Below are 72,089 nucleotides of genomic sequence, written 5' to 3'. Positions count from 1 at the left end.
ACTTTTGAATGCTGGCGGTGCTTTCACTCTAGTGATAGCATGAGACGGAGTCTACAACCCACACAAGTGGCTCAGGTAGTGCAGCTCATCCAGGATGGCACATCAATGCGAGCTGTGGCAACAAGGTTTGCTGTGTCTGTCAGCGTAGTGTCCAGAGCATGGAGGCGCTACCAGGAGACAGGCCAGTACATCAGGAGACGTGGAGGAGGCCGTAGGAGGGCAACAACCCAGCAGCAGGACCGCTATCTCCGCCTTTGTGCAAGGAGGAGCAGGAGGAGCACTGCCAGAGCCCTGCAAAATGACCTCCAGCAGGCCACAAATGTGCATGTGCCTGCTAAAACTGTCAGAAACAGACTCCATGAGGGTGGTATGAGGGCCCGACGTCCACAGGTGGGGGTTGTGCTTACAGCCCAACACCGTGCAGGACGTTTGGCATTTGCCAGAGAACACCAAGATTGGCAAATTCGCCACTGGCGCCCTGTGCTCTTCACAGATGAAAGCAGGTTCACACTGAGCACGTGACAGACGTGACAGAGTCTGGAGACGCCGTGGAGAATGTTCTGCTGCCTGCAACATCCTCCAGCATGACCGGTTTGGCAGTGGGTCAGTCATGGTGTGGGGTGGCATTCCTTTGGGGGGCCGCACAGCCCTCCATGTGCTCGCCAGACTGCCATTAGGTACCGAGATGAGATCCTCAGACCTGAGACCATATGCAGACTTTCCAAAAAGCAGGCAAGGCCAGCAATACAAGCGGCTTGATGAAAGTCTCCTTGTTAGCCAGCTATAATTTTGATACTAGTTGGTATTTAGCGCCCTCACATTTTCATCCTTCTTCATTAAACTGATCTCAGCAGAGGTGAACCCTCACTTTTATTCGCAGTGTACCCCAGAGAATGAAAGGGGTTCTTCAACAAAAAGTCCACAACATTTTCGGCAGCATTGGCCATTCTACCATTCTGGCGGAGAAAACTGCACACCCTTGCTGGTAACGTTAGCTAGCTAGCTACTGAAGAGTTAGCGAGGCACATTTAAATAAATTGCACTAACTGGACACAAAAATAAAGTTCTAAAACCAAGAAAACAATTTATAATATACTTCCTCCATCTCCTGTAAATTGAAAAAACTAATTTGAATTTAATAATATCCAAAAAATGCTCAACTATCACTTTTCACTCTTAATCTCTATCCAACAATGTCACCAAGCTTCTCAACACATAGAACCCCCATAATGCTCTGTGGCACAATCCCAATACAACTCACTAGGTTCATTCTCTGATCCTAATACTATGATTAGATAGACAACATGTCAGTTCATACTGCAAAAGTTTTGATTGCTTGGAGGATGTCCTCTGGAAGTGGTCATAATTACCATGTATGTCTATGGAAGGGGGTGAGGCCTACGAGCCTCCTGGGTATTGTATTGAAGTCAATGTAGCCAGAGGAGGATGGAAACTAGCTGTCCTCCGGCTACACCACGGTGCTACCCCAGACAGTGCTGTTGAAGTTATTGTAGACCTTCATTACAAAACTTATTTGGTGACATATGAATATATCTAATACAGTTTTGTCTAAAAAGGATAACTTTTTTCATGTTTCACTATTTTTATTTGTATGAAATTTCACTGAGGGACCGTCCTCCTCTGAGGAGCCTCCACTGGTATATATGCCTTAAAATATGGACTCTTAGCTTTCATTTGACATGCTCCTATGAACGTCACATGTTGTTGTCATGGGTCCTTTTACTTGGAAATGGATTTTCAGTCAGAGCGCTATAGCTCTCTCTCTCCTTCTCTCCCTCTCCCAGAGCTACTGAACTGATGGTATCAGAGTTTCAGAACAGGACAAATACAGAATGGGCGCATGGACGGACACCAACACAATACTAAGAAATCACACAGTGCATGTGTGCCCTGCCATTTCACTTATTTATTTTTTATTTAACCCAGGAAGTTGACTGAGAACACGTTCACATTTACAGCAATGACCTGGGGAATAGTTACAGGGGGATGAATGAGCCAATTGGAAGCTGGGGATGATTAGGTGGCCATGATGGTATGAGGGTCAGATTAGGAATTTAGCCAGAACACAGGATTTAACCTGTTAGGGCTAGGGGGCAGTATTTTCACGGCTGGATAAAAAAGTGTACCCGATTTAATCTGGTTACTAATCCTACCCAGTAACTAGAATATGCATATACTTATTATATATGGATAGAAAACACCCTAAAGTTTCTAAAACTGTTTGAATGGTGTCTGTGAGTATAACAGAACTCATTTGGCAGGCAAAACCCTGAGACAGATTCTGACAGGAAGTGGATACCTGATGTGTTGTATTACCTTTAAACCTATGCCATTGAAAAACACAGGGGCTGAGGAATATTTTGGCACTTCCTATTGCTTCCACTAGATGTCACCAGCCTTTACAAAGTGTTTTGAGTCTTTTACAGTGAGATCTGACCGAACAAGAGCCTTGGAACGATGATGGCCCATTAGACACCTGGCGCGCTAGGTCATGCTGGGTACCCTCGTTCCAATACGTTTTAAAAGAGTTTGCATTCGTCCGCCTTGAATTTTATTCATGTTCTGGTTAAAAAAGGCCCTAATGATTTATGCTATACAACGTTTGACATGTTTGAACAAACGTAAATATATTTTTTCCCCTCGTTCATGAAGTGAAGTCCGGCGGGCTTAGATCATGTGCTAACAAGACGGAGATTTTTGGACATAAATGATGAGCTTTTTTGAACAAAACTACATTCGTTATGGACCTGTGATACCTGGAAGTGACATCTGATGAAGAGAATCAAAGGTAATGGATTATTTACATAGTATTTTAGATTTTAGATCTCCCCAACATGGCGGCTAGTCTGTATCGCAACGCGTATTTTTCTGGGCGCAGTGCTCAGATTATTGCAAAGTGTGATTTCCCAGTAAGGTTATTTTTAAATCTGGCAAGTTGATTGCGTTCAAGAGATGTAAATCTATAATTCTTTAAATGACAATATAATATTTTACCAATGTTTTCTAATTTTAATTATTTAATTTGTGGTGCTGACTTGAATGCCGGTTATTGGAGGGAAACGATTTCCTGAACATCAACGCCACAGTAAAACGCTGTTTTTGGATATAAATATGAACTTGATAGAACTAAAAATGCATGCATTGTCTAACATAATGTCCTAGGAGTGTCATCTGTTGGAGATTGTAAAAGGTTAGTGCATAATTTTAGCTGATTTTATGGTTTTGGTGACGCCTGTCTTTGAATTGGCACATTACACACAACTCTTGTAAATGTACTGTCCTAACATACTCTAAATTTATGCTTTCGCCGTAAAACCTTTTTGAAATCGGAAAACGTGGTTAGATTAAGGAGATGTTTATCTTTCAAAGGGTGTAAAATAGTTGTATGTTTGAAAAATTTGAATTTTGACATTTATTTGGATTCAAATTTGCCGCTCTTGAAATGCACCTGCTGTTGATGGAGTGCACCACGGGTGGGACGCAAGTTAACACCCCTACTCTTACGATAAGTGCCATGGGATCTTCAGTGACCACAGAGAGTTTAACGTCCCATCCGAAAGACGGCACCCTACACAGGGCAATGTCCCCAATCAGTGCCCTGGGACATTGGGATATTTTTTTAGACCAGAAGAAAAAGTGCCTCCTACTGCCCCTCCAACACCATTTCCAGCAACATCTGGTCTCTCATCCAGGGACTGACCAGGATCAACCCTGCTTAGCTTCAGAGGCAAGCCAGCAGTGGGACGCAGAGTGACATGCTGCAGGCATATGATGTGCACCTGTGCTAACAGGTCTGGTATCTAGTGGCTCTGTAGAACAGTTGATTATCTCTGCTTCTGAACACTGCTGGAGGAGAGTAGTGGCCAACCCTGATCCTTGCCTGACCTCTGAGCATGGAGTATGGTCCATTCACACTACACACTCTCTGCTCCTGCTGTGCATTGTGGTGTGTGTCTGTGTGTGTACATGCGTGCGTGCCTGTGGGCATGTGTGTGTGTGTCTGTGTGCGTTTCAACATTTGCATGTGTGTGTGCAAGAAGAGTTGCTGAACAGAGGCGGATATTGACACAGCATTAACATGAGTGAAAATATTTGGATTGTGTGGAAACCTTGGGAGGTACTCCTGGACATGGCATAGTAAAACAAACCTCTGACATCATCACACTATCGCTGACCCTCCCAGACATTTTGCTATGGGTTAGGTGTTTGTCTAAGAAGCATAGTGGGGCTTCTTTGTTACAGGCTAGGTGGGTAACAGTGAAATGTTTGGTCATGAATGGAAAACAGTGAAATATGTCAAGATCAAATGTTTTAAATATTTCCAGACTTCAGAATACCTATATCGAAATATGTCCAAACCCACCTCCTCGCCAGCTTTTGCCTGATTCCTGATTCTAGGTAAATAAAGGAATGTTGGAAAACAACACTGCCTACAGTATAATCACACAGACTCCTCACTCCCCTTAGTCCCACGTGAGAAAGAGAAACAGGGAAAGAGAGAGGGGTAAGGAGATCATTCATGAGAGATCGAGGGCAGACAGCTGGTAGAGAAAGAAGGAGGAATGAAAGGGTGTATACTATGAATGCCAATGTTAGATATCTGAATGATCACTACTGAGGAGTATAATAAGAAGATTCACAGAAAAGTGATTTCAAATGTGGACAATAATTTGGTGGCCATTCCACTCACCTCCTCCACAACAGATGATGATTTATAACATTTTTACATTTACATTTTAGTAATTTAGCAGGCACTCTTATCCAGAGCAATTTACAGGAGCAAGTAGGGTTAAGTGCCTTGCTCAAGGGCACATCAACAGATATTTCACTTAGTCGGCTCTAGGATTCATGTGTGTGTGTGTAATGAGAGCTCTATTGTGTTCTGCCAGTTAACAGGTGCAGCTTGGGAGGTAGAGTCATCAGACCTCTGGGAGGACAGCTGCCTCTATGGACCATGATCCTCTCTGTCTGTCCCTAAAGTAAACATTCAAAGAATCTGTCACATGCTGATGGATACTAAATATCTGTCAACCGCTTGCACTCCATCAATTTCTCTCTCTCGCTCTTGTTCTCTCCCTCTAACGACCTCTTTCTCATCTCTCGCTCTTGTTCTCTCTCTCTTTCTCTAACGACCTCTTTCTCTATTAATTTATGAAGCAAGTGATTGGTCTCTTTTGAGATGCGGTCCTATTTCCTGCCTTTTACACTTATCTTGCACATAATGTGTAAGGAAATCAATATACCTATGTGTGAAGGGCTGTAATTAGAGGAATATGACATCAATGGTCATGAGTAGGGCTATGGTGGTCTCAACATTTTGCCAGACGGTGTTTGTCAAGCAAATGTATTTATTTTATTTATTTCACCTTTATTTAACCAGGTAGGCAAGTTGAGAACAAGTTCTCATTTACAATTGCGACCTGGCCAAGATAAAGCAAAGCAGTTCGACAACATACAAAAACACAGAGTTACACATGGAGTAAAACAACATACAATCAATGATACAGTAGACAAAAATAAGACTATATACAATGTGAGCAAATGATGTGAGATAAGGGAGGTAAAGGCAAAAAAGGCCATGGTGGCAGAGTAAATAAAGAATAGCATGTAAAACACTGGAATGGTAGATTTATAATTTGAAGAAAGTTCAAAGTTAAAATATAAATAATATGGTGCAAAGGAGCAAAATAATAAATAAAATAAATAAATACAGTAGGGGTAGTAGTTTGGGCTAAATTATAGATGGGCTATGTACAGGTGCAGTGATCTGGGAGCTGCTCTGATAGCTAAATAACTGTCGGTTTCACGGTAATTGACCGTTAATGATCATAAACACATTTAACATTTCCTGGCTTCCACACACAGCCTACAAGCCATTTAAAAAAGTATATTAAATCCATGTAATATAGCCTACACCTTCACAATAAATGCATTATTTATTTTAGACAAGTCTAAAGAAGCATGATATGAAGAAAATATAGTCTATTTCAGTAGAAAAGAATAGCATTATTCTTGAGTTGTCCTTACTGTATGTTACAGTTTTTCTCAATTGTTAAAACACAATTTCTGAAACCTTGCTCCATTTCCTGAAAACATTACACACAAAACCTAATCTTCAAGCGCTATTTACATAACCTCTGACTCCAGACAGGCAAAATGAAACATTCGCCTCAAAACAGTTTTACCTGTGTTCAAAACAAACACTGCTCTCAAATCATAAACAAAGTGATCAAAATGATATACACTCTCAAGCAGTCTGTAAACAATACACCGAAAAACAGAAAACACATTGTTCAAAACATACAATTCTCAGGGAGAAGTACATTTTTTTATGTAAAAAAAATATTTATATTTTTCCGTCATTCTCTTTTGACGAACGAAAACATGTTCTATCATAGTAGCTCAAAATTGATCAGAAATTACTACTCTGCTTTGCTCTTTGCAATTTTGTTTTTTGTTCTTCCTCCTTGTACCCCTATTTTTACAGTACTGTACCCTGCATCTCACAAACTTGTCCTTTGTGTCTGTGATACTGTAATTCTTGTTCTTTGTTGATATGAACCTGCAACCAGTCAAAATCTATTGAGCAGTCAGTACTGTTAATAAATGGAAAGCACAATGTTCAGGGCCATACAATTTGTCCATTGTACAGTATACAGCCTACAATGCACTGTACTACAGTATACAATTCTAAAAGGGACAAAAATCAAAGGAGTAAACGTGATCAATGTGCTTCTTCTTGTCTTTGGGCTGGGTCAGGCCAGAGCACTTCGTCGACATCACAAGCAACATTGTACCTCCCGAGGCAACGGGGGAAGAAGCCTCTTGTGTGCCGTATCCAGCCCTGACATGATTCCTCACCTATATCACCACAGGCTAAATCCATGGCTTGCAGCAGATTTACTCTGGTGTAGGGTTGTCTATCATACACTTTCCATCTCCAAGAGGAGAAAAACTCCTCAATCGGATTCAGGAAAGGCGAGTATGGAGGGAGGTACAAGTTCATAAACTGCCCATTGATGTTAACCTGTTGGGTCTAGGGGGCAGCATTTGCACGTCTGGATAAAAAAAATGTACCCGATTTAATCTGGTTACTAATCCTACCCAGTAACTAGAATATGCATATACTTATTATATATGGATAGAAAACACTCTAAAGTTTCCAAAACTGTTTGAATGGTGTCTGTGAGTATAACAGAACTCATTTGGCAGGCAAAACCCTGAGACATTTTCTGACAGGAAGTGGATACCTGATGTGTTGTATTGACTTTAAACCTCTCCCATTGAAAAACACAGGGGTTTAGGAATATTTTGGCACTTCCTATTGCTTCCACTAGATGTCACCAGCCTTTACAAAGTGTTTTGAGTCTTCTGGAGGGAGATCTGACCGAACAAGAGCCATGGAACGGTGATGTCCCATTAGACACCTGGCGCTACTTCATGTTGGGTACCCTCGTTCCAATACGTTATAAAAGGCTATGCATTCGTCCACCTTGAATATTATTCATGTTCTGGTTAAAAAAGGCCCTAATGATTTATGCTATACAACGTTTGACATGTTTGAACGAACGGAAATATATTTTTTCCCCTCGTTCATGACGAGAAGTCCGGCTGGCTTACATCATGTGCTAACGAGACGGAGATTTTTGGACATAAATGATGAGCTTTTTTGAACAAAACTACATTCGTTATGGACCTGTGATACCTGGAAGTGACATCTGATGAAGAGAATCAAAGGTAATGGATTATTTACATAGTATTTTCGATTTTAGATCTCCCCAACATGACGTCTAGTCTGTATCGCAACGCGTATTTTTCTGGGCACAGTGCTCAGATTATTGCAAAGTGTGATTTCCCAGTAAGGTTATTTTTAAATCTGGCAAGTTGATTGCGTTCAAAAGATGTAAATCTATAATTCTTTAAATGACAATATAATATTTTACCAATGTTTTCTAATTTTAATTATTTAATTTGTGACGCTGACTTGACTGCCGGTTATTGGAGGGAAACGATTTCCTCAACATCAATGCCATAGTAAAACGCTGTTTTTGTATATAAATATGAACTTGATAGAACTAAAAATGCATGCATTGTCTAACATAATGTCCTAGGAGTGTCATCTGATGGAGATTGTAAAAGGTTAGTGTATCATTTTAGCTGGTTTTATGGTTTTGGTGACCCTGTCTTTGACTTGACAAAACATTACACACAACTCTTGTAAATGTACTGTCCTAACATACTCTAAATTTATGCTTTCGCCGTAAAACCTTTTTGAAATCGTAAAACGTGGTTAGATTAAGGAGATGTTTATCTTTCAAATGGTGTAACATAGTTGTATTTTTGAAAAATTTGAATTTTGACATTTATTTGGATTCAAATTTGCCGCTCTTGAAATGCACCTGCTGTTGATGGAGTGCACCACAGGTGGCACGCTAGCGTCCCACCTAGCCCCAAGAGGTTAAACCATTCCCTTACCTGAGCAGCTCGGTGGAAACTGACATTGTCCCACACTATCACATAGGTGGGAATGGGATTCTCATTTAGCTCTTGACCCTGCTGCTCTTGAACCTGCTGCTCAAATAAAATATCTCTTAGATTGGCAATAAACCTTAGAAGGTGCTGGGTGTTATATGGCCCGAGTGTAACATGGTGATGTAGAACACCATGGTTGCTGATAGCAGCACAGATTGTGACATTGCCACCTCGTTGACTAGGGACTTCAACAATGGCCCGCTGTCCAATCATGTTTTGGCCTCTCCTTCTCCTCTTTGTTAGATTGAAGCCTGCTTCATCGACAAAGATGAACTCATGGGGTCTGTCCAAGGATTCCAATTAAAATATTGTCTGCATAGAAATACAATGTACTGTATGTAGGATTTTGTAAGTCGTACAGAGACAGTGCTATACTGTAGAGTACAATTATGCCTACTGTATGCACTTCTGATTCACATACATTGTATGTACTGAAGAGTAATATCATTCACATAGTATGTGTTAGTACTGTAGACAACCTTTTTCTGAATGTACACTTACTTGCACATACTGACTTCGCAGTTCTTTCACCCTTGGTGAGTTGCGCTCAAAAGGTACTCTGTATACTTGTTTCATTCGCATCCTGTTACGATGGAGGACACGGTCAATTGTGGAAATGCTCACACTGTCGATTCCCTGGAAGTGTGTGTTGTCTTGTATCACTCGTTCCTGGATTTCTCTGAGTCGTATTGCATTATTGCAAGTCCTGCTTCCCTCATTGTCAGTCCATGGACAAGAACATGGTCTATAACTGTTGCTCGAATTTCATCAGATATTTCCACTCTTTGTCTTCCTCTTCCTCGCCCTCCTCCTCCTCTTCCTCCTCGTCACCCACCTCGCATACGCACTCGTCCTCGTCCTCTCACATTGTTTCTTCTATCCATTCTCAGACTTTCTCCTTCCCACCTTCAACAACCTGTTTGCTCTCTGAACTGGCTTATATTGGTTGTATCACATCATTTGAAACAGGTTAAATCAATTTTGAGTGGTTGTGTTCAATCAATGACATGTGTTCTCTATTTGTATTTGATTGTTGCCACTTGTGTTTACCAGTATGTTTTGAGAATGAGAATGTGTTTAGAGTTTTGCTGAAAAGTCTAAGTGAAATCTGCAAATTCTGTTTTACCATGTGAAATGGTTTAAGGTATTGACAACAGACTGCATAATTAGCTAAATGAGTCCAGGCAACTGAGAACTTTGTTCAGCCAATGGGTTTTAGTGTTTTAGCAATTGAGAAAAACTGTAAGTCCTGATGTGGCTATGCCAAATGCCTGTGGGCTACACTAGTTCATTTAGCAGACAAGATTTGCTTATAATTCTGTTATTTTATATTATTTAATAGTGCGAAGACTACAATTGAACAAAGCAGAATAAAATATAAATATTTTCTCCAAACGATTTGAGGGAGTGCGCACATGCGGCAATTCTGTGTTGTGCGGTTAATCTGGGTTAATCTGTTTTGGAGACTGGTTTTTGTTCGGAATTTCGGATGACTGACGTTCCCAAAGTAAACTGCCTGTTACTCAGGCCCAGAAGCTAGGATGTGCATATTTTTGGATAGAAAACACTCTGAAGTTTCTAAAACTGTTAAAATAATGTCTGTGAGTATAACATAACTGATATGGCAGGTGAAAACCCAAGGAAAATCCATCTGGGAATTCGTTTTTTTTTTACGTCACAGGCCATTTCAGTGGTAGCCTATGGGAAATACAAATAGATAGGACCCAGATTGCAGTTCCTATGGCTTCCACTAGATGTCAAGTCTTTAGAAAGGGTTTCAGGCTTGTTTTTTGAAAAATGAGCAAGTAGTTGGAAGAACTACAAGGTGTCTCTCATTAGAAAAGTAGTCTTGTTGGCGCGTGAATGAGGTGCGTGATCTTCGTTATTCATCTTCTCTATTGAACATTCTATTCTCCGTCTATTCTTCATATTATTGTTTGTTTAGATATTAGATTACCTGAGGATTAATTAGAAACATCGTTTGACTTGTTTGGACGAACTTTACCGGTAACTTTTTGGATTCGTTTGTATGCATGTTGAACGAGTGGATTACTGAGATCATTGGCGCCAACTAAACATACTTTTTTGGATATAAAGAAAGACCTTATCAAACAAAACAACCATTTATTGTGTAGCTGGGACCCTTGGGATTGCAAACAGAGGAAGATCTTCAAAGGTAAGTGATTTATTTAATCACTATTTGTGCTGGTTGAAAAAGTATTTTGGTGTGGGTCGCTGTCCTCAGATAATCGCATGGTATGCTTTCGCCATAAAGCCTTTTTGAAATCTGACAACGCGGTTGGATTAACAGGAAGTTAAGCTTTTAAATGATGTATGACACTTGTATTTTCATGAATGTTTAATATTACGATACTTTGTATTTTGAATTTCGCTCTCTGCAATTTCACCGGATATTGTTATAGTTGCCCGATAGCGTTTCGTGTGCTAAAAGAGGTTTTTAAGAAAGAAACAGGTACTCCTATATGCTTAATTTAGAGTTATTAATGTAACTTTAGTTGTTCTACAAACGTTGGGCTATATGTTTGGATTTTTAATGCATTGTAAGGCTGCATGATGACAGTCTGATGATTTGTAAATAGTCGCTTGAAAGGCATGTGCTCTACTTTGTTTTTTGCGCAGGCTGTACACACTCCAATAGTCTCTAATTCACAATTTTACAAGCACTTGATAATGCCTCGAATTCCACGGCGGCATCCCCTTTGTGGCGGTAATGCACCCTAAAAAAAAATCCATGCCTTTTGCGGTCCGGAGTGTTGCTTTGTGCCCTTCTTCCTGAGTGTGCTGTGCAGTCCTAAGTATCTCTCACTCACATGGTTCTCTGTCAGATGATCGGGTCTTTCTCACAGGCTACAAGTCAGAAACATCGGGGATGCAACTGCACGCGCCCTAATCCAATTCTGAGCTGCATATTGAACATATTGGAAGAACTGTCCACATTTACTTTTCATCAGCCAACAAGATGAGAAAGCCTAACGAACAGCAAAAGTACTAACCCTTTAGTACAAAAGTCCACCTCTTCTATTGTGTGCGAGAAATAAATATTCCAAACATAGTCTGGGACAGTTGTCGGATGCGATAGATCCCAAATTAATACAACCACTAGCATAAAAAAAACGTTGGGCTCCCGAGTGGCACCGCAGTCTAAGGCACTGCATCTCAGCACAAGAGGTGTCACTACAGTCTTTGGTTCGAATCCAGGCTGAATCACATCCGGCTGTGATTGGGAGCCCTATAGGGCGGCACACACTTGGCCCAGCGTCATCTGGGTTTGGCCGGGGTAGGCTGTCATTGTAACTAAGAATTTGTTCTTAACTGACTTGCCTAGTTAAATAAAGGTTCAATTAAAATAAACAACAGATCGGAACGTTTAACCTAAAATGTTGATACACTATTAGGCTATTTCTTCACGTTGACGCTGGGAGTCGGGAAGCAAGTGCAGGTGGTGAGTTTAATAATAAATGGACCAAAACAAGAAACACAGTTAGCGTACAGAAATTAAACACATAGTTCCATTCCCAGGCAGTATTGACTAAGGAAGTGACAGATATAGGGGAGGTAATCAGTGAAGTGATGGAGTCCAGGTGTGCCTAATGATGAAGCGCAGGTGCGCATAATGATGAATGCCAGGACCGGTGCTTAGTAAACCGGCGACGTCTAACGCCAGAGGGGAGGAGTGGTAGTAGATGTGACACGCAGCAATACGGACATGGTAGTAGGGTATAAGCGCAAATGTTCCATTAACGGAAAACACCATTATCAAAAGTGACAGCAAATGCAATCATGATTGTAATGCTATCTGCTGTCTTTGATACTGTGAACCATCAGATCCTCCTCTCCACCCTCTCCGGGTTGGGCATCTCCGGCGCGGCCCACGCTTGGATTGCGTCCTACCTGACAGGTCGCTCCTACCAGGTGGCGTGGCGAGAATCTGTCTCCGCACCATGCGCTCTCATCACTGGTGTCCCCCAGGGCTCTGTTCTAGGCCCTCTCCTATTCTCGCTATACACCAAGTCACTTGGCTCTGTCATATCCTCACATGGTCTCTCCTATCATTGCTATGCAGACGACACACAATTAATCTTCTCCTTTCCCCCTTCTGATAACCAGGCGGCGAATCGCATCTCTGCAAGTCTGTCAGACATATCAGTGTGGATGACGGATCACCACCTCAAGCTGAACCTCGGCAAGACGGAGCTGCTCTTCCTCCCAGGGAAGGACTGCCCGTTCCATGATCTCGCCATCACGGTTGACAACTCCCTTGTGTCCTCCTCCCAGAGTGCTAAGAACCTTGGCGTGATCCTGGACAACACCCTGTCGTTCTCCACTAACATCAAGGCGGTGACCTGATCCTGTAGGTTCATGCTCTACAACATTCGCAGAGTACGACCCTGCCTCACACAGGAAGCGGCGCAGGTCCTAATCCAGGCACTTGTCATCTCCCGTCTGGATTACTGCAACTCGCTGTTGGCTGGGCTCCCTGCCTGTGCCATTAAACCCCTACAACTCATCCAGAACGCCGCAGCCCGTCTGGTGTTCAACCTTCCCAAGTTCTCTCACGTCACCCCGCTCCTCCGCTCTCTCCACTGGCTTCCAGTTGAAGCTCGCATCCGCTACAAGACCATGGTGATTGCCTACGGAGCTGTGAAGGGAACGGCACCCCCGTACCTTCAGGCTCTGATCAGGCCCTACACCCAAACAAGGGCACTCCGTTCATCCACCTCTGGCCTGCTCGCCTCCCTACCTCTGAGGAAGCACAGTTCCCGCTCAGCCCAGTCAAAACTGTTCGCTGCTCTGGCACCCCAATGGTGGAACAAGCTCCCTCACGACGCCAGGACAGCGGAGTCAATCACCACCTTCCGGAGACACCTGAAACCCCACCTCTTTAAGGAATACCTAGGATAGGATAAAGTAATCCTTCTAAACCCCCCCCCTTAAAAGATTTAGATGCACTATTGTAAAGTGGTTGTTCCACTGGATATCATAAGGTGAATGCACCAATTTGTAAGTCGCTCTGGATAAGAGCGTCTGCTAAATGACTTAAATGTAAATGTAATATGTAAATGATAATATCAATCAATCAAATGTATTTATAAATGTCACGCCCTGACCTGAGAGAGACGGTTTGTTTCTCCATGTGGTTAGGTCAGGGTGTGGGGTGGGCATTCTATGGTGTCTATTTCTTTGTGTTGAGCCGAGTATGGTTCCTAATCAGAGGCAGCTGTCTATCGTTGTCTCTGATTAGGAATCATACTTAGGCAGCCTTTCCCCCACCTGTAGTTGTGGGATCTTATTATTTTTTTTGTACTGCTTGTTGTAGCCTGCAAGACGTGACGGTCGTTTGTTTATGATTTTGTTTCAGTGTTCTGATTTATAATAAATAATAAGATGAACACTCACCACGCTGCACCTTGGTCTACTCCTTTGGACGGTCGTTACAATAAAGCCCTTCTTACATCAGCTGATGTCACAAAGTGCTGTACAGAAACTCAGCCTAAAACAGCATATGTAATTCACAAGTAATATTGTCACCTATCAGACGATTCTTGATTTAATCTTGTCTTTACATATACTAAAGACTGAAGATAATCAGAGAAATTAATGTCTCTTTGAAGAAAATGTAAAGAGAGAAAACACCTGAAGGAAAGTGGACTCCAAAGAGCTATAGCTTTGTTCAATGTTACAGTTTTATAAACATACTAAGGAGTGTTGACAATATCTGTTACAGGCTGCACACACACACACACACACACACACACACACACACACACACACACACACACACTCTGGAGAAGGAACAGTCCGTAACAGCAGGATCTTCTGGAGAAGAGTACACACATAACAGGGCCTCAGACAGATGAGAGAGAAGGGAGGGAATGAGAGAGGAAGGGAAAATACAAGAGATACAATGGAGATAGCAGGAGAGAAGGAAAGTGGCAAGTGAGAGTACAATTTTTTATATCAAGAAAATGAAGAGTGAGAAATACGGGACATAGAGGATAAAAGAAAGGGAGAGAAAATAAAAGGAAGAAACTTAAAAGGCTGGATAAACTTTGTCTCTGGTCCATGTTAATGCTGCAGGAGAAGGGTGGTAGAGGATTGAGTAAGGAGTGGAGGAGGACAGGGATAGAGGGAAGAGAGGAAGAGAAAGGTGGACGGCTGCGCTGTGTGGTGCTCTGCGGCGTGGAGAAGGGCAGTATTTCTTGGAGTGTGTGGGGGAGAGGCTGACCCTTAGAGACACACAGCAGACTGCACTTCAGCTGTCAGAGAGGGGAGGGGGGTGGGGGGTGGTTAATGGTAGAGAGATATTTCTTCTCATTAGCCGGGGTCAAAAGTCAGCCATGAGCAGGAGAAGGAATGAATGACACACACACATTCTGGTATGTATCCTCTGTTCTGAGCAGTGGAAGCAGTTCACACTAGTAAGCACAGTTGTTTGGATAATCCCTGCCTGTTCAGTGAGAAGAGAGAGAGAGAGAGAGCGAGCGAGAGAGCGAAGAGAGAACACGAGAAAGAGAGAGAGAACATGAGGGAGACCATCTCCTCCCTCTCAGAGCAGAGACCACACGTCGGGCACGAGTCTCCCTTTCCTCTCTGCCTCTACTGCGTCTCCTAGGCTAGCAGCCAGAAAGACACCGCCTCCGTTGGATCCTGAAAGAAAACAAGCTGAGGATACGGCAGTTCTGCCTTAGGCAGAAGGACAAAACTTACATCAACACTTTGGAAGGATTAGCAGCAGTATACGTTTTCCTTCATTTGCTCAGACAGAAAGAAGATACAACATCCCTATGACAAGAAGGACAAGAGATACTGTACAGACAAACAGAGTTGGACAGACAGACAGAGAACAGCAGTGGTCATGCAGCCGTGACTGTAACAGCTGGAGTGCTCTCTCCCTTGCCTGAAACAGTTGGTTTGAAGAGCTGCATTCCTCACACCCTCTCATTCAGAAAATAGTAGTCGTATAGGATCTTCCCTCATAAAGAGTGACACGACTGCAGTAGTCCCTACAGACTGACACAGAACAGTACAGGCTTTAGGAGTGCAGTTGAAGGACACAGTGGATTGTGAGTTACCTGTGGTCAGAGACTGGATTACTGCCTTTTCCTACAGAGGATAGTTGGAGGATGAAACTGCATATCTGATTCAATATAACAGACCCTTGTCATTGAACCTGGACTCCCCCGGTTGGATATTTCCTACTCTTCCCTTGGACTTGAGTGTTGATTCACTCTGGATTGGCTTACTCCCTGCTTAGTGACCGTGTGTGTGTGTGTTTGTGTGTGTGTGTGATTGATTGTGAGTATGTGTGTCAGGATGGAGTGTGTGAGGAGTGTGTTTCTGATGATGTGTGTTTTCCTGTGGAGCTCAGCACACTCAGCCCAGAGTGTCTACCCCAGGATACGACTCTCCCATAAAGGTAGGCATCAGGCACTGGAGTGAGTGTAGACATTGGCTAAGCATCAGCATTAATGACATATCCATGCAATGTACACTAAAGTTCTAACTAGTCAAAGCATGCTTTATGGAAACGAACATTCTTGTTCCAGCTACGTTATAGTACATTGAGAATCAGACAGGTGTGCCAGTGAAAATATGACATGTAGACACCTCTACACAACCCCTGAACTTTCCGACAGTCATTTTCCAATTGCTCCATGACATCCATTTGCCGTGGGGACGAGCTGATCAATAGTGTATATTGATTGGAACAAATTATAGAGAGTGGGAAAACATGATGCAACCTGCAGAAATAAGGTATTGCTCTCCTCAATTGCTCATGTGTGCCCGTATACAGTAACAGTCAAAGGTTTTGACACACCTACTCATTCAAGGGCTTTTCTTTATTTTTACTATTTTCTACATTATAGAATAATAGTGAAGACATCAAAACTATGAAATAACACATATGGAATCATGTAGTAACCAAAAAACTGTTAAACAAATCAAAATATATTTTATATTTGAGATTCTTCAAAGTAGCCACCCTTTGCCTTGATGACAGCTTTGCACACTCTTGGCATTCTCTCAACCAGTTTCACCTGGAATGCTTTTTTAACAGTCTTGAAGGAGTTCCCACATATGCTGAGCACTTGTTGGCTGCTTTTTCTTCACTCTGCAGTCCAACTCATCCCAAACCTTCTCAATTGGGTTGAGGTCGGGTGATTGTGGAGGCCAGGTCATCTGATGCAGCACTCCATCTGCATTGCTCTCCTTCTTGGTCAAATAGCCCTTAAACAGCCTGGAGGTGTTGGGTCATTGTCCTGTTGAAAAATAAATGATAGTCCTACTAAGCGAAAACCAGATGGGATGGCGTATTGCTGCAGAATGCTGTGGTAGCCATGATGGTTAAGTTTGCCTTGAATTCTAAATAAAGAGCACCGCCACACCATCACACCTCCTCGTCCACGCTTCACAGTGGGAACCACACATGCAGAGATCATCATTTCACCTACTCTGCATCTCACAAAGACACAGCGGTTGGAACCAAAAATCTCAAATTTGGACTCATCAGACCAAAGGAGAAATTTCCACCGGTCTAATGTTCATTGCTCGTGTTTCTTGGCCCAAGCAAGTCTTTTCTTATAATTGGTGTCCTTTAGTAGTGGTTCATTTGCAGCAATTCAACCATGAAGGCCTGGTTCACGCAGTCTACTCTTAACAGTTGATGTTGAGATGTGTTGGTCGTGAAGTATTTTTTGGGGCTGCAATTTCTGAGGCTGGTAACTCTAATAAACTTATCCTCTGCAGCAGAGGTAACTCTGTGACTTCCTTTCCTGTGGCGGTCCTCATGAGAGCCAGTTTCATCATAGCGCTTGATGGTTTTCGCGACTGCGCTTGAAGTAACTTTAAATAATCTTGAAATGTTCCTCACTGACTGACCTTCATGTCTTAAAGTAATGATGGACTGTCGTTTCTCTTTGCTTATTTGAGCTGTTCTTGTCATAATATGGACTTGGTCTTTTACCAAATAGGGCTATCTTCTGTATACCAACCCTACCTTGTCACAACAGAATTGATTGGCTCAAATGCATTAAGAAGGAAAGAAATTCCACAAATGAACTTTTAACAAGGCACACCAGTTATTTGAAATGCATTCCAGGTGACTACTTCAAGAAGCTGGTTGAGGGAATGCCAAGAGTGTGCAATGCTGTCATCAAGGGAAAGGGAGTCTACTTTAGATAATCTCAAATATAAAATGTATTTTTATTTGTTTAACACTTTTTTAGTTACTACATAATTCCATGTGTTATTTCATAGTTTTGATGTCTTATTCTATTATTCTACAATGTACAAAATAATTTAATATTTTTAAAAACCTTCAATGAGTAGGTGTGTCCAAACTTTTGACTAATACTGTGTGTAGAGTATCGTTATCTACTGTTATCTAAGACCTACACAGTCTCTGCTGTGAGAAACTGTCAATTAGTATAAAGATGACTCAATGTCAGAGTTTTTAACCTCAGATATGGCATAGTGAAGTGTGTTTAGTGAAGTGTGTGTTTTCTCCCTGACTGTCTTGGGTTCATGTTAGAGTGTTTTTTGTTGTTCTTCTTGTTGTTGAAAAGAGGATTGTTTTTTTCCTCAGACCACAGTGGTTGGCATTCCACAATGTGGCTTTCTCTACTGTTATACCGGTGGGTTAAGAGAGGGGAATACTCCTGAGGGTATAGTGGTGTGTATGCACTGGTGCGTGTGTCTGCATGTGTGTGTGCATTGTGTGTGTGTTGTCTCGTCTGCTTATTTAAATAGTATATTTTAGGGATTATGAGGCTCTGACTTTGTAGATAACAGTCTGTAGTAAACACATCTCTTCTCTCTCCACGGTTTCTTTAAATTCTATAGGAACAGTAACACATATAATTCCACGTAAAAAAGGTGTCGGCCATGGTTGAGAGTACGTGTGGAATTTTTATGGTCAATAAATTGTATATGTGTAAGGGGCAGAGGCATGGAACAGGAACGAACAGCGTGGTATATCCACATGGCACCCTGCTATGAGGGCTCACTGTGCCTGGCTATGGCTTGTCTTTAACAGCAATATTTTCCCTCATCACCACGCTGGCTTAGATAGAATCTCCCATTGAATTACCTTATTATATAGATGGAGAAGGAAAGAGAATGGAGAGAGGATGAAATGAGAGGTAGAAAGTTCATGAATAATTGAAAAAGTGAGGGGAAAATAAGAGGAAGGGTAGGAAGGAAGAGAGAGATGAGGCCAGGAGGCAGGGAAGGAAAGGGAGAAGAGCGAGAGAAGAAATTGAGAGAAAAAGCGAGAAAGGAGAACAACAGGGAGGGAGAGAGTAGAGTTTGTTTGGTTAGTGGAGCATGATATGCGGGTATATTGACAGAGACCCTTGCTGTGTGTTGGGCTTTGCTGATGTGTTCAATCATAAACGCCACAGCAATAACAGTAATAACCCACTGGGCATACCATGTCATTTGAACGTGTAAATGTGGGTAATATTTAGTTGAGATGTTGATCAATGAGATTTCAACCTTTATTCACCCACTGAAAAAGACAGCCTACAGTTATTTTATTTCGGTAAAAAGTTGATTATTATACTTGAGGAATAATCAACTACATTTAAATATAGGTGTGAGGTTAAGAACACATTATGATCTGATTTACCCAAAACACACCATGAATTCAACGGGGATTAACACCAATCCATGAAGTGTGTTAAGTAGATGATTAGGAGTAGTTGCCATTGTGATGTAGGCTTCTTTACATTACATAAGGATAATAGCCTGAGTCAAGAATAGGAAAACAAACTGTATCAACCAGAATGCTCTTGAAAAGCACCCCGATACATTTCTACTCATGCTGCAAAATGTATCTTCCAGATTTAGGGTTTATACTACTGTTGGCTATTGTCATTCTGTGTAACACAATTAGAGCAGTAACTTGGAACAACATTGGGTAAACCTTTGTCCGTGTTAAAACTGTGTCGAAGTCAAGAATGGTTGAAATAAAAAATGTATTGCATCACAAAATAGATTTACAATGCAAAAACATAAATAAAAAAGACCCCAAATGGATTTCTGTCACAGGCTTCGGAACAGGCTTTCATGCCTTTAATTTTCATCCCCTTACTCATTGGCATTCGCACTGCCCCCCTTGCGGTCGGGTGTATATTTCAGGCAGGTTGACATCAGCTGTAGTATTCCTGCCTCTGTAGTCTTTGATTCGCCAAGACTCACATCTGCTGTAAAGGGGGAAAACAAATATTATCTAGAGAAGATATTCAAATGTCGTAAAATGTCATGATTTGGATTCCACTGTACCTACAATGACGCTGCAAAGGTTGGAGTCCTCAAAGGCCCTCTTCCCTTTGTTTCCTTTCATATTCATCATTGACATGAGGCCATTTGTCTGGTTTCAGTCTAGAACACAAAATAGGTACTTCACAAGCAACACACCATGACCTAATTTAAAAGTGTAACAAATATGTAACAGTTTACCAGTGCATTACTCTCTTCACCCAGTCCGGGATGTCTTTCCCCCCAGCTTTCAGATAATTTATTATGAGATAAAATGTAATTTTACAAAAGGACTCTAATGCATTACACATGTACAGGATTTTAACATACAGTACTACATGGCAATATGTCATTCAATTCATACCAATGAAACATTTAATTTCTCACCATGTATTTTCAAAAATCGTTCTCCATTAGCTGCTCTTCCATCTTTAGTAAATCTTCCTCCGTTTCGTTCAGGTTGAAGTTAAATTCCTCAACCGGACTAGGGTGACGGTCTTTAAGAGGTCACGGATCTCACAAAGGAGATATATGCCTCTTGAAAGTCTGAAACAAAGTAGTTTTACATTTGTTCACTTCCAAGTATAAACAGCTTAATTTCAATATCATTAAAAATGGTTTAAAAAGAAATGTGTCATACTTGCTTCTGGTGTAGGAAAAGGGTCTGATCCTTTGCAACGCTTTGGTGAGGGGGATCTCTCATCTGAAGAGGCAGAAGCAGAGTCTCCCACAGGACATATCCCTGGAGCATGAAAGCTCAAATTCTCTGCAATAAAATATTGGACATCATGGCAATTCTTGCTAAATTAGAATACCTTCCCCAAATACATCAGTCAAGAATGAGAAAAGGCAGCTGGCTTAAGTTGTGATGGATCCTCTCACTATAATCACTTGGCGGCTTGCGCTGCGTTTTAGTTTGCCATTTCTCTATCCCCACACTTGGTGGCTTGTGTGGTGTTTTAGTTTGCCATAACCCATCACCACCAATACTTGGTGGCTTGCAGGGGGTTTTTGCCTTTTGCTTCTTAGTGGCACTGGCTTTCTGGTGCGTCGGAGCAGATTTTAGTTGGGGCTTGGGTTGGCCTACAAAAATAACACATGCAAGTGTAACATAACGTCCAGCATCTTTCTACACAAATTTGTAAGGCAAACTAAACACAATCTAATTTTACCAAACTTTCAACCAAAATTTGAAATGGAGAGTTTCATACTTGCGTCTGTCACAGGAAAAGTGTCTGATCCTTTGCAGCGATTTGGTGAGGGGGATTCAACAATTAAGAAGTCAGAAGGAGACCAAGCCCTCATGCTCCAGGGTTAAGCCATGTGAGAGACAAAGAGAATTTGCTGTAAGAAAAGTTTGGACGACATCACACCAATTGTTTTTAAAATTAGAATAGCTTTCTGAGACAAAATGGTCAAGAGTAAGGAGTTGGCTTAAATTGTGAAGATTGGTCCTCACCGTCATTACTTGGTGGCTTGTGCTGCGTTTTAGCCTTTTGCTTCTTGGTAGCAGTGGCACAGGTTCTGGTTCTTCAGGGCAAATTTTGATGGGGGCTTGGGTAGACCTTTGCTTGAAAATAAACATGCAAGTGTAAAATACCATCCAGCCTTTTTCTACAAACATGTGTCATGGGTTTTTTGAAGTGGAAGACTTAAAAAGTAAACCTAAACACATTACCAAACATTAAACTAAAATTCTACAACAGAATAGGGGCTTGGGAGTTAACCTCCCAAGCCCCTACCCCCTAGCCTGGTGATCCAGATGGATGTCAGCTCAGTTTCACATTTGTTTCACAACACTAACAATGGTGAAAAATTGAGTGATTCTGTCTGGGTTGAGGCTTCCACACACGCTTGTAGATTTGAAAGGATCAGTTAAAGTAATGCGGTAAAATATCCTCCCAGTCAATCAAAAGGCAAGACGGTTGTTCAGTGGCTAGGGTTTAGGGACAAGTGGTTGATTAGTAATCAGCATTGCAGGCTACCATACTTACGCACTGTAACTTGGAGGCGGTAGTTGCTGGTGGTGGGAGAGTACATTCCTCATGGGATTCTAAACACAACAGAATAAAAAGATACAGAATAAAAAAAGATACAGAATAAAAACCATGCCAAGCAAATTGAATTTACACAAACTGTCAATGTGTGTTTAAACATACCCATTACAAATAACTGTAATGTACTTATCTTTCTGTTTCTCTTGGGGATCTCCACTTCACTGGCTTTGGGGATTGACATCTTCACATTGCTGTTTTGATTCTGAATGGTGGGGTGAGGTTTCGAACAATTGCACAGCCATTTTTAACAACCAGCAGTTTTCACTTATTGCATTTTCAAGTATAATGTATCTTCCATTTACCCGATGTCAGTTTTATCCTCAGAAGCTGGAATGACTTCCATTTAAGAGAGTGTGTGGACCAATCATTTATTACTTTGTCATATTTATTTGGGGGCCACCACACAGTTTGGTCTTTGATCCAGTACTCTGCAATAACATCTACTTCCTTCTAATTTTCCATCAACACTGCTCTGGCCCACATCCTCTGAGATCAGTACCTGGGGAAATACAGACAATATAATATAAAGTACTGACACTAAAAACCATGAAAATGTATAACGCAAGGAGGCCAAGATGCAAAAACAATAGAATTAATTTAATCCATGCTTGAAATAATACAAAAAGTGAAAGGTGCTATATAAAAAAGGAACGGCGCATACTGTATGTTTTGGTCTCATACCTTCATCAGTGCTGTACAAACAAATTAAGAAGACACGTACTTAAGTCAAACCTTCTGTGCGTAACAGGCGCAACAGGTACAAGCAGATAGGGGATTAGAGACTGGCGAATGGGGAGTCAATGCATATTAACGAGGACTATAGCATAAGAGTATCAAAAATTGACAATTTAAATGTCACATAATCTGTTGCTTCTGATATTGTAATGTGGCCCAAATTGTTGTCTCTTTCCTTTTGTATGTGACATTTGAATTGTTCGTTTTTGATACTCTTATATATAGTCTCTAATCCACTATCTGCTTGCACCTTTTGCACCTGTTACGTGCAGCAGGTGAGAGATATACATCTTAGAGATATACACTACCAGTCAAAAGTTTTAGATCACCTATTCATTCAAAGGTTTTTCTTTATTTTTACTATGTTCTACATTGTAGAATAATATTGAAGACATCAAAACTATGAAATAACACATATGGAATCATGTAGTAACCAAAAAAAGTGTTATATTTGTGATTCTTCAAATCGCCCACCCTTTGCCTTGATGACAGCTTTGCACACTCTTGGCATTCCGTCAACAAGTTTAACCTGTAATGCTTTACCAACAGTCTTGAAGGAGTTCCCACATATGCTGAGCACTTGTTGGCTGCTTTTCCTTCACTCTGCGGTCCGACTCATCCCAAACCTTCTCAATTTGGTTGAGGTAGGGGGATTGTGGAGACCAGGTCATCTGATGGAGCACTGCATTGCTCTTCTTCTTGGTAAAATAGCCCTTACACAGCCTGGAGGTGTGTTGGGTCATTGTTTTGTTGAATAACAAATCATAGTCCCACAAAGAGCAAACCAGATGGGATGGCGTATCGCTGCAGAATGCTGTGGTAGCCATGCTGGTTAAGTGTATCTTGAAATCTAAATAAATCACAGATACTTCGGTTGGAACCAAAAATCTCCAATTTGGACAAATTTCCACGGGTCTAATGTCCATTGCTCGTGTCTCTTGGCCAAAGTATGTCTCATCTTCTTATTATCATCCATGCTTCACAGTGGGAATCACTCATGTGGAAATCATCCGTTCACCTAGCGGTTTGAACCAATAATCTCAAATTTGGACTCATCAGACCAAGGACAGATTTCCACCGGTCTAATGTCCATTGCTCGTGTTTCTTGGCCCAAGCAAGTCTCTTCTTCTTAATGGTGTCCTTTAGTAGTGGTTTCTTTGCAGCAATTCGACCATGAAGGCCTGATTCACGCAGTCTCCTCTGAAATGTTGATGTTAAGATGTGGCTGTTACTTGAACTCTGTGAAGCATTTATTTGGGCTGCAAATTCTGAGGCTGGTAACTCTAATGAACATATCCTCTGCAGCAGAGGTAACTCTGGGTCTTCCATTCCTGTGACGGTCCTCATGAGAGCCTGTTTCATCATATCGCTTGATGATTTTTGTGACTGCACTTGAAATGCATTCCAGGTGACTACCTCATGAAGCTGGCTGAGAGAATGCCAACAGTGTGCACAGCTGTCATCAAGGCAAAGTTTGGCTATTTGAAGAAACTCAAACATAAAATATATTTTGATTTGTTTAACACTTTTTTGGTTACTACATGATTCCATATGTGTTATGTCATAGTTGTCAGGTCTTCACTATTATTCTACAATGTAGATAATAGTAAAAATAAAGAAAAGCCCTTGAATGAGTAGCTGTTCTAAAACTTTTGTCCGGTAGGGTATATAAGAGATATCTGTGTATAGTGGCACCGGATGGGATGACTGCAGTTTTACAGGCTCCTAACCAACTGTGCTATTTTGTTCGTTTTTTCATGTTGTTTTTAACTTATTTTGTACATAATGTTGCTACCGTCTCTTTTGACCGAAAAGATATGTATTATGTTATTTTTCACCGAGTCATGGCAGAACGACGACGCAAATAATATAGAGCTGGTTGGGTTTTCCGTGCATCGGCAGGACATAAAATTTACGTTTGGTAAGACAAGGGGCGGGGGTGTGTGTCTATTTGTCAATAACAGCTGGTGTGTAATGTCTAATGTTATATACAAAGCTAATTTTCATCTATATTTTTCTTAGCCGTCTATTTACCACCACAAACCGATGCTTGCACTAAGACCGCACTCAACCAGCTGTATAAGGCCATAAGCAAACAAGAAAGTGCTCATCCAGAAGTGGCGCTCCTATTGGCCGGGGACTTTAATGCAGGCAAACAAATCCATTTCACCTATTTCTACCAGCATGTCACATGTGCAACCAGAGGAAAAAAAACTCTAAACCACCTTTACTCCACACACAGAGACGCATAAAAAGCTCTCCCTTGGCCTCCATTTGGCAAATCTGACCATAATTCCATCCTTTTTATTCCTTCTTACAGCAAATACTAAAGCAGGAATTACCAGTGACTCGCTCAATACGGAAGTGGTCAAATGTGGTGAAACCATCAAACAGGCAAAGAGTCAATACAGGACTAACATTGGAACCTACTACACCGGCTCTGATGCTCGTTGGATGTGGCAGGGCTTGCAAACTATTACAGACTACAAAGGGTAACACAGCCACGAGCTGCCAAGTTACGCGAGCCTACCAGATGAGGTAAATACCTTTTATGCTCTCTTTGAGGCAAGCAACACTGAAGCACGCATGAGAGCACAATCTGTTCCAGATGACTGCGTGATCACACTCTCCGTAGCCGATGTGTGCAAGTCCTTTTAAACAGGTCAACATTCACAAAGACCCGGGGTCAGAGGAATTACCAGGATGTGTACTCAAAGCATGCATGGTCCAACTGGCAAGTGTCTTCACTGACATTTTCAACCTTTCCTTGACCGAGTCTGTAATACCTACATGTTTCAAGCAGACCACTATGGTCCCTGTGCCCAAGGTAACATGCCTAAATCATTACCGCCCCGTAGCACTGTCGGCGGTAGCCATGAAGTGCTTTGAAAGGCTGGTCATGGCTCACATCAACACCATCATCGCGGAAACCCTAGATCCAATCCAATTTGCATACCGCACCACAGATGATGCAATCTCAATCGCAGTTCACACTGCCCTTTCCCGCCTGGCCAAAAGGAACACCTATGTGAGAATGCTGTTCATTGACTACAGCTCAGCATTCAACACCATAGTGCCCACAAAGTTCATCACTAAACTAAGGACCCTGGGACTAAACACCTCCCTCTGCAACTGGATCCTGGGCTTCCTGATGGGCAGCCCCCAGATGGTAAGGGTAGGCAACAACACATCTGGCACACTGATCCTAAACACTGGCGTACCTCAGGGGTGCGTGCTTAGTCCCCTCCTGTACTCCCTGTTCACCCGCGACTGGGTGGCAAAAAATAACTCCAACACCATTGTTAAGTGTGCTGACGACACAAACGTGGCAGGCCTGATCACCTCTAGGGTAGGTGGCACCAAATCGTCCCACCTACGCAACAGCCAGTCTAATCCCGTGGCGCGATATTCAAATACCTTAAAAATGCTATTACTTCAATTTCTCAAACATATAATTATTTTACACCATTTTAAAGACAAGACTCTCCTTTATCTAACCACACTGTCCGATTTCAAAAAGGCTTTACAATGAAAGCAAAACATTAGATTATGTCAGCAGAGTACCCAGCCAGAAATAATCAGACACCCATTTTTCAAGCTAGCATATAATGTCACATAAACCCAAACCACAGCTAAATGCAGCACTAACCTTTGATGATCTTCATCAGATGACAACCCTAGGACATTATGTTATACAATACATGCATGTTTTGTTCAATCAAGTTCATATTTATATAAAAAAACTGCTTTTTTACATTAGAATGTGACGTTCAGAACTAGCATACCCCCCGCAAACTTCCGGGGAATTTGCTAACAATTTACTAAATTACTCACGATAAATGTTCACAAAAAGCATAACAATTATTTTAAGAATTATAGATACAGAACTCCTCTATGCACTCGATATGTCCGATTTTAAAATAGCTTTTTGGTGAAAGCACATTTTGCAATATTCTAAGTACATAGCCCAGCCATCACGGGCTAGCTATTTAGACACCCAGCAAGTTTAGCCTTCACCAAAATCAGATTTACTATAACAAAAATGTTATTACCTTTGGTGTTCTTCGTCAGAATGCACTCCCAGGACTTCTACTTCAATAACAAATGTTGGTTTGGTCCCAAATCATCCATCATTATATCCAAACAGCGGCGTTTTGTTCGTGCGTTCTAGACACTATCCGAAATGGTAAATCAGGGTTACGAGCATGGCGCATTTCGTGACAAAAAAATTCTAAATATTCCATTACCGTACTTCGAAGCATGTCAACCGCTGTTTAAAATACATTTTTATGCAATTTATCTCGTAAAAAAGCGATAATATTCCGACCGGGAATCTGCGTTTCGGTAAATAGAGGAAAAAAAAGAAAGACTGGGGCGACCAGTGCATGCGCCTAAGCCCACTGTCCCCTGATCGGCCACTTGACAAAGGCGATAATGTGTTTCAGCCTGGGGCTGCAATGACGACATTCAGCTTTTTCCCGGGCTCTGAGAGCCTATGGGAGCCGTGGGAAGTGACACGTTACCGCAGAGATCCTTTGTTTTGGAAAGAGATGTCAAAGAAAGCCAATAAATGGTCAGACAGGCCACTTCCTGTAAAGGAATCTCTCAGGTTTTTGCCTGCCATATGAGTTCTGTTATACTCACAGACACCATTCAAACAGTTTTAGAAACTTTAGGGTGTTTTCTATCCATATCTCATAAGTATATGCATATTCTAGTTACTGGGTAGGAGTAGTAACCAGATTAAATCGGGTACGTTTTTTATCCGGCGGTGTAAATACTGCCCCCTAGCCCTAAGAGGTTAACAGTAATGTCTATTCCTATGGTATTCGGCGCATGTGACAAATAAAATGTGATTTGATTTGATATAAGCTTTTTGTGCATATGGAATATTTCGGGATCTTTTATTTTCAGATCATTAAAAATCAACACTTTACATGTTGTGTTTATATTTTTGTTCCGTATATTTAATATAGGTGTGTGTGTGTGTGTTTAGTACAGTGCATTCGGAAAGTATTCAGACCCCTTCCCTTTTTCCACATTTTGTTATTTTACAGCCTTATTCTAAAATGGATTAAATAAATGTTTTTCCTCATCAATCTACACACAATACCACATAATCAGAAAGTGAAAACAGGTTTAAAAAGATTTTTGCTAATTTATTAAGTAAAATAAAACTGAAATACCTTAAGTATTCAGACCCTTTGCTATGAGACTCAAAACTAAGCTCAGGTGCATCCTGTTTCCATTCATGGTTCTTGAGATGTTTCTACAACTTGATTGGAGTCCACCTGTGGTAAATTTAATTGATTGTACATGATTTGTAAAGGCACACACCTCTCTATATAAGGTCGCACAGTTGACAGTGCATGTCAGAGCAAAAACCAAGCCATGAGGTTGAAGGAATTGTCCGTAGAGCTCCGAGACAGGACTGTGTTGAGGAAAAGAACAGGGGAAGGGTACCAAAGCAATTCTGTAGCATTGAAGTTCCCCAAGGACACAGTGGCCTCCATCATTCTTAAATGGAAGAATTTTGGAACCACCAAAACCCTTTCTAGAGCTAGCCGCCTGGCCAAACTGAGTAATCAGGGGAGAAGAGCCTTGGTCAGGGAGGTGACCAAGAACCTGATGGTCTCTCTGACAGAGCTCCAGAGTTCCTCTGTGGAGATGGGAGAACCTTCCAGAAGAACAACCGTCTCTGTAGCACTACACCAATTAGGCCTTTATGGTAGAGTGGCCAGAAGGAAGCCTCTCCTCAGTAAAAGGCACATGACAGCCACCTTGAAGTTTTCCCCCAAAAAACTAAAGGACACTCAGACTATGAGAAAACAAGACTATCATGCCGTGCGGTAGCAGAGAGAAAAGTCTATGACTTGTGTGGCTGGAGTCGGACAATTTTTTGGCCCTTCCTCTGACACCGCCTGGTATAGAGGTCCTGGATGGCAGGAAGCTCAGCCCCAGTGATGTACAGGGCCATATGCACTACCCTCTGTAGCGCCTTGCGGTCAGATGCCAAGCAGTTTCCATACCAAGTGGTGATGCCTGCAGTCAGCTCTTGATAGTGCAGCTGTATAACTTTTTGAGGATCTGAGGATCTCACATATTTTCAGCCTCCTAAGGCGGAATAGGCATTGTTGTGCCCTCTTCACCACTGTTTTGGTGTGTTTGACGATGATAGGTCCAACGATAACCTCCTTTGTCTTGCTCACGTTAAGGAATAGGTTGTCGTCCTGGCACCACACTGCCAGGTCTCTGACCTCCTCCCTATAGGCTGTCTCATTGTCGTTGGTGATCAGTCCTACCACTGTTGTGTCGTCTGAAAACTTGGTGTCAGAGTAGTCCATGACCACTCATTCGTGGGTGAACTGGGAGTACAGGAGGGGACTAAGCACACACCCCTGAGGATCCACAGTGCTGAGGGTCAGCATGGCGGATGTGTTGTTGCCTACCCTTACCGCCTGGGGGCGGCCCTTCAGGAATTCCAGGATCCAGTTGCAGAGGAAGGTGTTCAGTCCCAAGGTTCTTATATTTGTGATGAGCTTGGAGGGCACTATGGTGTCAAACTCTGAGCTGTAGTCAATGAACAACATTCTCACGTAGGTTTTCCTTTTGGCCAGGTGGTTATGTTTTCAACATATACATAGTTTTGGATGATTATGTTGAAATTAGTTTGATGTAACAACCTGTTACTCAGGTTTAGTCATTGTATTTCAGATTAAGTTTAACCTAATTTCAATCTTTGCAATTCTTTTTAAAATTATTTTAAAACACTACAGGTTGATGACTTTTTGCAAATCCAACAAAGTTGATTCAACCAGTTTGTGTCCAATGGAAACGTTCATATTTCACCCGAGTCATTGAAAGAGAGAGAGAGTGAGAGAGAGAGAGACTACCACAGTCAACCCTGAACTTCTTCCTCGCTCTCTCATTTGTAGCGTGTTCTGGCTGGTAAAGCATGCTGTAGAAGGCTGCTGGCTTATCCTATCATTATGGAATGAAAAACATCTACGCTTTAATGTGTCTCATGGTCTCTGCCTGCATTTATACCCAACGACATACCCACCGACTTACACACACACACAGCGAATAGCGGGAATGCTTTAGCGTGTACAGGCCTTGAAGGCAGATCAGGGAGAGAGAGGTATGTGGTTAAACTCTTAGTTCAGTTCCTCAGGGCTAATAACAATCACAATATTATCATAATATCTGCTAGCCAGGAGAACAGGGTGGAGGAGAGGACTGGTTTTCTCTGGATGTGGACCCAGTTTATGTCTGGTTCACAGGTGCTATACTATAGAGATCAATAGAATCTGCCCTTTATATCTGTGGAAATATGCTCTCAAATGGACGCCCTCCAGGACTGCGTTTACAGGTCTGAATTATTTTGGGAATGTCATCAGAGGTTCCAAGGCCATCCATATGGATCCTTCAGAGCTCTGACATTGACATTCCATCTTAGTTTCTGTAAGGGTTCATATTATCACTATCTCTCTCCTCTCTTCCATTCCATTCCATTCCACTCATCTCATCCTCTTTCCTCTCCTGCAACTCTTCTCTGAACATTTCACCACACGTGTAGGATCAGTTATTTTCCAACACTGGTGATATTTTCCGTCGAACTCAATTGACTTTCATAATAATCAGCTTAGAAAATCTCCTTTTGTATCGTGTTACAATCACAGACTGTCTCCAGTCTCCAGAGAAGAACAGACCTTAAGCCCTGCATGCAGCTCCTCCAAAGACCTTAAATTCACTTTATGAGAGCCTAATACACTCTCATTGGGCATGGCTTTCCGCCAATCAAAACCTTTAATCCTAGTGCTCCATCGCCACATCTGTATGATTGTCTAAAGATGGCAGCCAGAGGGATGATCTAACCATAGAATTGTAATGACAAGAACGGACATCCTCATAAAACAAATACAAACACTAACAGAGCCTTAGAATACATTATATGTCTGAAATTATATGCGGACTTGCATTATCTTCGTATTGTATCCCTGTAATGAACTCTTCACGGGTAAAACAAGCATTCCATTATGCTGTATGTCTAATGAGAGGTTGTTACTGCTGGCATGTGTCATGGTGGGGTGGAGACAGCGGGCCAAATGAAGAGGCGGAGGGAGACAAGGAGCCAAAACATGATTTATCTCTCTTCTACCATCTCCATCTATCTCTGTCCTCACGCTTGACTTGAAGCAGGAGCTTCACTAGAATTCCAACACAGACAGTTTTATAGAGCTTCAATCTGGTTATTAGCTAAATAAATACCAGAGACTGGCAGACATTGGACTAATCTAGAGTATTGGAGTATCTCGGCAGCACTCCACCGATAAGACCTTTATTGTAGAATGGCCAGACAGAAGCCACTACTTAGTAAAATGCACATGACAGCCCACTTGGAGTTTGCCAAAAGACACCTAAAGTCTCTCAGACCATAAGAAACAAGATTATCTGGTCTGATGAAAGCAAGATTGAACTCTTTGGCCTGAATGCCAAGTGTCACATCTGGAGGAAACCTGGCACCATCCATACGTTGAAGTATTGTGGTTGCAGCATCATGCTGTGGGAATGTTTTTCAGTGGCAGGGATTGGGAGACTAGTCAGGATAGAGGCAAAGATGAATGTTGTAAAGTACAGAGAGATCCTTGACGAAAACCTGCTTCAGAGTGTTCAGGACCTCAGACTTGGGGGAAGGTTCACCTTCCAACAGGACAACGACCCTAAGCACACAGCCAAGACAACTCAGGAGTGGCTTTTGGACAAGTCTCTGAATGTCCTTGAATGGCCCAGACAGATCCCGGACTTGAATCCGATCGAACATCTCTGGAGAGACCTGAAAATAGTTGTGCAGCAACGCTCCCCATCCAACCTGACAGAGGTTGAGAGGATCTGCAGAGAAGAATGGGAGAAACTCCCCAAATACAGTTGTGCACCAGGGCCTCCCACTCCTATTTCTATTCTGGTTAGAGACAGTTTGCACTGTTCTGTGAAAGGAGTAGTACACAGCATTGTACCAGATCTTCAGTTTCTTGGCAATTTCTCGCATGGAATAGCCTTCATTTCTCAGAACAAGAATAGACTGATGAGTTTCCGAAGAAAGGTCTTTGTTTCTGGCCATTTTGAGCCTGTAATTGAACCCACAAATCCGGATGCTCCAGATACTCAACTAGTCTAAATAATGCCAGTTTTATTGCTTCTTTCATTAGCACAACAGTTTTCAGCTGTGCCAACATAATTGCAAAATTGTATTTTAATGATCAATTAGCCTTTCAAAATAATAAACTTGGATTAGCTAACACAACATGCCATTGGAACACAGGAGTTATGGTTGCTGGTAATGGGCCTCTGTATACCTGTGTAGATATTTGATTAAAAATCAGCCGTTTACAGCTACAATAGTCATTTACAACATTAACAATGTCTGCACTGTATTTCTGATCAATTTGATGTTATTTTAATGGACTAAAAATGTGTTTTTCTTTCAAAAACAAGGACATTTCTATGTGACCCCAAACTTCTGCACGGTAGTGTATACTGTATGTGTGTTCAGCACATTTTAAACCACTTCAGAGTGCCTTCTACAATAGGGCGAGAGGACATCAGCTGTCTTTACTATATGGTTTTACTGCGTGGAAGTATGTAAGAAATATTTAAGGTATATGTGGTTTAAGTAGTGTAGTGGTGAAGTATGTCCGATGAAAGCTTTTAGCAGCTCACTGTTGGAGTTGTCTGAGAGGAGTTTATCTTAGTGAACATGTCTGACATTAGCTCTATCTAAACAATCTGATATCATCACCTGAACACTTTAAGAAATAATATATATATATACACTGTGCTTCAACTTTGACATAGCAAGTTGGGCCATTTTAGAGAGTTAGCTCATTTTAGGCCTATACACCGTTTACGTTCTGATCATTTCTGATCATCCATAGCTCTGTTCCACCCTTATGTCTGGACCTTCAGTTGTTCAGTTGTTGATGTCCTACTGTGCAATGTGCAGGTAGTAATTACCCTTAGGGAGCCCCCCTCTGAGCGGTAAAATAAAACCTTCCCTCCCAGACTAGAACAGAAGAGAGCTGCTGTATATGTTTAACGGTCTTAAATGGTTTAAGCTGGAGGTGGGTTTGTGATGATGAACGAGTTGGGGAATACCAGTGTTGCATGAAGTCCTTTGTTTGTTAGGCTAAATGCTGTATCTTTTAAATTAGGGTGATTTTTCTCATGAAATATAATGTGTAAAGTGAGGAGCTGTATTAAGTCTGTTCCGCCTACTCTATAATTACTACTATTCTCCCCACTGACTGGTTCAGCTCTGGTGATAAAACTGAAATAATACAGCTTTATAAAGTCTTTATATAGTACTTAAACTACCTGGAGAGGGCGATGTTCTGAATCACCTCAGGGGACGGTATCTTTCAGCATCTTATAGAATTCTCTCTCTCTCTCACAGTCTCTCTCTGGTGGAGTTTGCAGAGATTTTGGATGTAACTTTTTAGGTCCGTTACAATTAATAATTATGTAAATATTGTCCAATAAAGGTACTGTTAAATTACAATCTCTCTCATTAATATCGTGTCCAGAGGGAGAAACAATTGGCGAGACTTCGAGTTCTGCTCTGACCTTTTCACTGTACAAACACCAGGGTGAGAGAGAGGGAATGCAGAAGGTGAAATGGTCATGGGGTGTAGGATCTAGGGGTAGGGTATTGAGGGTGAAAGGAGGGAGGTTAGGGATGAGGCAGCGGTGATACATTTACATTTTAGTCATTTAGCAGACACTCTTATCCAGAGCGAATTACAGTAGTGAATTGCATACATTTCATACATTTTATTTTCCGTACTGGTCCCCCGTGGGAATCGAACTCACAACCCTGGCGTTGCAAACACCATGCTCTACCAACTGAGCCACACGGGGTGATGTGAGGTAATGCCTATTTGATCAGGCAGCACATTGCAATCTGTTTGCCTATAGCTAGCAGGCCCTCCATTTCCTCACTTTAAATGAACCTCAGCCTTTACTATCGCCACAGACACACCATGGCGCAGATAGGGTTTAGGGTTCTAGAAAGGACTTTTGCTGGGGGGTCTACTTTACTAGCTGGGCTTTAATCTAACTCCATCATTATAGACTCTCTGTAGACTCTAAGAGACTATGTCTCTGTGTGTCTGACGTGACCAGAGCTAAAAAAATATTAGCTTTCTGATGTCTGTCTCTCCTTTGGGCTACAACAAGGTTTGTCACCCCATAAAACACTGCAAACTCTATTGACATCAAACTTAAACAGAGTTGGGGTGAACCACATGAAAGTGTGTTTGTTCTATTGTTGTTCTCTACAGGCAGTATTATGTCAGGCAATCTGGTTCTCCTGCTTTCCAGATGTACGCACTCATTCAAAGATCAGAGGTCGCTTCTCCCACCTTCTCTTCTCCTTCTTCTGTTGTCATCCCTACTCTTTTTCTCTGCTTTCCCAACTCTGTTTTAACTCACCACCACCTCTTCATCTACCCCTCTACCCCTGTTACCCACACTGCCATTCTCGTGTCCTCTTCCCCTCTCTCCTCTCTTCTTCCCCAGCTCCTCTCTTCTGCCCTAGCCCCCCCTTGTCCGCCTCCCCGTCCTACTCAATGTGGCTCTTATTTTACTCTGTGACATCGTTCCCTCATGTGTGGTGGTCCGGGAGCCCTCCTGAAACATGAACCTGAACTGACAATTTGGGTACATGTTCAATATGTTTGGGGTTCTTTTGGTACTTTGGAGGTCTTGTGGGTACCTGTTTTGGGTTGTTTGGGGTACTTTTAGGTACTTTGGGGTTCTTTTGGGTACCTGTTTGGGGTTGTTAAGGGTACTTTTGGGCAGTTGTGGAAAACGACCCAATTGGCATACTTGAGTAAAAGTGAAAGGCACCCAGTAAAATATTACTTGAGTAAAAGTCTAAAAGTATTTGGTTTTAAATATATTTAAGTATCATAGTATGTGTAATTGCAAAAATATACTTACATATCAAAATTAGAAGTAAAAGTAAATCATTTCAAATTCCTTACATTAAGCAAACTAAACTGCAAAATGTTATTGTTTTTATTTTATTTAAGAATAGCCAGGGGCACACTCCAACACTCAGACATACAAAGAAGCATTTGTGTTTAGTGAGTCCGCCAGATTAAAGGCAGTAGTGATGACCACGGATGTTCCCTTGATAAGCGTGTAAATTGGACCATTTCCCTGTCCTGCTAAGCATTGAAATAGTAATGAGTCCTTTTGGGTGTCAGGGAAAATGTATGGAGTGAAAAGTGCATCATTGTCTTTAGGAATGTAGTGAAGTAAAAGTAAAAGTTGTCAAAACTATAAATAGTAAAGTATAGATACCTCAAAAAAGTACTTGAGAAGTACTTTAAATTAATTTTAACTTCTTAAGTACTTTACACCACTGCTTTTGAGGACTTTTGGGTTCGTTTTGGGTACCTATATTTTTACGGGCTCCTAACCAACTGTGCTATTTTGTTTGTTTTATTTGTTTTTTCGCTTTGTTCCAAACTGATTTTGTACATAATGTTACTGCTACCGTCTCTTATGACCAAAAAAAGATTATTGACATCAGAACAGCGATTACTCACCTTAAACTGGACAAAGATATATTCTTTAACTAGTCCGACGCAAAGGATACACTACTTTCTCAAGACCAGGCCCAAATCCCTGTCATTCACGTGAAGAAAAGATGGAGAAAAAGGGGGCGGAGGTTGGGGTTCCTCGTGAGAATTCGTAGGCGAGTGAGTAAACCTCCACCACTATCCATACTATTGGCCAACGTGCATTGGAAAATAAGCTGGACGACCTACGATTAAGACTATCCTACCAATGGGACAATATAAACTGTAAATCTGTTTCACTGAGTCGTGGCTGAACGACGACACGGATAATATAGAGCTGGCTTTGTTTTCCTTGTATCGGCAGGACAGAGCTACTACGTCTGGTAAGACGAGGGGCAGGGGTGTGTGTCTATTTGTCAATAACAGCTGGTGCGTAATGTCTAATATTAAAGAAGTAATTGCTCTCCTGAGGAAGAGTACCTCATGATAAGCTGTAGACCACTCTATCTACCAAAAGAGTTCTCATCAACATTATTCGTAGCCGTATATTTACCACCACAAACCGATGCTGGCACTAAGACCGCACTCATCAAACTATATAAGGCCATAAGCAAACAAGAAAATGCTCCTCCAGAAGCGACGCTCCTAGTGGCCAGGGATTTTAATGCAGGCAAACTTAAATCCCTTTTACCTCATTTCTACCAGCATGTCACGTGCAACCAAAGAAAAAAAACTCTAGACCACCTTTACTTCACACACAGAGAAGCATACAAAGCTGTCCCTCGCCCTCCATTTGGCAATTCTGACCATAATTATATCCTCCTGATTCCGGCTAAAAAGCAAAAACTAAAGCAGCAAGTACCAGTGACTCGCACAATACGGACAACGTGGATGCTACGCTACAGGACTGTTTTTCTAGAACAGACTGGAATATGTTCCGGGATTCATCCAATGGCATTGGGTAGTATACCACCTCAGTCAACGGCTTCATCAATAAGTGCATCAATGACGTCGACCCCACAGTGGCCGTACGTACATATCCCAACCAGAAGCCATGGATTACAGTCAACATCTGCACAGAGCTAAAGGCTAGTGCTGCTGCTTTCAAGGAGCTAATCCGGTCGCTTATAAGAAATCCTGCTATGCCCTCAGATGAACCATCAAACAAGCAAAGCGTCAATACAGGACTAAGATTGAATCGTACGACACCGGCTCTAACGCTCGTCGGATGTGGCAGGGTTTGCAAACTATTACGGACTACAAAGGGAAACCCAGCCACGAGCTGTCATGGCTCACATCAACAACATCATCCAGGAAACACTGGACCCACTCCAATTTGCATGCGGCCCCAACAGATCCACAGATGACATAATCTCAATCGCACTCCACACTGCCCTTTCCCACCTGGACAAAAGGAAAACCTACGTGAGAATGCTGTTCATTGACTACAGCTCAGTGCCCACAAAGCTCATTACTAAGCTAAGGACCCTGGGACTAAGCACCTCCCTCTGCAACTGGATCCTGGACTTCCTCACGGGCAGTCCCCGTCGGCAAGACGGAGCTGCTCTTCCTCCCGGGGAAGGACTGCCCTTTCCATGATCTCGCCATCACGGTGGACAACTCCATTGTGTCCTCCTCCCAGAGTGCTAAGAGCCTCGGCGTGACCCTGGACAACACCCTGTCATTCTCCGCTAACATCAATGCGGTGACCCGATCCTGTAGGTTCATGCTATACAACATTCGCAGAGTACGACCCTGCCTTACACAGGAAGCGGCGCAGGTCCTAATCCAGGCACTTGTCATCTCCCGTCTGGATTACTGCAACTCACTGTTGGCGGGGCTCCCTGCCTGTGCCATTAAACCCCTACAACTCATCCAGAACACCGCAGCCCGTCTGGTGTTCAACCTTCCCAAGTTCTCCCACATCACCCCGCTCCTCCGCACACTCCACTGGCTTCCAGTTGAAGCTCGCATCTGCTACAAGACCATGGTGCTTGCCTACGGAGCTGTGAGGGGAACGGCACCTCCGTACCTTTAGGCTCTGATCAGGCCCTACACCCAAACAAGGGCACTGCGTTCATCCACCTCTGGCCTGCTGGCCCCCCTACCTCTGCGGAAGCACAGTTCCCGCTCAGCCCAGTCAAAACTGTTCGCTGCTCTGGCACCCCAATGGTGGAACAAGCTCACTCACGACGCCAGGACAGCGGAGTCAATCACCACCTTCCATAGACACCTGAAACCCCACCTCTTTAAGGAATACCTGGGATAGGATATAGTAATCCTTCTAACCCCCCCCGCCCCCCCAAAAAAAATGATATAGATGTACTATTGTAAAGTGGTTGTTCCACTGGATATCTTAAGGTGAATGCACCAATTTGTAAGTCGCTCTGGATAAGAGCGTCTGCTAAAAATGACGTAAATGTAGACAACAACACATCTGCCACCCTGATCCTCAACACTGGGGCCCCTCAGGGGTGTGTGCTTAGTCCCCTCCTGTACTACCTGTTCACCCATGACTGTGTGGCCAAACGCAACTCCAACACCAACATTAAGTTTGCTGACGACACAAAAGATCACCGATAATGATGAGACAGCCTATAGGGAGGATGTCAGAGACCTGGACAGTGTGGTGCCAGGACAACAACCTCTTCATCAGTCAATCAATCAAATGTATTTATAAAGCCCTTTTTACATCAGCCGATGTCACATAGTGCTATCCATCATTGTGAGCAAGACAAAGGAGCTGATTGGGGACTACAGGGCCGAACAGGTCCCCATTAACATTAACGTTGCTGTAGTGGAGCGGATCGCGAGTTTCAAGTTCCTTGGTGTCCACATCACCAACAAACTATCATGGTCCAAACACACCAAGACAGTCATGAAGGGGGCACGACAACACCTTTTCCCCCTCAGGAGACGGAAAAGATTTGGCATGGGTCCCCAGATCCTCAAAAAGTTCTACAGCTGCACCATTGAGTGCATCCTGACCGGTTGCATCCCTGCCTGGTATGGCAACTGGTCGGCATCTGACCGTAAGGCGCTACAGTACATCACTGGGGCCAAGCTTACTACCATCCCGGACCTATAAACTAGGCGGTGTCAGAGGAAGGCCCTAAAAATTGTCAAAGACTCCAGTCACCCAAGTCATAGACTGTTCTCTCCGCGACATCGCTGCAAGCGGTACCGGAGCGCCATGTCTAGGACCAAAAGGATCCTTAACAGCTTCTACCCCCAAAACGGTAAGACTGCTGAACAATTAATCAAATGGCCACCCACTGCTGCTACTCGCTGTTTATTATCTATGCATTGTCACTTTACCCCTACCTACAGTGAGGGAAAAAGTATTTGATCCCCTGCTGATTTTGTACGTTTCCCTACTGACAAGGAAATTATCAGTCTATAATTTTAATGGTAGGTTTATTTGAACAGTGAGAGACAGAATAACAACAAAAAAATCCAGAAAAACGCATGTGAAAAATGTTTAATGAGGGAAATAAGTATTTGACCCCTCTGCAAAACATGACTTAGTACTTGGTGGCAAAACCCTTGTTGGCAATCACAGAGGTCAGACGTTTCTTGTAGTTGGCCACCAGGTTTGCACACATCTCAGGAGGGATTTTGTCCCACTCCTCTTTGCAGATCTTCTCCAAGTCATTAAGGTTTCGAGGCTGACGTTTGGCAACTCGAACGTTCAGCTCCCTCCACAGATTTTCTATGGGATTAAGGTCTGGAGACTGGCTAGGCCACTCCAGGACCTTAATGTGCTTCTTCTTGAGCCACTCCTTTGTTGCCTTGGCCGTGTGTTTTGGGTCATTGTCATGCTGGAATACCCATCCACGACCCATTTTCAATGCCCTGGCTGAGGGAAGGAGGTTCTCACCCAAGATTTGACGGTACATGGCCCCATCTATCGTCCCTTTGATGCGGTGAAGTTGTGCTGTCCCCTTAGCAGTAAAACACCCCCAAAGCATAATGTTTCCACCTCCATGTTTGACGGTGGAGATGGTGTTCTTGGGGTCATAGGCAGCATTCCTCCTCCTCCAAACACGGCAAGTTGAGTTGATGCCAAAGAGCTCCATTTCGGTCTCATCTGACCACAACACTTTCACCCAGTTGTCCTCTGAATCATTCAGATGTTCATTGGCAAACTTCAGACGGGCATGTATATGTGCTTTCTTGAGCAGTGGAACCTTGCGGGCGCTGCAGGATTTCAGTCCTTCACAGCGTAGTGAGTTACCAATTGTTTTCTTGGTGACTATGGTCCCAGCTTTTCTTGGTGACTATGGTCCCAGTCCCATGATCATTGCAACTCCACGAGGTGAGATCTTGCATGGAGCCCCAGGCCGAGGGAGATTGACAGCTCTTTTGTGTTTCTTCCATTTGCGAATAATCGCACCAACTGTTGTCACCTTCTCACCAAGCTGCTTGGTGATGGTCTTGTAGCCCATTCCAGCGTTGTGTAGGTCTACAATCTTGTCCCTGACATCCTTGGAGAGCTTTTTGGTCTTGGCAATGGTGGAGAGTTTGGAATCTGATTAATTGAATGTTTCTGTGGACAGGTGTCTTTTATACAGGTAACAAGCTGAGATTAGGAGCACTACCTTTAAGAGTGTGCTCCTAATCTCAGCTCATTACCTGTATAAAAGACACCTGGGAGCCAGAAATCTTTCTGATTGAGAGGGGGTCAAATACTTATTTCCCTCATTAAAATGCAAATCAATTTATAACATTTTTGACATGCGTATTTCTTGATTTTTTTGTTGTTATTCTGTCTCTCACTGTTCAATTAAACCTACCATTAAAATTATAGACTGATCATTTCTTTGTCAGTGGGCAAACGTACAAAATCAGCAGGGGATCAAATACTTTTTTCCCTCACTGTATATGTACAAATTACTTTGACTAACCTGTACATTGACTAACACATTGACTCGGTACCGGTACCCCCTGTATATAGCCTCGTTACTGTTATTTTATTGTGTTACTTTTTTCTTTTCTTTTTTTACTTTAGTTTATTTAGTAAATATTTTCTTAACTCTATTTTTTGAACTGCATTGTTGGTTAGGGGCTTGTAAGTAAGCATTTCACGGTAAAGACTAAATCTGTTGTATTTGGCGCATGTCACAAATAACATTTTATTTTATTTTATTTTATTTACTCTCCAAATGTTTATTGAAAACATAAATAGATTTCCACAATAAGCACTTGTTGTCTTGGAATTACATTGTCACAGTTGTTGGTTAGCTAACTAGAGAATTTTTGCCATATTAGCATAAAAAAGACATGGTATCAATAAAAGATTCAACGAGCTGAAACAAGCCACCTACGATTCGTCACATGGCAGCTTCCTGTTATTGATGCTAGCTATCTGGCCATCCAGAATCATAACAACACACAGCCTTCTGCCTCTGTGATGTGTGTGCATCGTTTTCGTGACGTTGTTAGGCAACCTGTCTATTGTCTTTAACTTTCCTGAGGTTCTTGTTTTATAGACTCTGAGCAAGAATCTGCATTTCTCTCTAACTAACTGTTTCCCTCGCTTCGCCACTGTTGAGTAAAATAAAGGAAGCCTTGTTTCCTCCATGTCTGATACACTCTGCTCTCTGTTCCAGTAGGAATACAGTTACAGAGATTCCATGGTAGGGATTTAAATAGTTTATTATGATTTAATTTCTCTAAATCTCCCCTGCCATCTCTTAGCACTTCACAGGCGGGTGATGAAAGGATTAGTCATGAGGGAGTCTCTCGTTTTTTCTCTCCTTCTGTTTTCCATTTGAAGTGGGAGCACAGTCTCACTCTCGTTTGTTTTAGCAAAAGACACACTCCCTCGTTCACTACTTAGCTGGAGAGAGTGAGAGTGAGGAGAGAACACACACACACACACAGTTACACACACACACACACACACACACACACACACACACACACACACACACACACACACACACACACACACACACACACAGTTACAGACGCAGACAGTCACACAGTAACACACTCACACATCAACCAGCTGCAGAAGATGACAGAGAGAAGAGGAGTAGAAATCTCCTTAATGTGTCTATAGAGACTGAACAGCAGTAACTGCTTTAGATAATTATACACTGTTTGACGTTTGTTAGCTATGCATGTCTCAGCATGATCAAATGATCATCCTATCTACTTCACTCTCCTCCTGTAATGTCATTATCATCATCATAAATCATCATCGTCATGACCATCATTATCACCACCACCACCGTCATTATAATTGTTGTTATCAGCATTTTCAGTATCCTCTTCATTGTCACCTTCATCCTTATCATTATTTTCAATCTCATTATTAAGGACTTTTGATTTGGTCCAGGGATGTGTTAACTTCATCATATCTCCAGAGTGCTCATTTTTATTTATTTATAAACTTGTATTTTCCCAATGGTGCCACGAGTACAAACATTTTCTCAAAAACAGGAAGATTTTTTTTTTACATGACAAATAAAACAAGAAGAGGTAAAATAACCACAAGGCACAACCTCGATACCACCATTTCAACAAATAAACCACCTCAATCAATCGAAACAACTGCAATCCTCAATGAATTCATTCAACACCAGAGTCCTAAACTGCCCCAGCGGCACCAGGGAATCAAGAATTTTGTAGGTTATTCAAAAACATTTGGGCATTAAAACTAAAGGAGGATTTACCTAAAGACCAGAGGGACCTCAAGAGTTTACCAATCATGCGAGCGGGTTTGGTAGCTCATTCTGTTATACGTTAGCAAGGAGATTAGGTAAGTTGGAAGCTTGTATAGTAGAGGTTTGTAAACAAAAAGGGAATAATGAAGTGATCTACGGGACTTCAATGAATACCAGCCAACCTCTTGATACAGGATGCAGTGGTGAATATTAAAACTGTCACCTGTGATAAAGTGAAGCGCCCTATGGTCGATGGCATCCAAATGTTTAAGTGTAGTGGCTGCTGCAATCTGATAAATAGTGTCACCATAGTTAAGAACTGACAGGAAAGTTGACTGTATAATCAGCTTCCTGCTATTTAGAGCGAGGCAAAATCTATTTCTAAAAAAGAAGCCCACTTTAAATCTTAGCTCTTTAACTAGCTCATCCACATGTTAATTAAATAACATTAATTGTTTGTCAATTCAAATGCCCAGATAGGCCGGTACCCGATCGATGGGAGAAGCATCCAATGAGTAAATGTGTAGTTCATCTGAAACATTAGAGAACTAGAGAATTAGAGAACAACATATATTTAGTCTTGCCCAGTGAATGACACGCTCTGTCCTGCTCCACTTCACCTGTCTGTCCTTGTCAGCGTCAGCTGAATCATTACTCATTCCATATGTGTTTCATCTGGAGGTGTGTGTGTGTGAGCCCCACATACGTGTGTTTTCGCATCACGTGTGTCTGCTCGCGTTAGCATGCGTGCATGTGTGTGTTTGTACACGTGCATGCATTTAAGAGCTGTAACTGCCTGGATTAGATAATTACAGGAAGCGTGTATGGGCGCTGGCATAACACCACTGCCACATCCCCTCTGTCTCTACCATAAAGATCTATTAGCACAAAACACACACACACACACACTGTTTGAGATCAATGATGCTACCAGAACAATCAGACTAATCTAAATCCTAATAGCACCTAGAGATCTAATACCTTTTAAAACAAACCTTAACTCTGCTTGTACCACATAGATCCCTATTGCTAGCACAACCAAGAGAATGGATCTAAAATCTGAAAAATAAACTGAAACTATCTGTCTCTACCAAGATATATAATACTATAAACACACTCTCTGTCTCTAGATGTAATGCTTCTAAAAACAGATGCTGAAATAACAAATAACAGAATCCCCATCCTGAAACACTGGCATTTAGAAAGCCCTGTAGGTGTTTGAAGTAACTTAAACCTTGACATATAACTCCATAGAAGTTGTGTCTGAGGAGATGGTGAGGGTAGCCAGGAGTATTCTCCTCTCCTCAGTGCAAGAGAAAATGGCAGCTCCAGTTTGGGAAAGGGAGGAATACAGAGGGTCTCATTTGATCATATAAACCACCTGTGTGCTAGACTGCTCTGCCTGACATTATGAAGGTTTAGGGGGATTCCTAACACTCTACAGACCCTGTCTAATCCAATTCTGTGCTTCAGGGCCCAGGGGAAGTGGCCCTCTCTGGGGTGGTAGCTTCTGACTCTGGTCCTTCAGACCTGGGCTCCAGAGCTGTAAACATGATAGAAGGAACACCTTACGGGTTTGATTAGAGAGAAAATACACAGAGTAAACAAATATTAAGAACACCTGCTTTTTCTACAACATAGACCAGTGTTACTCACAATTTTTTGTAAAGGGGCCACTTTGGGTTGAGACAATCATTCAGAGGGCCGCACAGATCTTTAATTTGTTGTATTTTTTCTTCCAATATGATCAATTATTAATTGAGAGCAAATTCAGAGCAATAGAGCACATGCAATTGATTACTCAATGTGTGTGTGTGTGTGTGTGTGTGTGTGTGTGTGTGTGTGTGTGTGTGTGTGTGTGTGTGTGTGTGTGTGTGTGTGTGTGTGTGTGTGTGTGTGTGTGTGTGTGTGTGTGTGTGTATGGACATGGGCCTTTGTGTGCGTGTGTGTGTGTGTGTGTGTGAACCATGTGTCATGTGTTCAGTCACTATTAAACTTCCCCATCCTAATCAAACTCATGGTCTAGTGACACACTACTTCCACTTTAAGATAAATAAATAACTAAAACTAAGAGATAAAGGCAGAAGGATGATGTTCCCCCTAGATACTGACCTACTGCCAGTTTTGCATTATTCCCCAAATGGTTAAGGTTAGGATTTGTGGACTGTAAGCTGATACTAGATCTGTGCCCAAGGACAGCCGCTACCCAGGGTCAGATAAAGACAAAACTTCCGCTTCCTGTCTGATTAAAGGAATTCCTCCCCTCAGGACAGCTGATAGGCTGGGCTGAGAGGATCAAATAACCCTTTCAGCAATCACAACATCTTTCCCAGACATCCAAGTTCTTACCAATGCTCTTCTGGGAGAAGCTTTGGGATGTTACTAGTGTTCTTTCTGATATATCTTTATCTAGGTCAGAAACTCTATAATGCAAAATGCATCTTCAAATTCATATAACATATGATACAACAAAACATGAACCATGTACTAGATATATTAGCATTAATACCATAGGTTCTGTCTCTGATTCAAATGCTGTTGAAAGATGAGCTCATTACTTTAGTAACTTTCTGACCATATCAAAAATGCATGGTGACTGCAAGGGGCCTACATTCATTATTAGCCTATATTGGAGCTTCAAGTTCATCAGTGTTCACATCACTAAGGATTTAACTTGGTCCACACACACCCACACAGCACAACAGCACCTCTTCCCCCTCAAGAGGCTGAAAAGATTAGGCATGGGCCCTCAGATCCTCAAAAAGCTACACCATTGAGAGTATCTTGACTGGCTGCATCACCACTTGGTACAGCAACAGCAAGGCACCCGACCGCAAGGTGCTACAGAGGATGGGGAGTACGGCCCTGTACATCACTGGGGCCGAGCTCCCTGTCATCCAGGACCTCTATGCCAGCCAGTGTCAGACGAAGGCCCAAAATATTCTCAAATACTCCAGCCACCCAAGCCATAGATTGTTCTCTCTGCTACCGCACGGCAAGCGGTACCAGTATTTGTATTTTATTCTAGATCCCCATTAGCTGCTGTCAAGGCAGAAGCTACTCATTCTGGGGTTCAATCACAATTACAGTTTTATCTCAATCTCTTCATTCAAAGACTCAATCATGGACACTCTTATTGACAGTTGTGGCTGCTTTGCGTGATGTATTGTTGTCTCTACCTTCTTGCACTTTGTGCTGTTGTCTGTGCCCAATAATGTTTGTACCATGTTTTGTGCTGCTACCATGTTGTGTTAATATCATGCTGTGTTGTCAGTTTTGCTGCTTTGCTATGTTGTTGTCTTAGGTCTCTCTTTATGTACTGTTGTGTTGTGTCTCTTGTTGTGATGTGTGTATTGTCCTATATTTATTTATATATATTTATATATATATTTTTCTTTTTTTTATCCCAGCCCCCGTTCCCGCAGGAGGCCTTTTGCCTTTTGGTAGGCTGTCAATGTAAATAAATAATAATGTTTCTTAACTGACTTCCCTAGTTAAATAAAATAAAATATTTAAAAAATTACAGAAATGAAAACAATAAATAACACAACACATTATTACACACTACTCTATACCAACATATCTACAATACAAAATCAATAATACTGCAAAATAACAATATTAAAATGTAAGTGTGTGTAGAGTCTGTGTGTTAGCACGTGTTTACAAATGATGGTGTGTGTGTGTGTGTGTGTGTGTGTGTGTGTGTGTGTGTCTCTTTACAGTCTGTGCTGTTCCATAAGGTGTAGTTTTATCTGATTTTTTTATCTGATTTTACTGCTTGACTGTGTGACATGATGTGGAATAGAGTTCAATGTAGTCATGGCTCTATGTAGTACTGTGACTTTCCTGTAGTATGTTCTGGACTTGAGGACAGTGAACAGACCTCTAGTCTATGAGACCAGGCTGAACACCCACAGCAGTGGAGGCTGCTGAGGGGAGGACGGCTCATAATAATGACTGGAACAAAGCAAATGGAATGGAATCAACCACATAGAAAGTGTGTGTTGGTGTGTATGTGTGCCATCCATCCTCCTGTGGCACACATACACACCCCAACACACACTTTTTTCCACTAACTCTCCTTCACTGACTCCATGAACACACACTGGACTCTACCCACACACTCACACATACTTACATTGACACACACACACACACACACACACACACACACACACACACACACACACACACACACACACACACACACACACACACACACACACACACACACTGATGCCACACACACATGCACGTACACACACACACACACACACAATTCCACACCACATAAACTGCTGCTACTGTCTATTATCTATCCTGTTGCCAAGTCACTTTACCCTTACCTACAGTACATTTACATTGCTACCTCAATTACCTCACACCCTGCACATCGAATCGGTACTGGTACTCCCTGTATACAATTGTTTACTCATTGTTATTCGTTATTTACTGTGTATTTATTCCTCGTGTCACTATTCCTAATAATTGTAATTGTTTAAATCTTTAACTCTTCATTGTTGGAAAAGGACATGTAAGTAAACATTTCACTGTTAGTCTACAATCAAGTCCGGGGTTGCAGGGTAGCCTAGTGGTTAAGAGTATTCAGAGATTAATCGAAAGTTTGCTGGTTTGAATCCCTGAGCCAGCTATGTCAAAAATCTGTGCAAGGCAATTAACCCGAATTGCTCCTGTAAGTCACTCTGGAAACCAGTGTCTGTTAAAAATGGCTAAAATGCTTGAGTGAGTTCTTTACTGCCTCTATTAGAGGGGGACTACCCCCTCTCATTGAAGCCACTGAAGTTGAAGGCTGACCGCAGGCCTTGTTAGTGGAAATCTCCCAAATGTTTGTGAATGGAAAAATGTCAATCTTCGTGGTCAATCTTCATCTTTTTTTGAAGACAATCATGGTAACAATAACTGCTTCTAATATGTATGTCCTTGAACTGATTATTTGAAAATTGGACACAAAAGAAGGATAATTTAGTTGCTAATGGCAGCCTGCAGTACCCCGGTCGGCCTTCAACTTGACTTACACATTGAAGCAGACCGAGTGGCGCAGCGGTATAAGGCACTGCATCGCAGTGCTAGAGGTGTCACTACAGACCTGGGTTCGATCCCGGGCTGTATCACAACCGGCTGTGATTGGGAGTGCCATAGGGCAGCACACAATTGGCCCAGTGTCGTCCGGGTTAGGGGAGGGTTTGGCTGGGGTAGACTGTCATTGTAAATAAGAATTTGTTCTTAACTAACTTGCTTGGTTAAATAAAAGCTAAATGATATTGAGAAGGGGCAGCACTAAGCTAGCCTGTGGCATCACTTCCTGGGGTAACTCAAACTGTGTATGCTATGTCTCCATGAGATGCCATCTTAACAGGCTTCAATGTGCTATTGAGTCTTCGCATAGGAATGAATGGTGTCATGTTATCAATGGCTTTGTCCATTCATACATGCAATCATTGGGTTATTAAACCCTTCTTGTATCTCATTATGGTACATGTTTTACTATTTTCTACATTGTAGAATAATAGTGAAGGCATCAAAACTATGAAATAACATATATGGAATCATATAGTACCCAAAAAAGTGTTCAACAAATCAAAATATATTTTATATTTGAGATTCTTCAAAGTAGCCACCCTTTGGCTTGATGACAGCTTTACACACTCTTGGCATTCCCTCAGCCAGCTCCACCTGTAATGCTTTTCCATGAGTCTTTAAGGAGTTCCCACATATGCTGAGCAGTTGTTGGCTGCTTTTCCTTCACTCTGCGGTCCAACTCATCCCAACCATTTCAATTGGGTTCAGGTTGGGTGATTGTGGAGGCCAGGTCATCTGATGCAGCACTCCATCACTCTCCTTCTTGGTCAAATAGCCCTTACACATCCTGGAGGTGTGTTGGGTCATTGTCCTGTTGAAAACAAATGATAGTCCCACAATCGGCAAACCAGATGGGATGGCGTATCGCTGCAGAATGCTGTGGTAGCCATGCTGATTAAGTGTGCCTTGAATTCTAAATGAATCACCGACAGTGTCACCAGCAAAGCACCGCCACACCATCACACTTCATCCTCCATGCTTCATGGTTAAGTGTGCCTTTATCTTGGCCAGGTCACAGTTGTAAATGAGAACTTGTTCTCAACTAGCCTACCTGGTTAAATAATCCCCTGACCTGAACCCAATTGAAATGGTTTGGGATGAGTTGGAAGCGGAAATCATCTGTTCACCTACTCTACGTCTCATAGCGGTTGGAACCAATAATCTCACATTTGGACTCATCAGACCAAGGACAGATTTCCACCGGTCTAATGTCCATTGCTCATGTTTCTTGGCCCAAGCAAGTCTCTTCTTCTTATTGGTGTCCTTTAGTAGTGGTTTCTTTGCAGCAATTCGACCATGAAGGCCTGATTCACGCAGTTTCCTCAGAACAGTTGATGTTGAGATGTGGCTGTTACTTGAACTCTGTGAAGCATCTATTTGGGCTGCAATGTCTGAGGCTGGTAACTCTAATGAACTTATCCTCTGCAACAGAGGTAACTCTGGGTCTTCCTTTCCTGTGGTGAGAGCCAGTTTCATCATAGTGCTTGATGGTTTTTGCAACTGCACTTGAAGAAACTTTAAAAGTTATTGAAATGTTCTGTATTGACTGACCTTCATGTCTGGTTGAAATAATGCCAAGAATGTGCAAAGCTGTCATCAAGGCAAAGGGTGGCAACTTTAAAGAATCTCAAATCTTAAATATATTTTGATTTGTTTAACACTTTTTTGGTTACTACATGATTCCATGTGTTATTTCATAGTTTTGATATGTCCAAACTTTTGACTGGTACTGTATATATATTTACAAACAAAGATATGGGGGATTGGAAATGATGTAGACAATTACATTGATGGAAGCCACAGTATGTCTGCAATATTAAAGCTGCTCAACCACCTACTATATATATATATATATATATAAACCTCCTTGTCCTCCCATCATTATAATCTTTGGTATTACTCACACAGGCTCTATGCAGCAGCAACAACAGGTTCTCTGACGTCATTTCACCTCTCGGTTAACTGTTGGCGCTCAGACCGCGGCAAAACCAGAAATACTTGAAAGGATCGTCTTTGGCAAAATGTCATCCTAAGTTCTGGTATTTTTTACTTTGAAATCTGCTGGGTCTCCAATATGATTCCACTCACTTTTTAACTGGGTAGTCTATTTGTTATTCCACTCACTTGTAGCTAGCTGTATAGTCCTTTTTTTGTTGGTGTTGACTCTTGACTAGGAGGCCTGTTCAATAATTTCACAGCAGAATTACCTTTCGTAAGGCTTGCTCGCTAATGTTTCGGTTTGGTTTGCTAACTAGCTAGTGCCATCATTCAAAATAGCACACAAAGTTTGTAATAACAGAAGCTAATTAGTTACGATCGGCAGCCCTAAGGATATAAAGTTGAGGCAAAAATATTGATATTTTGATGATGAAAATGTAATATTCAACTTCAAGCTTTACCTGACAAACATGGGGCTTCAGATGTTATTTTAAAGGCAATCCTGGAACATTGTCACAGTATCCACAGAAAATGGTGCCCTTCCTCGGCCGGGCGGCGCCCGGCGGTCGTCGTCGCCGGTCTACTAGCTGCCGCCGATCTGTGTTTCTGTGTTCATTGTGTTTTGTCTGGCTAGGTCCGCACCTGTTTTCGTTTCTGTCATTAGTGGGGGGGGTATTTAGTTTGTTCCTTTGGGGTTGTGTGTTGTGCGGGATTGTTGGTTTGTCAGCGGGCAGTGGGGTTTTACGCTGTGGCCGTGTCTTTTTTCTCCATCGTTTTATTGGAGGATTTATTTTCTCGCCGGGCTGCGCCCCGTGTGTGATTTTTCCCTTTGTGGATTACCTGTTTCCGTTTTGGGTATTGTGCACTCCCTGTGCCTTTTTGATCACCTAGTGTTTGGGTGTGAATAAACTTCGAGCTACTGGACAATATCTCCTGCATTTGACTCTGCTCCTTCCTCCTGCCCTAAGTACCCGTGACAAACATGCATGAACCCCATAGCCTTTCCCCAGGTGAAGCATCCCAGAATCGGATTACACCCTTTCCTGGCATGGAGAGATTTTACAGTGCCACCTACATTAGACAAGGACAGTTTTTCTATTTCTCTAGTTCAACAGCAGGTAGCCTGATCATGCAAACTCAGAGGTACATATCCTCAGGCTCTGTATCACCCAAGGTCTTTATCTTGCCTTTACATCATTGGTTTTATAGAGGGTTTCATTTGTGGGTATTAATTCAGCACTCACACATGTAAGCGACCGGGAGACCGATGAGGCAGCACACAATTGGCCGAGCGCTGTTCGGGTTAGGGAAAGGATTGCAGGCCGGGATGTCCATGTCCCATCGCACTCTAGCAACTCCTGTGGTGGGCTGGGCGAATGCATGCTGACTTCCGTTGCCAGTTGTACGGTGTTTCCTCCGACACATTGGTACAGCTGGCTTCCAGGTTAAGCGAGCAGTGTGTCAAGAAGCAGTGCGGCTTGGCAGGGCCGTGTTTCAGAGGACGCATGGCTCTCGACCTTCGCCTCTACCGAGTCCATACGGGAGTTGCAGTGATGGGACAAGACTGTAACTACGAATTGGATATCACGAAAAAGTTGTAAAAACACACAACAAAATACGCAAACTGACCAGGGGAATCCAGGTGAAAGGTACAGTATGATCCCTTATTGATGTCACTTGTTAAATCCACTTCAATCAGTGTAGATGAAAGGGAGGACATAGGTTAAAGAAGGATTTTTAAGCCTGGAGACAATTGAGACATGGAATGTGTATGTGTGCCACTCACCGGTTTGTGTCAAGAATAAATTGGCAGATAAATATATGTTTTGTGTTTCTGACCTACTGGTTTACCTTTTTTTGTAGCAGCAGGTCACAAATGTTGCTGATGGTATTGCACACTGTGATATTTCGCCTTACAGATACGGGAGTTTGTCAAAATTTGATTGGAATTTTTGGTGGGTTTGTGCAATTTGAGGAAAATATCTGTCTCTTCTATGGTCGTACATTTGGCAGGAGGTTATAAATTGCATCTCAATTTCCACCTCTCTCTCTCTCTATCTACAGAGCTATGTGAGTTGAACAGGACGTGGGTGTTCCAGGGACCAGGTCCCTCCCTGCAAACCCAGACCATGATGTTGGAAGAGGCCCATGAGAGGCTGTATGTAGGGGCTAAAAACACCCTGTACTCACTCAGCCTGGAGAGAGTTAACCACCAACACAGAGAGGTAGGCCTGTCTGTGCATGTGTAGTGGTGATTTGAACTCTTGTCCCTCCAGGTAAGTAGGTTACCCAAACAGAGTGTATATATTTGTGTGTCTTTATTATGTTACTAAAGTTAGTACACAGAGTCCTTCCATAAAAAGCACAGCTGGACACAGAGAGGAGAGAGATACTGCCATATGCCCAGTCTCAAATCCCAACTTTCCGTAACATCTCATAGGCTACGTAAAATTGTCTCCATAATGTATTACAAATTTTTCTCCAGCACTATACACACGTGTAATAATAATTATTGGCCAATAGAGTCGGTAGGACTGGCTGTCAGATCCGACTGTTTCCCTGAGGTGTCACGACTTCCGCCGAAGTCGGCTCCTCTCCTTGTTCAGGCGGCGATCGACGTCACCGGCTTTCTAGCCATCGCCGCTCCATTTTTCATATATCCATTTGTCTTGTCTTGTTTCCATACACACCTGGTTTTCATTTCCCCAATTAACATGTGGAAGGGGGAAAAATATGATTATTATTATTAACCCTGTTAACACCCTGTGTAGCAGGCTGTGAATTCTGCAAACAACGTTTCTAGGATGGGACAATATATATTGGTCATATTGGTCATGGCTCCTGAGTGGCGCAGTGGTCTAAGGCACTGCATCTCAGTACAAGAGGCATCACTACAGCCCCTGGTTCAAATCCAGGCTGTATCACATGTGATTGGGAGTCCGACTGTGATTGGGAGTCCCATAGGGTGGTCCCCAGTTGGCCCAGCGTTGTCCGGTTAGGTTATTTGACAATGAAATAAATAAAGAGATTATTAAGTAATTTAGAATTATATAAAAGCCCCTTAGGGCAAATCCGATCTGTGAGAATTTCTAACAGAAAATACCCCTTACATATTAATTTAGAATCCTCCAATCCTTTGAATCTAATTATTGGCCGAGAGTCCGATATACTGTAGGCCTGCCGTAGGCGACATGAGTCTCACTAGTGTTGAGTAATGATGTGATGTTAAAAGGGGTGTAGGTCTTATTTATTTAAAAAGCATATTGAAGTTAGAAGCAATAGTATTTTAAGAAATAGTCTACCCGCTGTAGTCAACTATTTCAGCACCGTTTCACACTGCTCTGATACAAGCTTGGGGACTGGTCTTGATAAATCAAAGAGATTTTTTTTTTTTATCTCCGTTTGGATGTCTTTATCTCCGTTTGGGTATTGGTTAGGGTGTGGAAATGTTATGCTCTTAGTACTGTAGCCTACTCCCGACCATCACGTTGTACAGCATCATATTGAAGGTTATCATATGCTTCTCAAAGATGCCCTCTGGTTTTCAAACTAGCACTAACTAGCATTAATGTAACAATGGCTGACAATTAAATAACATGCCATAGAACTCTGCGGTAGCTGGCAAGGTGTGCTGCAGTGTGACAAAACTTTAACAGGAAGAACCACTGTATGTCTAGGTAATCCTGTCTAAAGCAGCTTTTTTAAATGCATTGTGTCTTAAAACTGCATAAGTGTTGCTCTCCACATTCTGGAGGACTGAGTTTTGAAATCAGTGGAATTTGAGTATGATAGCTAAGGAGATTGAGAAAACACCTGTCTCCAGATTACATCTTCAACCTAAGGGCTACCATGGAATTCGACAGGAGACGCGTCCAACCATGAAATTGAATGCGGATAAGATAGTCTAGCTAGCTACATTTTCAGATATTACATGTTTCAAATTTTCATAGAAAGAGCCATTTGCTTGGCTAGCTATAGCCTAATGTTAGCTAGCCAACATTGAACCTGGTTGATTAGCTACCTGCAGATTCAGGCAGGGTAGTAACTTCATGAGTTGTGATTATGGTTCATTGTTTACCTAGCTAGGTAGCTAACGTTAGCTGGCTGGCTCGCAAGCTAACTTTACATGTATGACCTTATTATTCGTATCTCAGAGCTATTTGCTTGGCTAGCTATAGCTTAATGTTAGCTAGCTAACATTGAACCTGGTTAGTTAGCTACTTCTTCCCTGTAGCTCAGTTGGTAGAGCATGGTGTTTGCAACGCATGGTGTTTGCAACGCCATGGTTGTGGGTTTGATTCCCACGAGGGGCCTGTACGAAAAAAAAATAAATGAATGAAATTAAATGTATGCATTCACTACTGTAAGACGCTCTGGATAAGAGCGTCTGCTAAATGACTAAAATGTAAAAAATGCAGATTCATGCAGGGTAGTAACGTCATGAGTTGTGATTATGGATCATTATTTACCTAGCTAGCTAAAGCGTTAGCTGGCTGGCTCACTAGCTGGCTCGCTAGCTATCGTTACATGTATGACCTTATTATTTGTATCTCAGATCTATTTGCTTGGCTAGCTATAGCCTAATGTTAGCTAGCTAACATTGAACTTGGTTGGTTAGGAACCTGCAGATTCATGCAGGGTAGTAACGTCATGAGTTGTGATTATGGTTCATTGTTTACCTAACTAGCTAGCTAGCTACATATCTTAACAAAATACTCCACCAAACAAGTAACCATTTCAGGTGCATTTGTAAATTCAGTCTGGCCATCTACTCTGATTTCAGAGCACTCTCGTCTGAGTGTGCCAGAGAGCGCCGAATAACTGATGGATATACGAACGCTGAACACCGTTGAATATGTCAAGTGTCAAGTAAGCGTCAGTAAACTAATCGGCCAGAGTGTCCGGTTTGCACTCTGAACTCGAAACGCTCTGAATTCACAAACGGACAATCACAAAGTCCATGTGGCCCCGGACCACACGGCTGAACAGTAGTCCAGGTGCGACAAAACTAGAGCCTGTAGGATCTGTCTTGTTGATTTTGCTGTTAAGAAGGTAGAGAAGCGCTTTATTATGGACAGATTTCTCCTCAACTTAGCTACTGTTGTATCAATGTGTTTTGACCATGACAGTTTACAATCCAGGGATACTCCGAGCAGTTTAGTCACCTTAATTAACTTACTTAATTTACACATTATTTATTACAACATATAAATGAGGTTTAGGGTTTAGTGAATTGTTTGTCCCAAATACAATGCTTTTAGTTTTGAAATATTTAGGACTAACTTATTCTTTGCCACCCATTCTGAAGCTAACTGCAGCTCTTTGTTAAGTGTTGCAGTCATTTCGGTCACTGTAGTAGCTGATGTGTATAGTGTTGAGTCATCCGCATACATAGACTCACTGGATTTACTCAAAGCCAGTGGCATATTGATAGTAAAGACTGAAAAAAAGTAAGGGGCCTAGACAGCTGCCCTGAGGAATTCTTAATTTTACCTGTGTTATGTTGGAGAGGCTTCCATTAAAGAACACACTTTGTGTTCTGTTAGACAGGTAACTCTTTATCCACAATATACAAGGGGATGTAAAGACATAACATGTGTTTTTCCAGCAGCAGACTATGATTGATAATGTCAAAAGCTTTACTGAAGTCTAACACAACAGCAGCCACAATCTTTTTATCATCAATTTGTGTAAGTGCTGTGCTTGAATGTCCCTCCCTATAAGCATGCTGAAAGTATTTTGGTAATTTGTTTTCTGTAAAATAGCATTGTGTCTGGTCAAACACAATTTTTTCCAAAACTTTACTAAGGGTTAGTAAAAGGCTGATTGGTCGGCAGTTTAAGCCAGTTAAGGGGCTTTACTAATCTTAGAAAGCGGAATGCTTCTACACCTGCATTGCTTGCTGTTTGGGCTTTTATGGTGGGTTTCTGTACAGCACTTTGATATATCAGCTGATGTAAGAAGGGCTATATAAATACATTTGATTTGATTTGAAAGCGGAATGACTTTTGCTTCCCTCAAGGCCTGTGGGCACACACTTTGTAGTTGGCTTAAATTTAAGTTATGGTAAATAGGAGTGGCAATATCGTCCGCTATTATCCTCAATAATGTTCTATCCTAGTTGTCAGACCCTGGTGGCTTGTCATTATTAATACTATGCATGCCAGTCTCTCTTGGCTGAGAGTTGAGGAAAGACTGACTGCGTCACTTCTTGTTTTTATAAGAAACATTGATGTGTTGGAAAATTCCAAATTGTTTGCATAATCAACTTATACACAGCACTGACACACACACTTACCCCACCAGACATGCCTCCAGGGGTCTTTTAACAGTCCGAAGGTCCAGAACAAATGAATGGAAATATACAGTATTATACAGAGACATGAGTGCATGGAACTCTCTTCCATCTTATATAGTGCAAGTGAACAGTAAACCTGGTTTAAAAAAAACAAATATAGCAACAACTCACGGCACAGTGCCTCTCCCCATGTGACCTACTTTTTGTGTGTATGTACTGACATGTGTGTAACTGATAGATGAGCACATACACACACATTACACGCTCATGTTTTTAAATGTATGTAAATTGTAAAGTATTTTTTTTGTCTGTAATGTATTTTTCGTTAATGTGTCAGATTCCATTAAGACTATCTGTCGCCATTGCCATTGGCTAATGGGGATCCTAATAATTCAAATCAAATCAACAATGGACTAATGCAACAAATACCAAAAGTTAGATTTCCTTTAATGTAGTAATGGGTTCCTGGAGGAACCTTGGACTGGAGGCATGGCTTAGTAGGGGCCTGGCTTTTAGATAGATTTTTTTGTGCCACCCTTTCAAGTAAATGTTATTCCTGTTCATCTGTTCTGTTCTATTGTCATCACATGTTAAGGTTGAACACTGATAGTTTTGTAGCTTCACTGAGGCTTACAGGGGGGAATGAGTTCCTCAAGAGCCTAAGCAAATCCCAAAGTTGGAATAGTTACCACTGTATTACTATATGTAATCAGCATTGTTTATATTATATGAGAATATATCATATATCATATATTCAAGGGAAATTGACATTTGCAGTGTACGAACTTAACATGATGAACAAGAATGACATTTACTCTAACGGGTGCCCAAAAATAACTATCTGAAAACCCCGCCTCCAGTAAGCCATGCTGCCACCTCTGCAATATATTATTAAAAAGGTACTAAATTGAACCCTTCCATCCCAAAAAGGTTCCTCAAAGAGCTCCTTGAAGACTCTTTTCAGAGGGGTTCCTCGAGGAAGTTTTAATTCTAAGAGTGTAGTTCAGACACTTCAGGATGGTTATGATGGTTATGGAGACCTTTTGTGGTTCAGTCCACCCATAAACAAACATTAATTACAGGATGTTATGCTGCACACTAGTTAAGCAGACAGAAAGTGTGCATGTGTGAGTGTGTGTGTGCATGTCCGTATGCATGTCTTATTTATTGTCATCTCTCATCAGATTGACTGGGCCAGCTCTGAGTCGCAGGTAGAAGATTGTATGATGAAGGGTAAAGAGAAGGTAACAGAATCTGCTCATTCTACATCTGCATCTGTCATAGTTTACCCTAGATATATGCAGTGTCCGATATCTGTCTTGCCTACTACTTACTGACACTACATACTGTGTGCTATTCATACTATGTACTATTTAGAACGTACTGTTTAGCAAAAATGTATGCAGTAATAATAAATATCAAAATACTAGGCTCACCCATACTGAGAATGCGACATCTAATGAGCATTTGCATTGTTTCCCGCCATTTGCGCATTTTGGTACAGCACAGCCTCATGATTATCAGCTGATTATCAGCTGTGTTAAACACATGGTTCTGAAAAGACAATTATCTTCCTCAATAGCGTGAAAGGAATTTGTACTAGATAAAATCCCGAAATTAGTGTGATATCTTGACATTTAAAGCCTACTCATAAAAATATATATATAATGACATACTGTACTATAAAAGTATCTATTTTCGCATACCTAATCCGCCAACAATTTAAAATGCAAGTACAGATATTCGGACACGGCCATACACTTCAAGTTACCTACCTACTTAACCTCCCCTCTGTCTCCCTCTCCCCCCTCCCCTACAGCCAGAGTGTGCTAACTACATCAAGGTGTTGCAGCAGTTTAACACAACCCACCTGTTGGCCTGTGGAACAGGAGCATTTAACCCTCTCTGTGCTACCATCAGGGTGGGACATGCAGGGCAGGTGAGCAGGTTTGGGATTTTTTCCTTGGAGTTATTGCAAATAAGGTTGATATGCGAACATATAAAAGGACATGGTGCTGTTTTGGCTCAGTCTCGTCATCTGTTCTTTAGACACAGGCAGTCTTTCCTGAATGAGCTGTAAAAACCTCAACACGCCCAATGGTCAATTTATGTTTCCTCAGAGAGAGACAGGGAGTTTGTTTATTCATCTGAAGGAGATACACACAGAGACACAAGGTGTGACATTTTTGATGTTTGTGTGTCCTTTGAGAGAGAAAGGGAGAGAGGAGAGAGGGGGAGGAGAAGAGAAAGAGGAAGTTGGTACTGATAGTTAGTTTGTGTCCTCTGAGAGAAAGAGGGAATGTGTTTGTCTGGATTGTAAATGAGTTTAATTTATATCACCCCCTGTCTGTCTGAGAGGACCTGTGACAACAGCACCAGCAGGGAAAACAAACCAGTCTCCCACAAGACAACAGTCAGAATAAAGAACAGAACATGCTATGGCTAAGGTCAAGCTCAGGGATGTCCGTGTGTCACTACACCAAATACCCCTGTTTCGTACTGCTAATTATCTGAAGACTCTTGTCACTTCCTTGCCATTCAGAGTGTCTACAGACTTGTATCTGTGATGACTCACAAGCAGCTTTATCTCATGACTGTTTGATAATGGTAACACAGGGGTGTTAATAGAGACTAGCAATCTGACTGCCACTGTGTCAGGCCTGAGACATCCCCCCTGTTTGCTGAGAGGTACTTCTAATAACGGTTGCTAGATGTCGGAACATATCGTGACACTCACACCTCACCCTTGCCAAGCCCCCCACTCTCTTCATTGTCCCTGCTTTATATACTGTTAATTTACTTGTTTATATGTGACACCATGATTCAATTTTTTTTTTACATTTCATCACACCAACACGTACTTGGAAACAGGCCATTTTACGAAGTGTGTGTGTACATGTGTGAGCGAGCATGCGTGTGTGTGTTCTCACTGATACGTTTTGGTCCCCAGGCCAGACAGTTTGAGCTGGAGGAGCAGAGTGTAGAGAGTGGCAGAGGGAGATGTCCCTATGACCACAACAGCCCCGTAACCTCCACCCTGGACAGTAAGAAGACCACACACTACAAGACATTATCACTTCTGTTGTTTCACTTTCTACCTTCTTGTATGTTTCATAATATGTTATTTTCTCAATAACTCTCTGTCTCAGGCACACTTAACCCTAACCTTATTAGAAGACTGATACTCTAGTAGAATTGCTGTTATTGAGTATATTGCACAGTGCTTAGAGCAGCGTTTCCCAAACTCGGTCCTGGGGACCCCAAGGGGTGCACGTTTCAGTTTTTGCCCTAGCACTACACAGCTGATTCAAATAATGAACTCATCATCAAGCTTTGATTATTTGAACACCTGTGTACTAGGGCAAAAACAAAACGTGTTTGGGAAACGGTGGCTTAGAGGCAGGTTTAGTTTTAGCACAATGCTGCCACCGTGTGGAAATAACTAATTATAAATCCGTTATTTTCAGATTGCGATAAATTACCAAACAAAAAATTCCAAAACATAATTTGCAATTGACTGTAATTTTGTTCTTAATGTAATGTGTGGAAAATTAGGTGTTAACTGATGAAACATCTGGTTTATTATGGTTCTCTGTGTGTGTGTGTGTGTGTGTGTGTGTGTGTGTGTGTGTGTGTGTGTGTGTGTGTGTGTGTGTGTGTGTGTGTGTGTGTGTGTTAGGAGGAGAGCTGTATATTGGCCTGTATACAGACTACTGGGAAAATGATGCAGCTCTGTGTCGACTGAACAACCAAAGCTATACACGCACTGAGAGAGACAACAGACAACAGCTCAACGGTCAGTGGCCAGGAATGAATGGTTATCTCATTATTACTTTCTGTTTGATCTCTGGTACTCACCCACACTTACAGTGCCTTCAGAAAGTATTCATACCTCTTGACTTATTCCACATTTTGTTGTGTTACAGCCTGAATTCAAAAGAGTAAAAAATTTTTTATCTCACCCATCTACACACAACCCCATAACGACAAAGTGAAAATATGTTTTTAGGCATTTGGTTACTCTAGTAATTAAACCTTGAGTATCTGAAGCCCGCGGATATGGATAATCATTCTTTACCCCGTCCTTACATCTGGTGACAGCGGGGGTTCTTTCAAGACTGGAAGCTAACGAACTCCGCCGGGTTTTAGACTTTCTTAACTGCATTTGGAGCTGATTTGGAGCTTCTCCCTATCTAGCTTGTCGATGTACTGGAGTTTTCCGACCTGGTTGGTGGTTCTGTGCTAAAGAGTTTCATCGTGAGTGACATCAGCAATGTTTATGACAGCAGGACTTCAACATTGGTTACTGTGACTACTTCAAGCAACGTGGGACCCTTGTGCCTGTATTTTGTCTGCCAATGTTTTTATTGAAAAGTATTATGTTGGACATTGTTTTGCCCATTGTCTACATGCTATTTTTGCTAGCTAATGTTAGATGACCATCTCTGTGTGTTAGTTACCTAGCTGGCTAGATAGGAGCTAGCTTTACCTCACAAGTTCTGGACAGGAGGAGTTCCTACATGCTAACTGTGGGTGGTGTCATTTGGGGAAAGGAAGAGATCGAAAAGGAGACTTTCGGTGGTGTACCTGTGGGGCCTTTTGCAGAGGCATTTCAGGCTTGGCCAGTGACTGGGGATGACTGCTGTGGAGCAAGAGGTGCCTAGAGCACTACGGCGATGGTAGCACACTACAACATGGGCCTATCAACAACATCCAGGCCACCTGACATACTAGTCATCATTCACTCATTGTGTGGGCATGGACCTGAAGGAACACACACACACTAGCTTAAAAAAAAGAAAGAATGAAGATAATTTCATACTGTGCTGTTGTGTTACTTTCTGTGAATATTCTAGTCAGGTCTACATGTCATCTTAATGTTGTAGCGATATTGTTGTATGTTGCATGTTGCATTTAGAGAGACTCTATGTTTCTTTTGCAAAGGGAGTACCGTGGGACCATAATTGGAAAACGTTCATTTTTATACCAGATGCTGGGGCTCTGGGGTATAAAGATCAGGGGTTGCTGGGGTAGCTCTAGTTTAGAGTTTGGTGCCAAGTGCCAGCTCTCAGCTCATATTATTTTTCCTTCATGTAATTTGTCCATTGAAGTTGTTTGATTTCTCTAATAATTAAACCTTGAGTAATATCTGAAGTCGCAGTGTCCATGGACAATCGTTCTTTACCCTGGCCTTACACTAGTTAGCATTGGCTCATGAAACTACCTCTAACTTCCATCATACTGCACACATAAAAATGGTATCCATACGACTTCATCTGACTCTGGGTAGGTAGAAAAATGGCTTAATTGCCAGAATCTCGCGTATTAGAATTTTGACAATGAAGCCCTTTATCTACTTCCCCAGAGTCAGATGAACTCATGGATTCCATGTGTGTCAAATCAAATCAAACTTTATTTGCCACATGCGCCGAATACAACAAGTGTAGACTTTACCGTGAAATGCTTACTTACAGTACAAACCCTTAACCAACAGTGCAGTTCAAGAAGAAGAAAACATTTACCAAGTAGGCTAAAATAAAAAGTAATAATAAAAAGTAACACAATAAGAAAAACAATGACGAGGCTATATACAGGGGGCACCGGTACCGAGTCAGTGTGCAGGGGTAAAGGCTAGTTGAGGTAATCTGTACATGTAGGTGGGAGCGAAGTGACTATGTATAGGTAACAAACAAACAGCGAGTAGCAGCAGTGTACAAGAGGGGGGTGTCAATGTAAATTATCCGGTGGCGATTTTTATGAATTGTTCAGCAGTCTAATGGCTTGGGGGTAGAAGCTGTTGAGGAGCCTTTTGGTCCTAGACTTGGCACTCCGGTACTGCTTGCCATGCGGTAGCAGAAAAAACATTCTATAACTTGCGTGACTGGAGTCTCTGACAACTTTATGTGCTTTCCTCTAACACCGCCTATTATATAGGTGTACTGGGCCATTCGCACTACCCTCTGTAGCGCCTTACGGTCAGATGCCGAGCAGTTGCCATACCAGGTGGTGATGCAAAGTATCAATTTAAAGTAACACAAGTATTTGCAATAATATTAGTATCAGTGCCTTTTCACATGCTATATTGTATATGCTCTCTACATAAATGTAGAAGTATGATACATTTTCCTGGCAGCAAAGTGAACTTTGTAATCCTGCGGTCACATTCTCTTTCTGAAACTGTCATGTTTCCTCTAGAGCCTAAGTTCATTGGGTCGGTGGTGATTCCTGATAACGATGACAGAGATGATGACAAGGTCTACTTCTTCTTCACGGAGAGAGGGATGGACGCAGAGGGGGTTAACAAGGCTGTTTACACCCGGGTGGGACGGGTCTGTGCGGTGAGAACGGCACAAATGCTCTGTTCTATCCTGCATGCCAGCTATCCATATACTGTATCATGTCCTCCCTTCCTTCGCCTCCTTCCAATTCTAATCTATTTCCTTTCCCCCTCTCCTCTCCCCTCACCCTCCGTCCCCTCCCTTCAGAATGACCAAGGAGGTCAGAGGATGTTGGTGAATCGTTGGAGCTCCTTCCTAAAGACCCGTCTCATCTGCTCCGTGGCTGGATCCAACGGCATCGACACACACTTCGACGAGCTGGGTACGGCTGTGTGTTCGTGTGTGTTTCCTAGAGAAGGGGATACACCTATAGCACTTTCACTTAATGGAACCCTAAATCTCTCTCTCTTTCTCTCTCCCATGTGTGTTTCATTTCAGAGGATGTATTTGTGTTGAAGAACAAGGATGAGAAGAATCCAGAGATATTTGGCCTCTTCAGTACTACAAGGTCTGCTGAGAGAGTCACGTGTGTTTTTTCAAAAAATGTACTGGTATATTGTATTGAATATCTTCTCTCTCTCTCTCTACCTACACCCCTCCCCTCCTCAGTGCTGTGTTCCGGGGCTATGCAGTGTGTGTGTACCACATGAATGTTGTGCGAGCAGCGTTCAATGGCCAATTTGCACACCGGGAGAGACCAGAGCACCGCTGGACCCCATACAAAGGCCGGGTCCCCTACCCACGCCCCGGATGTGTGAGTTACAACCTACAGCTACAAAATCTACTGACTTATCAATAGACTCTACATTACCTGATTGGCTCTCCATACCCGATAAGTAAGGATCCATGCACTGCATAGTTGGTGCAACACAAGAAAATGGTAGTTTAGGAATTTGCTTAAGAGTTGCACCTACATTACAGCAAACTCCATACTGTATATCCAAACAATATACCTTCAACAATGTCTTTCAAAAATGTGATATTCCAGCAGCAGCAGCATTGTACATTCACAGCACTCCCCTTATGCCTGTGTCTGTGGCAGCTGCCCTTTGCAGAGAAAGAGTGTTACAGGTCGTTATACAACATTTCCTGTGAATGTCAGAGCTACTGTAGCTGTCTCTGCAGGTCACATCAGAGAAGAGGACAATCGGTGCTATCATTATACTGCAACATACAGCTTCAATAGTAACCATTCGAGTCTTTGACAGTGTAATGCTATTTTCTTATTCATATGTTTCTTCTCCCCCCTCTTCCACTCTCTTCCTCTCTCTCTTTCTCCCTCTCTATCCTTTTTCCCTCTCCATCTCTTTCCCTTCTTCTCTCTCTCCAGTGTGCCAGTAAGGTGAACGGTGGTGGATTCTCAGGTTCTAAGGAGTTCCCTGATGAGGTTCTGCGTTTCGTGCGTTCCCACCCCGTCATGTCAAGCCCGGTCCTGCCCCTCCACAAAAAACCTGTCCTACTGCAGACGGAGCCAGGAGGGAGGAGACTAACCCAGATTGCTGTGGACCGCGTCCAGGCCCAGGACGGACACTACCACGTTCTGTACATAGGCAGAGGTACGCACACTGACACTACACTATGATCATCCAGTGCTGTGTATCACCAAGGTTATAGCTCCCTCCACTGATCACATACAGCATTACAATCACAATCTACAGGAAGGTAAGATAGGCCTACCAGACAGACAGGCACTGACATCCCAAAACAAAGCCTTTGACTCTCTTCTATTTGGATGTCCTGGGTGGTTGTATTGGTGAAGGTGTTATATTTACATCACTTAATACTCTCTCCCGTAGACGACTCTGTTGTGTTGAAGGTTATCAGCATCTACAACAAAGACACAGACACCATAGAGGAAGTGCTACTGGAGGAACTGCAGGTGTTCAAGGTACTGTTGTTATTTAGCGCCACCATATGGCAAAAGATGGCCATTGCATCAATTACACATTCTTGGCACTCGACAATTTCATTTGTTTGTGGAAGATCAAAATGTTTTCATGTTATTTATTTCTAGGTCCCTGTGCCAATAACTGAGATCATCATATCTGCAAAACGAGTATGACAACTACTTATCATGTTAAAATCTTAAGTTAATAACATAGTTACTAACATTGTTTTGAAGCATGGCTGTTTAAAACTGCAGTATCTTCATCTAGCCACAAGATGACAATGTATTGATTATCTGAATGTCGGGAAATGTAATGACAGTACAAAAACGATTTATGATGTTGATATTTACAAAAATGTGTACCTCTGTTCATTTTGGTCCCTGTGTTGTTGTTTTCATAGCAACAGCTCTATGTGGGTTCTGAGGTGGGTGTGGCTCAGGTGAGGCTCCATCAATGTGAACTGTACGGGTCAGAGTGTGCCGACTGTTGCCTAGCCAGGGATCCTTACTGTGCCTGGGACGGACTCACCTGCTCACGATACTACCCTGCTGGGGTCTACACCAAGAGGTGAGACAGAAACACACACCTCATACACAAAGACACACAGGCATGTACAGTCACACACAGACATATGCACATGTGCACAGTGGCGCAGAGGCATCATATAGCAATCATTAGCACCTCTATCCTCCCTAATCCCCTTCTTCTTTCTCATCATCCCTTCCCTGTCTTCCCTTTGATGCCACTCTGTCCTTATCTCACTTTCCCAAATGCCCATTTAACACCCTCCATCACTCCCCCTCTCTCTCTCAGCAGACGATTCAGACGACAGGATGTTCTCCATGGCAACGCTGTACAGCTATGCAATGGGCTGCAGACTGATGGTCAGTCTGTGTGTTTGTGTGTGTGTGGGTGGGGTGGGGTGGGGTGGGGGGAGGGGGGTGGGGGGGAGGAGGGGGAAGAAAGTAATTACTCCTTGGCCAATGGCCTTTGGCCTGGCTGAGGTAACAGAAAGGTCACTGCTGAATTGTGTGTGTGTGTTTGTGTGTGTGTGTGTGTGTGTGTGTGTGTGTGTAGGGGAGAAGTATCAGGGTGCGGAGGAGAGGCAGGTGTATGGGGTAGAGAATAACAGTACTCTACTGGAGTGTACCCCTCGTTCTCCACAGGCCAGAGTTCTGTGGTACATACAGAGAGGTCCAGACAGAGAGAAGGTGAGACAGACATATATACATACACACCACTTTCCTCCTTTCTTTCTTCCTTTTCCATCTCTCCTTACCTCCCCTCCCTCTTCTCTCCCTCCCCCAGGTCAGAGGTGATGAGAGTGTACTCATAACGACCCACGGGTTGTTGTTCCTGATTGTGCGGATTGGGGACGCTGGCATGTACGTGTGTCAGACGGTAGAACACGGCTATGTCCACACCCTACTGAGGGTCACGCTACATGTGCTGGGAGGGGAGAGGGTCAGTGCCCTGATACACAGGACAGGGGAGGAAGGAGAGGAAGAAGGGGAGACCACAGCAACCTCCTGTCACATTCCCATAGATACCCCTCCAGACCTCCACACTGGTTCCAACTCTGACCCCACTTCCAGACTACCAGGAGCCCTACCAGGGTCCTCCCTAGCCCCCGCTCCAGCTACCTCTCGGCTGTGGTACAAGGAGTTCCTCCAGCTTATAGGATATCGGGATACACAGCGGCTGGAGGAGTACTGTGAGAGGGTCTGGTGCTCAGAGAAAAGACGCAGGAAGACCAAACTTAGATACACCCAGCCACTGGGAAGAGGAGAGAGGAGGGCAAGGGGGAGGGGAGAGCCACACAGATCCCCCAGACACACCATGGACACCTGAGAGTAGGGAGAGAGAGGGCAGAACAACCACACACACACAATGGTGTGTGTTGGTTCGTGCTTTGAGTTTAGTAGTGGTTTAGAATTGATTAACTAAACTGGACATTGTACTGTATTATTGTTTTACTGTATAGTTGGTAAAGTTGATGATGTATGCAAGTATTTCCTACTATACTTTATCAGTTAGTTTGGTGTGACATGTCGGAGATTGAGAACATCTAGATGAGTCTCTCTCTCTCTCTCTCTCTCTCTCTCTCTCTGCTGTCAGTAGTGATGCTACAGATGGGGGTTCATAATAACCATAGAAGAAGACAATCTACGTCGCCATATTTTCCCTCCCAAATAAGGAAGAACGCCACAGTGACCATCCAAGCATGTCATTGGCTAGACAGAGGAGCCTGTCTCATGAATATTCAAACCTATTGGAGGAAATCAACCGTTTTATATTCTGACAGCATAACATTGATCAGGTTTCCATTACAATCCCTCTTTTATATGGAGTCTTCTTTGAAGTCTTTAAATTACATTATTCAGCACTCATCATCATCATGAATGTTCTCTTACTAAGAGTTTTAATAATGAACAAAAATGTAAATACAACATGTAAAGTGTTGGTCCCATGTTTCATGACCTGAAATAAAAGATTCCAGAAATGTTCCATACGCACAAAAATCTTAATTCTCTCAAATGTTGTGCACAAATTTGTTTACATCCCTGTTAGTGAGGATTTCTCCTTTGCCAAGATAATCTATCCACCTGACACGTGTGGCATATCAAGAAGCTGATTAGACAGCATTGTCATTACACAGGTGCACCTTGTGCTGGGGACAATAAAAGGCAACTCTAAAATTTGCAAGTTTGCCACACAACACAATGCTACAGATGTCTCAAGTTTTAATGGACTGTGCAGTTGGCATGCTGACTGCAGGAATGTCCACCAGAGCTGTTGCCAGAGACTTTAATGTTAATTTCTCTACCATAGGCTGTGTCCAACATTGTTTTAGAGAATTTGGCAGTACATCCAACCGGCCTCACAACCGCAGACCACTTGCAACCACGCCAGCCCAGCAACTCCACATCCGGCATTTTCACCTGCGGGATTGTCTGAGACGAGCCTCCCGGACAGCTGAGGAAACTGTAGGTTTGCACAACCGAATAATTTCTGCACAAACTGTCAGAAACCATTTCAGGTAAGTTCATCTGCGTGCTCGTTATCCTCACCAGGGTCTTGACCTGACTGCAGTTCAACGTTGTAACCGACTTCAGTGTCCAAATTCTCAACTTTGATGGCCACTGGCACGCTGGAGAAGTGTGCTCTTCATGGATGAATCCCAGTTTCAAACGTACTGGGCAGAAACCCTTGTGGTTAGAGCGTTGGGCCAGTAACTGAAAGGTTGCTGGATTGAATCCCTGAGCTAACAAGGTAAAAATATTTTGTTCTGCCCCTGAACAAGGCAGTTAACCCACTGTTCCCCGGTAGGCCGTCATTGTAAAGAAGAATTTGTTCTTAACTGACTTGCCTAGTTAAATAACTGGCAGATGTACTGTATGGTGTCGTGTGGGCGAACGGTTTAATGGTGTGAACAGAGACCCTATGGTGGCGGTGGAATTATCGTATGGGCAGGCATAAGCTACAGACAACAAATACGACTGCATTTTCTCAATGGCAATTTGAATGCACAGAGATACCGTGACTAGACCCTGAGGCCCATTGTTGTGCCATTCATCAGCCGCCATCACCACATGTTTCAGCATGATAATGCACTGCCCCATGTTGCAATGATCTGCACACAATTCCCGGAAGCTGAAAATGTCCCAGTTCTTCCATGGCCTGCACACTCACCAGACGAGTCACCCAATGAGCACGTTTGGGATGCTCTGGATCGACGTGTAGGACAGCGCGTTCCAGCGCCAATATCCAGAAACTTCGCATAGCTATTGAAGAGGAGTGGGACAACATTTCACAGGCCATAATCAACAGCCTGATCAACTCTATGTGAAGGAGATGGGAATCGCTGCATGAGGCAAATGGTGTTCACACCAGATACTGACAGTTCTTTTTGATCCATGCCCCTACCTTTATTTAACCCCCCTGGAGTCGATGCCAGCGCCACCACGGATATTGAATTACAATAATAAAACATCTGTCTGCCGCACTTCCACATCTGGTGAAAGATGAGAGAGAGCGATGTTTGTCAGTCCATGAGACATTCCAAAAATCTGTCTTCTTACAAAATCCCACGGACAGCACAACACTTGTCTGAAGGTTCCCTGGGTCCAAACATCTTTAGAAGAATTTATGGAGACTGTTTAGTGCCAAAAATAAGGGTCTAAATACATGCAGAAAAATAACAAAGGTGTCCTGATCTTTCTAATAATGCTCAGATATAGGACAGACACTTAACTCTTGACGTTACCCTAGGATAGGGGGCGCCACAGCGCATTTTGGAAAAAATTCGTGCCCATTTTCAACGGCCTACTAATCAAACTCAGAAGCTAGGATATGCATATAATGAATACCTGTGGATAGAAAACACCCTAAAGTTTCTAAAACTGTTTGAATGGTGTCTGTGAGTATAACAGAACTCATATGGCAGTCAAAACTCCGAGACCGATTGAAACAGGAAGTGGAATTCTGAATTGTGGACTCAACTTCACATCGTTGCCTATTATTCACACCGTGAGCTATCGTTCATTGAGCACTTCCTATTGCTTCCACAAGATGTCCCCAGTCTTTACAAAGTGTTTTGAGCCTTCTACTGTCGAAACTGAGTGACTGAGACGCGTTGGAAATTGGTCACAGGGGGAGGGCCATCACCATTATGACGCCGGCGGCCCTGTCTACCCCCACCTTTCGAAACGTTTTGAAACACAATACAATCGTCCCCCTCGAATCTTATTGGCTCTCTTGTTGAAACAGGCCCTGAAGATTTATGTTATACAACGTTTGACATGTTTGAACGAACCAAAATGGGAAAAAAATGTTTTATTTCGAAACGGCTGTCCCGCGCCCGGCAGAGCATTTGGATACAGCATTCAGACGCGCTAACAACAGCAAGCTAATGGAACATAAAGGATGGACTTTTTCGACCGAAAATACATCTGTTGTGGACCTGGGATTCCTGGAAGTGCTTTCTGATGAAGACAACTAAAGGTAAGCGATTATTGACAATATTATACAAGATTAGATGTGATATGCGATTGTTCCAAGATGGCGCCGAGCTAGGTTTACTAGCTCATTTTCTGAGTATCGTATCCCCTTTTATCGCTAAGTGTGATTACCCAGTAAAGTTATTTTTAAATCTGGTATGACAGGTGCTTTCAAGAGATATTCATCTATACATCTTAGAATGACAATATTACATTTTAAAAATGTTTTCGAATAGTAATTCAGTAAATTGTAGCACTGTTTCCCGGGATGCATTTGACGGGAAAATAGTTAGTCAACGTCAGACGCCGATGTAAAATGCTGTTTTCATATATAAATATGAACTTTATTGAACAAAAGAATGCATGCATTGTGTAACATGATGTCCTAGGTGTGTCATCTGATGAAGTTTGTAAAAGGTTAGTGCTGCATTTAGCTGTTTTTTGGTTATTTGTGATGCATGTGGTTGGTCGGAAAATGGCTATGTTGCTGCTTTTACGATGGACTCCTCTAACATAATCTAATGATTTGCTTTTCCTGTAAAACCTTTTTGAAATCGGACGACGTGGGTCGATTCAGGAGAGGTGTATCTATAAAACGATATGAGACAGTCCTATATTTGAAAAAAGAATTAAATTAAATTTCGTTATGCTAATGTCGCTAGGAGTTTTCGCTGGATTTTGATCCCGCTTATGGGACGAGACGCTCAAGAGGTTGAACAAACTTCCTTTAGATTTCTTTTTTGTGACTGTCTGTTGTTCCATGTAGTGAATCTGTTATTCAATGCGTTTGTACAGGCTAATAGCAGTAAGGCCCAAAATATGTTTACATTTACAATTACATTTACGTCATTTAGCAGACGCTCTTATCCAGAGCGACTTACAAATTGGTGCATTCACCTTATGATATCCAGTGGAACAACCACTTTACAATAGTACATCTATATCTTTTGGGGGGGGTGGAGGGTTAGAAGGATTACTTAATCCTATCCCAGGTATTCCTTAAAGAGGTGGGGTTTCAGGTGTCTCCGGAAGGTGGTGATTGACTCCGCTGTCCTGGCGTCGTGAGGGAGCTTGTTCCACCATTGGGGTGCCAGAGCAGCGAACAGTTTTGACTGGGCTGAGCGGGAACTGTGCTTCCGCAGAGGTAGGGAGGCGAGCAGGCCAGAGGTGGATGAACGCAGTGCCCTTCTTTGGGTGTAGGGACTGATCAGAGCCTGAAGGTACGGAGGTGCCGTTCCCCTCACAGCTCCGTAGGCAAGCACCATGGTCTTGTAGCAGATGCGAGCTTCAACTGGAAGCCAGTGGAGTGTGCGGAGGAGCGGGGTGACGTGAGAGAACTTGGGAAGGTTGAACACCAGACGGGCTGCGGCGTTCTGGATGAGTTGTAGGGGTTTAATGGCACAGGCATGGAGCCCCGCCAACAGCGAGTTGCAGTAATCCAGACGGGAGATGACAAGTGCCTGGATTAGGACCTGCGCCGCTTCCTGTGTGAGGCAGGGTCGTACTCTGCGAATGTTGTAGAGCATGAACCTACAGGATCGGGTCACCGCCTTGATGTTAGCGGAGAATGACAGGGTGTTGTCCAGAGTCACGTCAAGGCTCTTAGCACTCTGGGAGGAGGACACAATGGAGTTGTCAACCGTGCTGGCGAGATCATGGAACGGACAGTCCTTCCCCGGGAGGAAGAGCAGCTCCGTCTTGCCGAGGTTCAGCTTGAGGTGGTGATCCGTCACCCACACTGATATGTCTGCCAGACATGCAGAGATTAATCTGATCATTTATTTTTATTTTTATGTTGAAACTATATAGCTTAGTAGAACCCCCCCATTCTCTCCTTCCACCCCCAACTCTCTCTCTCTCCCTCGCTCTCTCTCGCTCTCCTGTTGTCACTCTACCTCCGAATCAAGGATTGTCATCTAGGAATGTTCCCTTTTTCTTTCTCTTTGTCTCTATATCTCTCTGTCCCTCACTCATGAATCTTGAGGAGCGTAAGTGGGGAGGACCTCAGTGCAGCTGATGGATAATGGGTTTTTCTCACACACACACACACACACACACACACACACACACACACACACACACACACACACACACACACACACACACACACACAGAGCTGAGGATGAGTTCACACAGCTGATCTGTTCCACTAGCTACCATAGCAACGGGCTATGAACCTCTTAACCCCTCTCCCTCTCGCCACCTCCCTACAGCAACACAGCTACCCTTCTCTGTGTCTTAGCACAGTAGCACTGTCACTCAGGTACAAGCTGTTGCACCATAACAGTTTCAGCTTAAATGGCCTTCATCAGACCTGAAATGGTGCAGGAAAAAGCACTCAGCAGCAGCATTTACCGTGAGGAGGTTGACACCCTTAGCACCCAGCCCAGCATATAGACGCTCTACAGCACCCGGTGGCACAGGAAGGCCAAGAAGATCATCAAGGACCTCAGCTACCCGAGCCATGGCCTGTTCACCCCGCTACCATCTAGAAGGCGGAGACAGTACAGGTACATCAAAGCTGGGACTGAGAGACTGAAAAACAGCTTCTATCTCCAGGCCATCAGACTGTTAAACAGTCACCACTAGCCAGCCTCCGCCCAGTACCCTACCTGAACTTAGTCACTGTTACCAGCCAGCTACCACCCAGTACTCTACCCTGCACCTTAGAGACTGCTGCCTTTGTACACAGTCATTGAATACTGATCACTTTAATTATGTTTACATACTGTTTTACCCACTTCAATATATTCTCATGTTGAGAATGGCGCTGGAATGTAAATTTGCAGTTTGACGGGCTCCTGACCAATTCTGCTAAAAAGCACTAAAATGGCTGTGCAGCGGCTACAAAACAGCGCCCCCTGTCTGTCATCTAGGGCTAATGCATACAGTTGAAGTCGGAAGTTTACATACACTTAGGTTGGAGTAATTAAAACTCGTTTTTCAACCACTCCACAAATTTCTTGTTAACAAATTATAGTTTTGGCAAGTCGGTTAGGACATCTACTTTGTGCATGTAACAAGTAATTTTTCCAACAATTGTTTACGGACAGATTATTTCACTTATAATTCACTGTGTCACAATTCCAGTGAGTCAGAAGTTTACATACACTAAGTTGACTGTGCCTTTAAACAGCTTGGAAAATTCCAGAAAATGATGTCATGGCTTTAGAAGCTTCTTATAGGCTAATTGAGTCAATTGGAGTTTTACCTGTGGATGTATATCAAGGCCTACCTTCAAACGCAGTGCCTCTTTGCTTGACATCATGGGGAAATCAAAAGAAATCAGCCAAGACCTCAGAAAATTGCTCCCAAGGTTCATCCTTGGGAGCAATTTCCAAATGCCTGAAGGTACTATGTTCATCTGTACAAACAATAGTATGCAAGTATAAACACCATGGGACCATGCAGCCGTCATACCGCTCAGGAAGGAGACGCGTTCTGTCTCCTAGAGATGAAGGTACTTTGGTGCGAAAAGTGCAAATCAATCCCAGAACAACAGCAAAGGACCTTGTGAAGATTCTGGAGGAAACAGGTACAAAAGTATCTATAACCACAGTAAAACGAGTCCTATATCGACATAGTGGTGGAGTGGAGAAGGCTGTAGTAGAGCAGATTGAGAGCTTTGAGTTCCTTGGCGTCCACATCAACAACAAACTAGAATGGTCCAAACACACCAAGACAGTCGTGAAGA

The 72,089-nt window shown here is 42.6% G+C and overlaps 1 protein-coding gene across 3 annotated transcripts; it reads left to right on the top strand.

Moving 5' to 3' along the window:
- The first annotated feature begins 14,969 nt into the window (after nucleotides 1-14,969).
- Nucleotides 14,970-65,898, top strand: LOC106573450 (semaphorin-3E). Of its 3 annotated transcripts, XM_014148511.2 has the most exons (18): nucleotides 14,970-15,991; nucleotides 50,995-51,155; nucleotides 56,413-56,472; nucleotides 57,048-57,167; nucleotides 58,179-58,272; nucleotides 58,908-59,024; nucleotides 61,424-61,566; nucleotides 61,714-61,828; nucleotides 61,945-62,014; nucleotides 62,116-62,260; nucleotides 62,837-63,062; nucleotides 63,303-63,394; nucleotides 63,521-63,562; nucleotides 63,796-63,962; nucleotides 64,209-64,279; nucleotides 64,473-64,606; nucleotides 64,704-64,780; nucleotides 65,517-65,898. In XM_014148511.2, the coding sequence occupies exons 1-18, from the start codon at nucleotides 15,877-15,879 to the stop codon at nucleotides 65,539-65,541; spliced, it is 1,974 nt and encodes a 657-aa protein (XP_014003986.2). In that variant the 5' UTR covers nucleotides 14,970-15,876; the 3' UTR covers nucleotides 65,542-65,898. The 3 variants fall into 3 exon arrangements, with proteins under 3 accessions (XP_014003986.2, XP_014003985.2, XP_014003984.2); XM_014148510.2 differs by having other exon boundaries at nucleotides 64,212-64,279; nucleotides 64,704-65,898; XM_014148509.2 differs by having other exon boundaries at nucleotides 14,971-15,991; nucleotides 64,704-65,898.
- Nucleotides 65,899-72,089: the final 6,191 nt, after the last annotated feature.

The sequence above is a fragment of the Salmo salar genome, chromosome ssa16, assembly GCF_905237065.1.
Source record: "Salmo salar chromosome ssa16, Ssal_v3.1, whole genome shotgun sequence".
Classification (NCBI taxonomy): domain Eukaryota; kingdom Metazoa; phylum Chordata; class Actinopteri; order Salmoniformes; family Salmonidae; genus Salmo; species Salmo salar.
This window is presented reverse-complemented; position numbering and strand designations above follow the sequence as displayed.

Excerpts from the sequence above, each read along its gene's own strand:
- LOC106573450 (XM_014148509.2), top strand. The coding sequence starts at position 15,877 with ATGTGTGTCAGGATGGAGTGTGTGAGGAGTGTGTTTCTGATGATGTGT. Across the intron at positions 51,156-56,412 it reads TTAACCACCAACACAGAGAG|ATTGACTGGGCCAGCTCTGA; the intron begins GTAGGCCTGTCT and ends ATCTCTCATCAG. Across the intron at positions 63,063-63,302 it reads CGTTCTGTACATAGGCAGAG|ACGACTCTGTTGTGTTGAAG; the intron begins GTACGCACACTG and ends TCTCTCCCGTAG.